This window comes from Phodopus roborovskii, unplaced genomic scaffold, assembly GCF_943737965.1.
Source record: "Phodopus roborovskii unplaced genomic scaffold, PHOROB, whole genome shotgun sequence".
In the NCBI taxonomy this organism is placed as follows: domain Eukaryota; kingdom Metazoa; phylum Chordata; class Mammalia; order Rodentia; family Cricetidae; genus Phodopus; species Phodopus roborovskii.
This window is the reverse complement of record NW_026126447.1, coordinates 8,219,480-8,291,568: the sequence shown is the minus strand read 5'-3', so window position 1 is coordinate 8,291,568 and position 72,089 is coordinate 8,219,480. Positions and strand designations below refer to the sequence as shown.

General features: G+C 36.5%; 1 pseudogene; it reads left to right on the top strand.

Moving 5' to 3' along the window:
* The first annotated feature begins 16,924 nt into the window (after positions 1 to 16,924).
* On the top strand, positions 16,925 to 66,445 carry LOC127224785 (40S ribosomal protein S7-like; annotated as a pseudogene).
* Positions 66,446 to 72,089: the final 5,644 nt, after the last annotated feature.

Here is a 72,089-nt window from a genome sequence, read left to right as displayed (position 1 = left end):
GAGAACAATATCCAAATTAACAAAATCATAAAAATAAGGGGTTAATAACAACAGAACTTAAGGGAAATCCAAAGAATCATTTGATCATACTTTAAAATCATATACTCCACTAAATTGGAAAATCTAAAAGAAATGGATAATTTTCTTCACAGCTACCACTTACAAATTAAATCAAAATAAGCAGTCCTTTAAAATCTTCAAACCAAAAAGAACTCAGGTCAGAAAAATTTAGTGCAGATTTGTAAAACACTGTCGATAAGAGTTAATGCCAATATTCCTAAAATTAGTGGAAAAAATAGAAAGAGAAAAAATACATTGCCAAAGTAATTTTATGAGGTAATAGTGACCCTGATACACAAACTACACAAAGATTAACAAAGAAAGAGATGTATAGACCAATTTCTTTTATGAATGTAGAATGAAAAAATACTCAATAAAATTCTTGAAAATTAATCCTATAAAATACCAAAACAATCATCTACTAGAATCAATTAGGCCTCATTGCAGAGGTATAGGGAAGGTTCAACATACAAAAATAAACCAATGCAATTCACCATATAAAAAAACTAAAGAAAAAAATAAAACAATACAGTTTAAACACATGATCCTTTTAAAAGATACCAGAAAAAGTTCATTGACCAATCCAACACCACTTCCTGATGAAAGTATTGGACAGAGTACAGACACAAGGAAATTACCTCAGCATAATAAAGGAAATTAACAGTAATCTTGTAGCTGATATCAAATTAAATGTAGAAAAACAACACAATTCCACTAAAATCAGGAACAAGTCAAGGTTTTTTTGCTTCTCTGTATCTAATTCAATATAGTACTTCAGTTCAAAGAAGAACAATGAGACAACTTAAGGAGATTAAGGAGATACAAACTGGAAAAGCAGAAGTCAATGTATCATTATTTGATGATGATATGATAGTGTACATAAGCAACATGAACAATTCTACCAGGGAAGACCTACAGCTTAAGTGAAAAGGCTGTATATGAGGTTAACTGAAAATACCTTAGTATCCTACCTATATACAAATGAAAAAAGGAAATGAGAAAGCATTCAGAGAAACAACACATTTCACAATAGTCACTAATAATATAACATATCTTGGGGTAATTTTAACCAAATAAATGAAAGGCTTATGTGATAAAAAAAAAAAAAAAAAAAAAAAACTTCAATTGTTTGAAGAAAGAAATTGCCAAAATATCAGAAGATACAATGATCTCTTGTGCTAATGGATTGGTAGGACTACTACAGTAAAAATGTCTATCCTATCAAAATCAATCTACAGATTAAAAATAATCCCAATAAAAATTCAAACACAATTCTTTTCAGATCTTGAAAGGAAAATATTCAATTTCATATGGGAAAACCTAAGATAGCTAAAATAATCCTGAATAATAAAAGATTTACTGAAGATCTTACTATCACTAATTACAAGGCATACTACAGACCTATAGTAGTAAAGATGACATGGTATTGGCATAAAAACAGAAACATTGATCAATGGAATGATCATAAGTTCAAACACCAAAGAACACATAGTTTTTAATAAAGATGGCAGAAATACACAAAGGAAAAAAGATACCCTCATTAAAGCTGATCAAGTTCCTCCCCTTCTCTTCTCTCACCAAGATCACACTGTGGTGGTATTTAATCACTTTATATTTTTGTGGGCTTTTTCTTATTATTCTTATTCTTATTCATATGCTTTTATTCTTATTCTTATTCTCTCACACAATACATCCTGACCACATTCTCACTTCCCTCTACTCCTCTCAATTCTTATTTCTCTTTGAAAGGAATAACTTTTGTACCCTTTTACCCTAAGGTAATGCTTGTTTTCTCTCTTATCTGCTGATAATGTATGTTTTATAGAGGCAGCAGAAACATGGGTACAACTTTTAATCTAATAAGCTAGTCTGTGTCTTTTTAGCTTAGAATTGAAACCATTAATATTTAATATGTAGTATACTTTCCATATGATCTTCTTATTTGTGAGACTTTTCACTAAGATTTTTACTTGTACTATCCAATTTTTATTTCCAGCATTATTTTGGTTTAGGTTTTCCTAAATATTTCAACATTTTTATAGATAGAAGTTTTCACTTTTTGGATTGACTTTTTTCCCCTCAGTTCTTTTGTTATTGTTGATCTCTTGGAGTACATTCATGTTTTCTCTAAATTGGTTAAATGGCACTATGATTATTATTTTAAATTCCATGTCTAGAAGTATTTTGAAATCATTCTCATTTGGGTGTCATTAAAGTGGGATTAGTAATCTTTGAGGAAGACATAGTATTTTGGATTTGTATGTTGTGCTTTTTTTTTTTTCTGTGCCATGATATGTGAACCTGGAGTTTGTTTGTTGGTTGAGTTTTTCAGTATGTATTTGCATTATTTACAATGAAGTCCCCATCTTCCTTCAGTAGTGCTTCCTGCAACATCCAGGAAATTACTAAGAAAGAGACAGTTTGAAGTGTCATTTTTTTTCTGCAGGACTGCTATTTAGTGTCTGACACTCTCACCCTGGGTCCACAACTTCTGTGGTAGTTGTTGGAAAATATGAAACTTTCCATGTATTTGCATGCCTAAACTAGACTGAAATCTAGGTCCTACTCTGAGACTTCAGCTTCCATTGAAGCAGCTAGGAGACATAGAAATTCCTGAATATCAAAGTTCTTTACTATGTTTCAGATGATTAGCCTCTTAGGGCCACAGTTTTACTGGTGGAACAATGAGATGTGAAACATCTATGTGTTTGTGGGAGTAAAGTTTAGTTCAAGAGAAATGAATCTTCATATTTTATAACAAAAACTCAATATACAGTATAAAATAGAAGAATGAATATAATCTGGAATACTTGTGCCATGTTGAAATATTGTGTAAACACCAGAAAAATCATCTACAAGAATGGAAAGTGGCCAGGTTTAGAAGGAGTCAGGGTAAGTTGTATTATGGAGAGGTCAGTTCTGCTACCTTTCGTTATAAATAGCATCATTAATACTTAAGCATCTTGAGCACCTATCTGAGAAGTAACTAACTAGTCAGAGTTACATTTTGTTTATAATAAAATGATGTTTTATGACATTACCATATATTTAGTTATCTGGTTTCAACTTGTGCTAAATGTATTCTACATGAAATCTTGAGATTGGCACATATATTATAATGTTATTCATGATGAGCCATGTGTGTGATGTGCATATCCAACCAAATTCCTAAAGTTACTAAGTGTCTTCAGAGTTCATACCCTGATTATAAAACATTAGCTATATGAAACATAGAGGTAAAATGCTATGCCTTGACTACTGATTGAAATCTATGGTTAGTACTAACGATCTTCTGTCAGTCTGTTCTATCTACAGTAATGATGCCACACAAAACACAATAATAAGCAAACCATTTTGGCAAGAAGAGATCATTGAGGAGCATAAATCTATTTTAGGTACGATCTTAAACACAAGCACAGCTACTCTGTCATCACCTGCTCTCATGTGGATAACTATATATTTAAGTCCACAATAGTTACTGGGCTCAGAGCCACTGCTGACTTTTTAGTCCAGTTAAAGATAAATGCCACCCTGGTGTTAGGTATAAACTTTACATTAAGCATTCAAATACTCCTGCCAATATTTTCCATCCTTTACTTAATTAAAACAGTATAAAAGATGTGACTAAGAGAACATTTATCACAGTCAGTTTATTATAATCACAGTTACCTGCATATTATCACAGAACTGTAAGTTTTGTTTCTGTGGGAGAAAGGTTGACTAGAATTATGCAACATTGTATATCATCTTGCTTTATGTGGTATTAAAAAGGTACCTTATGTTCACATAGGAATTTACATAATATAATTGTGTATGAGCACATATTTATCACATTGAAACTCACTTATTTTAGAGTTTAGGATGAATGTTGCCTTTATGTGTGGCATTTCCAAGCCTCTTTTCCTATAAACTTTCTTTCAATGCCACAGTTCTCAAATAAATAAAGCTTGGTCAAATTTGGTTTTCAAAATCACCAAAACAGGCTTTAATAATTTGACAATCATTAGAATAATATTTAACCCAAAATATGAATTTTGCATATCATCTCTTGTAGTAGAGATGAATTGTTTGACAAGTGTCAGAAATTAAGTTGTCTTTACCCTAGTATTCTCTCTCCTGAATTCCTCTCTCCTCTCTCCCCTTCTTGCTTTCTCTGTCTCCATTTTTATTTCTTTCTATCTCTCTCTTTGACTATATCCTTGCCCCCGTATTCTTGCTCTGTGTGTGTTTCTCTCACACTATTATATTTAACAAATGCTTCTTCATTATGGAAAATAAATTAATGTTGTTTTTACTGTTTTTAATTACTCTTGTTGTACTTATCATATATCCAAAATTAAATAGTTCAAATCAAATAATCATTTGTCAAGAAGACAGTGTTTTACTGAATTCTTTCCCATATTTTGAATCTTATAATTTTTCCACTCCATTTCTCTGATAATTGATACTGAAGAACTATTTAAAGCTGAGCACTCAGTAATCACTTGTCTTAGCAGTTATACCATCCCAGAGTCTCTGTATTAATTGCTACCTACTGCTGAGAGACACTTCTCTGACCAAGGATGAAGGCAGAACTAATTTATAAATAGAAATATAAACACTTAGAAGGTAGTTTGACAACATGAACATTTAGCAAGATAAACGTTTCAAGACCTCCAAGAACCTAAAACATCTTCAGACAGGAGTTTTAAATAGATTCATAGTACCAGACAGAAAGTCTCTTGTGAAACAGACCTCACATCTAATCCAAAGCTCAATCATTTCTTGTCACTAGTATTGTATTATTCTATGTTCAGGACAGGGCAATAGTAGTGATAATTTTTTTCTCCATTTTCTCCGAATGTGCTATGAAAGGTATCCCTGGTACACAAAAGGACTTTGGGAGCACATCCCCCTTAACCTAGAAGCAGGAGGGAGGGACTAGTCCCTACTCCAAATGACTTGACAGATTTTGTTGACCCCTCCTGGAAGGCATCACCCTCCCTGTGGAGTGGGGGGGGATGGGATTGGGGTCATGGGAGGGATGGAGAGAGGGAGGGAGAGAAAGGCTACTGAGATTGATATGTAATATAAGATATATATACATATATACATACATACATACATATATATACATACGTATATATATGAAGAAGAAGAAGAAAGAAAGGTAGCCAACAGAGAAAGTTTTAAGATCAGTTTCTCGTTGGGGTCTCTATGTCTGAAATCAGAATGTCTTCAGTAGTAAGTTCTGACTATCTTTTCTGATATTCAACCAGGAACAATGTTCTAGTATCTGTGGTTTCTCACTATCTTGTCTAAAAGTGATCAAGAACAAGACTAAATTCTATGTTGATTTCTGTTTGCCTGAGGCCTCACAGAAACTCATGGGCAGTTATCCCATAATTTATGCTGAGATGTTCCTTTAAAAATTCATGTATTCTGGAGGAAAGGCATATTCAACTCATATTCAAACACCATTTTACACACACATACACACACACACATATGTGTATAACTGTATCATATATTTACACATATATATTAAAATACATATTTACAGTTTTAAACAATTTTACTGCTTTTAGCAAATATGGTGGATTTCTCTATTTTTCATACACCCTTAGTGTTGCTTAATCCTTCCTCCCTGTCTCTCCATTTCCCTGTCCTCACTTAAACCTTTAACCCATTTTATTACCCCCTTTATCTCATATCATATGTGTTCTATGATATTTTCATCCTCTATTATACCTCCTCTTCTCACAACCCCCTATAGCTTTGTGATCTCTATAGGTACATCAACTTAAGCATACAAATATAAAGAGGCAATAAGTGAGATGATTAATGTTATTAAAATTGAGTTATTATTGTAAATTTTTAATTCATTCCTGCCATTTTTTCAGTTTCTGGCATTTATTCTCTTCTTGTACTGCTTAAGAATACTCTAGCATATTATTTTCTTTCATGTGGCCTTATGCAAACATATTTATTTCTTTCAATCTGAAGTATTCATCCATTTATTTTCTATAAAACTGATTTTTTATATAAATAATTTTTTATTTAATTTTATATAACAATGTCCAATTAAATGAAAACATTTATACACAATATTTGGGAATTTGGGTGTCGTTCTTTCCAAACTACTTCCTGCTGGTAAGGGGCACTGTCTTGGGGGATTCGAAGAAGATTCAGATATCCTAGCTGTAGTCTGTAGGGCTGTTTTGTCCAGCTGTTTGGAATGTAGGATCAGCTTGTACTCTGTTTCAGGCGGTCTGGCGTGATCAAACCACATTAGTCTGGAAGGAATCCACATCTTTTCATTTTCTGTGGAAACAAAAATAGAAATCCTTTTCCCCAGTAACTTGTTCTTCAACTTAAATTTTGGAGTCAAAGCATTTTTTTTTTTAATTTATTACTTTACATGTCGATCCCAGTTCCCTCTCCCTCTTTCCCTCCCTCCCCTAAAACTGATTTAATTCCTTTAATTTGGCTTAATCATGAAGTGTTTTATTTTGATTTTTTGCTACTATTATAAATAGATAACTTTGATGTATATTATTTTCTTAGCTGTTTCTGACTTGAAATCCATTATTCAAAGCCTTTATTTTATTGTTTCATTTAAATGGTCTGCCTTAGTAACTGACTAGTTATTTCTTGCTGCTGTCACCATTCTCCCTTCATTCTGTGTATTTGCTGTTTTAGTTGTAATGTGATGAAAGAAGTTTCTTTTCTCCCATTTTATGTTTGATGTACTAACTAACTCCTGTATCTAAATTGACATTTCCTACTGCTGAGATAATTAGTTATGGCTCTTTTAAATATGTTTTCTATGCTTTTAAAATGGAAATTTTCCCTCCTTGTTGTATATAACACACAAGTTTGAGATTTTCAAAGTGTGGGTAACTTGAAATTCCCACTACTATCTTATTATTCTGTCTTTGTCCTTTTTGGAAAAATCTTACAGTTTCTTCATGTTGTCTTCAAGTTCAGGTATTCTGTGTTTTTCTTCATTTAGTGATACTGTTTACTTCCAATGGTGAAAAACTGCAATAGGAGATCCAAAAGCAACTCTGCAAGCCTTAATATTAGAGTGCAGCTCCCACAAGGCCAGAGTACTGGCAGAGGGTTTCAGGATTGAAGCACGTAACAGACCACCACGAGAAGTGAAGAAGAAGCTGCTGTTTATTACAGAGAGAAATGGACATATATCCCCAAGCCAGGGATGGGCTAAGCATAGGAGGAAATCATGCACCACCTGGGGTCAAGGTATGGGCACTGTGTACCAAGAAGTACTGAGAACAACTTTGTTTGCTCAACCTTGAGAGCATGAGAGTTCTTCAGCTGGGTGGGGAGGAAGACAGATATAAGGGACAAGTATTTAAATTTCCCAACATTAGAGAAGTGAACAAAACTTCTCAGAAATAGATAAGTCATCATCTCATCTAAATAAAATTAAAGATAAGAAAATGAGAAAAGAAAATTTCGGCCTATCTCTGCGGGTCCACTTGGAGTTCCTGCAGGCAAGATCCTTGAAACCCAAATCCGGGCCTCTGCCAAAGAACTAGGTCTCAGCAGGAGAGCACCAGTTTCCAGTGAGATCCCACTACCCTGCAAAACCTTCTCAAGTTCCAGCCCAGCCCTTGTCCTCTTCCGCCAGCTATTGGCCAGAGGTGAGTCTGGGCCCAATTGGGGCTGCCTGTCCCCTATAACCTCTTTTCCCCCCTCCCCCACCTGAACTCCCCAGATAGGCCTCTGATCCTGCTGCTCATATCTCCAGTCCCCATCGACAGCATCCTTGGAGCTCTGATACACCCCCACCCATCCCCACCACCAGCCTACCCCCCCTACCCTGTGCCCTACCCCACCTACGGTCCTGCCACTCTGGTTGAGCACTGGGACAGAGGGTGGAGCCAACAGTCCGCCCTACTTCAGAGACTTCTTGGAGCAACTCCAAACAAAGGAGACCTGACTATCCACGTGGGACCACCTGTAATTTCCACCAGCATGGACTCTGACCCCATCTCCAGCCCTCTGCTGGAGTCCCGGGCCCCTCCCAGAGATCCGCCTATATCTGCGGGTCCACTCAGAGTTCCTGTAGGCAAGATCCTTGACCCCCAAATCCGGGCCCCTGCCAAAGAACGAGGTCTCAGCAGGAGAGCGCCAGTTTCCAGTGAGATCCCACTACCCTGCAAAACCTTCTCAAGTTCAAGCTCAGCCCTCATCCTCTTCTGCCTGTTATTGGCCAGAGCTATTGGCCAGAGCTATTGGCCAGAGGACCACTGTGAGTACCGGCTGGCATCTTCTTCTGGATCCTCATCCTTGACCCCATCCCTGGATCCCTGTCTGCGGAGAAACCTCCTAAGAGCTTGGACCACACAGAGCTACAGATATTGAATCTCAGATCCACATAAGCCCATCGGGGAAGGACCATAGAGAGAGGGAAGAGACACCACCAATACCTACTGGAAGAAACTATGGGAAGAAGGCAATACAAGAGAACACCTAACAACAGAAAGACAAACGTGACACCACCAGAATCTAGGGAAGCTACACCAACTAGAATGGAACACAACAACAAAGCAGAGGAAGCAGAAGGGTACGACTTAAAAATCACCATCATAAAAATGATAGAGGCCCTCAAAGAAGATGTGAGAAAATCCCTTAAAGAAATGGAGGAAAAAAAACAAACAAAAAAGTGGAAGAAATGGACAAATTCCTTAAGAAAAGTACAGAAAGCCAAGAAAAAACAATTATCCAGGTGAAGGAGACGGTTCAAGACTTGAAAACTGAAATTGAGAAAATAAAGGCAACACAAACAGAAGGAAGGCTGGAATTTGAAAAGCTGGGCAAAAAATCAGAAACCACGGACACAAGCATAACCAATAGAATTCAAGAGATGGAAGAGAGAATCTCAGGCGCAGAAGATAAACTAGAAGAAATAGATTCATCGACCAAAGAAAATCATAAATCCAACAAATCCTTAACACAAAACATCCAGGAAATGTGGGACACCATGAAAAGGCCAAACCTAAGAATAATAGGCAGAGACGAAGGTGAGGAAGCCCAGCTCAAAGGTGCTGAAAACATTTTCAACAAAATCATCGAGGAAAACTTTCCAAATCTGAAGAAGGACATGCCCATGAAAGTACAAGAAGCATACCGAACCCCAAATAGGCTGGACCAAAGAAAAAAGACCCCTCGACATATAATAATCAAAACACCTAGCATACAGAATAAAGAAAGAATATTAAGAGCAGCAAAGGAAAAAGGACAGGTAACATATAAAGGCAGACCTATCAAAATTACACCTGACTTCTCCATGGAAACCCTCAAGGCCAGAAGGTCCTGGATAGATGTTCTAAAAGTATTAAGAGAACAAGGATGCCAGCCTAGGCTACTATATCCAGCAAAACTCTCAGTCAATATAGATGGAGAGAACAAGATATTTAATGACAAAACCAGATTTTCCTAATATGTATCTACAAATCCAGCCCTACAGAAAGTATTGGAAGGAAAATTCCAACACAAGGAAGGTAACTATGCCCACAAAAATGTAGGCAAGAGATAATCTAACTACACCAGAAACCTAGGGTGAAGCAGAACAAATATATTCACAATACCACTGCCAACAACAAACCTAAATCAAACAAGCATCAACAATCAATGGACCTTACTCACCCTCAACATTAATGGTCTTAACTCACCTATAAAAATACACAGGCTAACAGAATGGATACAAAGACAGAATCCATCCTTCTGCTGCATACAACAAACACATCTTAGCTCCAAAGATAGACATTACCTCAGGGTAACGGTTGGGAAAAGATTTTCCAATCAAATGGAAATAAGAAGCAAGCAGGTGTAGCTATCCTAATATCTAACAAGTTAGACTTCAAACCAAAACTAGTCAAAAGAAATGAAGACGGTCATTTCATATTAATCTCAGGAGAAATCCATCAACACAAAGTCTCAATTCTGAACATCTATGCCCCTAATACAAAGTCACCCACATTCGTAAAAGAAACACTACTAAAACTCAAAGCTCATATAAAACCTCACACACTTATAGTGGGAGACTTCAATACACCACTCTCAACACTAGACAGGACCCTGTATCTTATCAGACCACCATGCTTTAAAATTGGAATTCAACAACAACACAAATAGCATAAAACCTGCAAACTCATGGAAACTTAACAATGTGCAATTGCACCACTCCTGGGTCAAAGAAGTAATAAAGAAAGAAATTAAAGACTTTCTAATATTCAACGAGAATGAGGATACAACATACCCAAACTTATGGGACACCTTGAAAGCAGTTCTACGAGGGAAGTTCATTGCACTAAGTGCCCATATGAAGAAAACAGAGGATAGTCACATAAAAGATTTAACAGCCCAACTGAAAACCTTAGAACAGAGAGAAGCGAATTCACCCCGAAGGAGTAGACGCCAGGAAATAATCAACTTGAGGGCTGAAATCAACAAAATAGAAACCAGGAAAACAATACAAAAAATCAATGCAACAAAGAGTTGTTTTTTTGAGAAAATCAACAAGATAGACAAACCTTTATCCAAATTAATGAAAAAGCAGAGACAGAACATGCAAATTAACAAAATCAGAAACGAAATGGGGAACATAACAACATTCACGGAGGAAATCCAGACAATTTTCAGGTCATACTTTGAAAATCTGTATTCCACAAAAATTGAAAATTCAAAGGAAATGGACAAGTTTCTGGATAACTATCACTTACCAAAATTAAATCAAGAACAGACAAACAACTTAAACAGACCTATAACCCACAATGAAATAGAAGCAGTCATTGAAAGCCTTCCAACCAAAAAAAGTCCAGGGCCAGATGGATTAAGTGCAGAATTCTACCAGACATTCAAGGAAGAACTAATACCACTACTCCTCAAACTGTTCCACAAGATAGAAACAGAAGGTTTATTGCCAAACTTTTTTTATGAGGCCACAATAACTTTGGTACCCAAACTTCACAAAGACACAACTAAGAAAGAAAACTACAGACCAATATCCCTGATGAACATCGATGCAAAAATACTCAATAAAAAACTGGCAAACTGAATTCAAGAATACATCAGAGAAATCATCCACCATGACTTAGTAGGCTTCATACCTGGATTGCAGGGATGGTTTAACATACGAAAATCTATCAACGTGATCCACCATATAAACAAACAGAAAAAGATAAACCATATGATTATCTCCCTAGATGCGGAAAAAGACTTCGACAAAATTCAACACCCTTTAATGATAAAGGTATTAGAGAGGTCAGGGATAACAGGAACATACCTAAACATAATAAGAGCAATATACAGCAAACCAACTGCCAACATCAAACTGAATGGAGAGAAACTTAAGCCAATTCCTCTAAAATCAGGAACAAGACAAGGCTGTCCTCTCTCTCCATATCTCTTCAATATCGTACTAGAAGTTCTAGCTAATGCTATAAAACAGCAAAAGGAGATCAAGGGCATCCAAATTGGAAAGGAAGAAATCAAACTGTCTCTATTTGCAGTTGATATGATAATTTACATATGCGACCCAATAAACTCTACCAGGGAACTCCTACAGCTGACAAACACCTTCAGCAAACTAGCAGGATACAAGATAAACTCAAAAAAAGCAGTAGCCCTATTTTTTTCAGACGACAAAGAGGCAGAGCCACAAGCAACATAAAGTATCTTGGTGTAATGCTTACCAAACAAGTAAAAGACCTATATAATAAGAACGTTGTGACTCTAAAGAAAGAAATTAAAGAAGATACCAGAAAATGGAAAGATCTCCCATGCTCTTGGATAGGTAGGATAAACATAGTAAAAATGGCAATCTTGCCAAAAGCAATCTACAGATTCAATGCAATCCCCATTAAAATCCCACCACAATTCTTCACCAAACTTGAAAGGATAATAATCAACTTTATATGGAAAAACAAAAGACCCAGGATAGCCAAAACAACCCTATACAATAAAAGAACTTCAGGAGGCATCACCATTCCTGACTTTAAGCTCTACTACAGAGCTATAGTTCTGAAAACAGCCTGATATTGGCATAAAAACAGACAGGTAGACCAATGGAATTGAATTGAAAATCCTGATATTAATCCACGCACCTATGAACACCTGATTTTCGACGAAACAGCTAAAATTTTACAATGGGGCAAAGACAGCATCTTCAACAAATGGTGCTGGCACAATTGGATGAGGGTGTGTAGAAGACTGCAGATAGACCCATGTCTGTCGCCATGCACAAAACTCAAGTCCAAATGGATCAAAGACCTCAACATCAATCCAGCCACATTGAACCTCTTAGAAGAGAAAGTAGGAGGTTCCCTTGAACAAATTGGTATAGGAGACCGCTTCTTGAACATAACTCCAGGGGCACAGACACTGAAAGAAACAATTAATAAATGGGACCTCTTCAAACTTAGAAGCTTCTGTAAGGCAAAGGACACAGTGGACAAGACCAAAAGGCAGCCCACTGACTGGGAAAAGATTTTCACTAATCCTATATCCGACAAAGGGCTGATCTCCAAAATATACAAAGAACTCAAGAAACTAGTCAACAAAACACCAAATAACCCTATTAAAAATGGGCTACAGAACTGAAGAAAGAATTCTCAATAGAGGAAATCAAAAAGGCTGAAAGACACTTAAGAAAATGCTCCACATCCTTAGCTATCAGGGAAATGCAAATCAAAACAACTTTGAGATGCCATCTGACCCCTGCCAGAATGGCTAAAATTAGAAACACCAGTGAGGACTTATGTTGGAGAGGATGTGGAGAAAGTTGAACACTCCTCCACTGCTGGTGGGAGTGCAAACTCATACAGCCATTTTGGAGATCACTATGGAGATTCCTCAGGAAAATGGGAATTAGTTTACCACAGGACCCGGCAATCCCCCTCTTAGACATATACCCGAAGGATTCACATCAATGCAACAAAGACATCTGTTCAACTATGTTCATAGCAGCACTATTTGTAATAGCAAGAACCTGGAAGCAACCTAGATGCCCCTCAATTGAAGAATGGTTAATGAAGATGTGGCACATCTACACAATGGAAATCTTCTCTGCAGAAAAAAATAATGGTATCTTGAAATTCGCAGGCAAGTGGATGGCACTTGAAGTAACCATCCTGAATGAGGTAACCCAGTCACAAAAAGAGAAAAGCAGTACGTACTCACTCATATATGGATTTTAGAACTAGATCAAATGATCACCAGCCTATAATTCACAAAACCAGAGGAAATAAGATACAAGTTGTATTCTAAGAGATTCATATAAAGTCCCTCACAGAACTGGGAAGGGACAAGTCCCCCAGAGCTCAGGTAAAGTGGGGGAGGACAGCGAATGGAGAGAGAAGTAGGAGAAAATGAGGGGAAGGAGAGGAAGGCATGTGCGACCAGGAGGATTGAGCCTGGTTAGGAATGGAAAATAGGAAAGAGAGAGAGACAGAGACAGAGACAGAGAGAGAGAACATAAAAGAGGGAGCCAATATCGGTTTGAAGATAAAGTTGAACACAAAGAAAGGTCGAGGGAACTACAAGACTGCTCCCAACTAACAATCTCAGCTTCCGTGGAAAGGCTATCATAAATGCCCTTCCCGGAGAGTGAGATCAACAACTAACTTCTCCATGGAGCCCTCAACTAATGCCTGTTGAAAATAGGAGCAAACACCCATACATAAACACTGAGTCAAACTAGAACCCAGAAGCAGATGGTGAGGACAAGACCATGCGGTAGAAGTACATAGAGACAGCTTACCTGAACAAGGAGGAGCTAAGGGCCACTAGACTGATAGCTGGGAAGCCCGCAGGGGACTGACTCAGACCCCCCTGAATATGGGTCTCAGCCAGAAGGTCTGAGCAGTCTTAGAGACTTCAGACAATGGAGCCAGGATGTATCCCTGGTGCACAAAAGGACTTTGCAAACATATTCCCCATGGTGGGATAACTGCCTTATTCTAGAGATAGGAAAGAAGCCCTAGTCCCTACTTCACAGGACCTGTCAGATCTACATGACCCCAACTTGATGGCATTCCCCTACATATGGTATTGTGGTGGGGGGTTGGGAGGGGAGGGTGTTTAGAGTGCATGTGAGAGGGCAGAGAGGGTAAAAGGGAGGGAAGGAGGGAGGGAGGGCTTGAGGGGATGGGAGGGAGGGAGGGAGAGGGAACTGGGATCGACATGTAAAATAATAAATTAAAAAAAAAAAAAACGCTTTAACTCCAAAATTTAAGTTGAAGAACAAGTTACTGGGGAAAAGGATTTCTATTCTTGTTTCCACAGAAAATGAAAAGATGTGGATTCCTTCCAGACTAATGTGGTTTGATCACGCCAGACCGCCTGAAACAGAGTACAAGCTGATCCTACATTCAAAACAGCTGGACAAAACAGCCCTACAGACTACAGCTAGGATATCTGAATCTTCTTCGAATCCCCCAAGACAGTGCCCCTTACCAGCAGGAAGTAGTTTGGAAAGAACGACACCCAAATTCCCAAATATTGTGTATAAATGTTTGTTTTCATTTAATTGGACTTTGTTATATAAAATTAAATAAAAAATTATATAAAAAATAAAAAAAAAAGAAAACCTCAATTCCTGATTTCTGAATCTTTTCAATTGTACACAGACACTTTAGCACCAACCCTTTCCATACACTGCAGCAACAATGGTTACACTGTAGTTTGCTCTTCTGCAGGCAGATTTTCCTCAGAAGACTATCCATATTTTTAGAGCTTGAGGGATTTTCACCCAAAATTTAAAGATTCAGTCATGTTGGACATTACTTAACCAGAGCAAATGCCTACTTTATATTGGCTCATTGAATATAAAGGACCAAAAATTTGTTACCAACTATCAAGATGCTATAATAATAATAATATGGAAATTGGTAAAGATTTAGAGTAGTGTAGAAATTAATCAGAATACATGATAACCTATAAAAATTCCTAAATATACTAAATAAATCCCAATTACAATGGTAGTGCTTGAGTGAAAATTGTGAAAAGTTCTGAAATTTTATTAAAACAGTAATTTCCTCATGTTAAAAACTACAAATTTCCAAACCTATAGGCAAAATAATTTTTGATACATTAAAATAAAATCCTTTGAATCATTTAAATAGGGAGATTTTTATACTAGTAGAACAATAACTTTTTAAAAATTATGAACGTATGCATATAGAGGATCCCCAAACCCTAGAGCAGTGACTTTCATCTTCTTAATGCTATGACTATTTAATACAGTTCTTCACTTTATGGTGACCACCAACCCAATTTTTGCAGTCTTACTTCATAATGGAAATTTTGCTACTGTTATGAATCATAATCTGATATGTAGGATATGCAATATATGACTTGTGTGGAGATTGCAACCCGTGGGTTGTGGACCATTGACTTAGAAGTTTGTTTATAAAGTTTACTGCATTAAAATTTTATTTTCAAAAGAAACCACTCTAAATAAAGCTGATATGATACCAATAATCCCCCAAAAATATTAAAAAGAAATGAAATATTTTAATAAAGCAATTTTATTTGTTAAAAATCCTAAAAAAAATTGAAAAAATCCTTGAATGTGGAGTTCATAAGAAGAAAATACTAGAGGGCTAACGAATTCCTGAAAATATACCCCCATTTTCATTATAAAAAAATATAAAAACCTACAATATTGGATAAATACTTGAGTTTAAAGCACAAGATAGATATTCTGTTGGGATGAGTACAAAGATAACTTTAATGTAATAAAAGAGAGAAAACTTTACAAACTACCAATGGAAATCAAAACTTGTTTGGTTATTGTGGAAATTGGTAATGGAAGAAAAAAATTAAAAAACTATGGTATTACCACCTTGGGTAATAAAACCTTGGGTATATATGCAGCACACTCTCCATTCTACCATAGAGATAATTAAATGTTGTCTTTATTGATAGACTATTTACAAGAGCTATGAAATAGAAACACCCTAGATGTTCATCAAGAGATACATAGATAAAGAAAATCTGCTACATAGGTATATTCACATTTTTTAAAGCTATAAAGAATGAAGCCATGACATCTACAGGAAAAGTTAATTAAGCCAAATAATTACACACACCCTCACTCATATGCAGAAATTAGATTATGTTTGTCTGCAAAAAAAATAAAAAGGACACTTTTAGATGGAGAAATGGGAAGAACATATCTGAGGATGAGGGAAATGGAATACATGTGACATAAAGCTGAAGAACTACAGTGGGCTAACAGGAGTGCCAGCTGAAAGGACATAAGGCAAATGAGAAAGGAAATGAAAAGAGAGACCAATAAGGAAATATATATATGAAAATATCTAATTAATTTCATGTTTTATGGTAAATAACTTAAAAATTAATTAAAAAGTAAAACAATAACAAAAAAGACAAAATTTTAAGCCAGGAATAAATATTAAGAAAATAACTATATATATATATGTATGTATATATATATATATATATATACACGTATATATATGTACACATGTATATATAATATATATGTGTGTGTGTATATATATATACATAGATATAGATATCTTAAATTAATTAACGTTATTAAATGATTTGTTGAAAATATCCTTTTTATTTATATGGTTGTTTTGCTTGCATTTATGTAGGTGTACCTTATGTCTGATTTCTGCCCACTGAGGTAGGTCAAAGAGGCCATCTGTCCCGAGGGAGGGCTGCTCTCCTGCGGGGGTGGGGTCAAAACTCCTAATGAAGCATACAGCAAGGAGTAGATCAAGCCAGCTATCCAAGAGTTGGTGAGGGGTGGCACCAGTTCAGCATGACCCTAGGATTTCAACAGACTTGGTTCTTGTGACTTCCTGTGGTAACACAGACCATGGACATCATCACAGGACCCAGCTGCTACAGGAACAATGATCTAGACATGACAATCAGCAGCAGCCCAGGCACAGACATCACCATTGACCCAGTGGTGGCACAGCCCACTAATATTAGTATGGCCTTAGAGGCAGCAAAGCCCTTGGACACCAACAGGGTCACAGATCCCTGGCATCTGTACAGCTGTCAGTGACAACAGGGGGCATAGACATCAACCAAGATGTTGGCTAATGCTGGGCCACTGCCCAACATGGCCCATGGCAGCTGGACACCATGACCTGGTATGACAGCACAGGCTACCCATATTGGCATGGTCCTGGTGGCAAGAGTTTATTTTCTTAAAACTCAGTATAATTTTAGCAGAAATGAGAAATAGAAAAAAAACAGATAATTCATAAATACTTCATATGGTTAATAAATATGCCCAAAATTATCAAACTGTGTAGTAATTAAACTAATAGATGCTATGTTTCATCTGAAAATAATAGCTAAGATCAAAACTATATGTTATTTATTTTTCACTGGATGTTAATTTATATAGTCCTGCAGCTGGTCAGATTATAGAGTATAACTATGGAATGATCAACACTTAATGAGACACACATCTTAACTTTTCCTGACATAATTCAGGAAACAATGAAACAGATGGCAGAAAGAAAGAGTCAGAGTTCAATAGGACTACTGCCATAGTTTCTTTGAACTTAACAGGAACCTTGCTTTCATGAAGTCATGAAAGCTATGGCTGCCCACACAAAACTTGCAAAGTATCAAGGTAGTGAACATTCCATCATTGATAGGGGAGGTACTCATCAGGCCAAGTCTCTCAAAAAGGGCTTTGGCAGCGGAAGGATATTGTGCTAAGAAGAATTGATTTTGTTCAAGGAAGTGGCCCAAGTTATAATTCCCATGCTACTATGAGTGACACCATATACATAGATAGCATAAGTTGTACTTGATAGGCAGGTTACTTCATTCTTATTGATCTATTTGTTTGTTATGTTATGATTACTTATTATTTTACATCCCAATTGTAGTTTCCTCTCCCTTCTCTCCTCACAGTCATTTCCCTAATTTCCATTCTGCTCCCCCACCCCTCCATCCAATATTCCTCAGTTTTTCTCCAAAAGAGGATAGGCCTCCATTGGATATCACCCAAACAAGGAATATCAAGTTGCAGTAAGACTAGGCACCTCTCCTCATATTAAACCTAATAACACTAATGAGTATGAAAAGTAGGCTCCAAAAAGGCAGTAAAATAGTCAGAGGCAATCCCTGCTCTTACTGTTAGGAGTTCCACAACAACACCAAGCTACCCAAATGTAACATGTATGCAGAGAGCTTAGGTCGGTTACATGCAGACACCCTAGTTGTCTGCACAGTCTCTGTGGGCTACTATGAGCCCAGGTTAATTGATTCTGTGGGACTTCTTTTGGTGTCAGAGGATTTGAAGCTAAAAAGAGAGTGAATAAATGGGAAGTAAATCTAGGAGGAGTTATGGGAAAGAATGGAAGTGAATATGATAGTCTGAAAGACATTGACAGTCAAAGCTTAGAGTTAAGTTAGTTAGGTTTTTCAAGATAAACAGAGATGTATTTGAGATAGATAGGCATTCTTCAAACCTTTCAGAATATGGCATTTAAAATGGTTGATGGTTTTTCTTGACAATAAGGCACAGTTGCTCCTGGCAACACCACCTGCATCAGAAAGGAAGATGGACATTAAAGAAACACATTATGGAGTTTGCCTCCAATATGGCAAGACTAGCCATTTGGGCAAGATACTGCTCTTGTCTGGACTGTTTGACTTTACGCTGTATACATTGGACATGCAGGACCCACAGAAAAGTCACTGCTGATTCAAGATGGACATTGGTACAGAGTTCCTGCTTCATGGAAGAGTCTGCCAGACAGTCTGCAGGACACAGAGGAAAGTGACTGACAAACTGCCAATACAAGAAGACAGTGTAAAGTTTCCTGCTTTGCTGAAGAGTCTGCCAGACACTCTATGGCCTATGGGCTGAAGATGGAAGATTACATACTTTGGGTGACCAGGCATTGAGTTGTCTCTGTCATTTCTAGAGTTTATATACTATCCTTCTGTGGTCTTTGAGAGACTTGAAGACAGAGAGTTATGGTTATAGTTTTCCTTAGTATTAAAGATAAGTTACTTAGACTTTAGACACACAAAGATAGGATAGATGATGGAATATTTTCTTCAAATCTTGCTAAATGTTAATGGACTATATAGTATTAACTGTGATTCTTATTTGATAACTGTTATGTGATATATTCTGCTATGTTAAGGTTAAAAGCCTTCTTTTTATTTAGACAGAAAAGAGGAGATGATGGGAGATGTCATTCTGTATGTTTCTCATACTGGTTAATGAATAAAGCACTGTTGGCCAATAGCAAAGCTAGGTAGGCGGCACTAGGAGACGAGGAGAAATGAGAAAGTAGGAGAGTCAAGATGGAGAGTCTGGAGAAAGCAGAATGCCAGCCAGCTCCCCAGGAAGAGAAGACCACGTGGAAATACTAGATTAACAGAAATGGGTTAATAATTAAGACAGAGCTAGCCGATAAGAAACAAGTACCAGGCCAACAGAATTATATCAAATACAGATTCTCAGTGTGTTATTTGGGGCTGGCGTGGTGGCGGGACAACTAGGCGGCGGGAGGAAAAACTCTACTCCTTACAGAGAACAAAATGTGGAGATAGAAGGTAATGAGGTGAGCTGTAGGTCCCGGCAGAGTCCAAAGGACCAGGTCTTCTATGAAAATTAAGAAAAGGAATCCTAAAATACTCTAACACAAACATAATGAAACAAACAAAGAAAAAAAGCTATGTGTTTGAGATGATGAAAGATGTTTACATTGGCTGCAACACAAGGGAAGATTACAGATGAACTTGCCATTTGGGGGAAATCTGTTTGTAATTGAAATAAACAAGAAATTTAGTAATTGCTTAACAACTTCTTTAAAGGAAGAGATTAGGCATAGGAAATTAGGCATAGGCAAAGATTTTCATATAAAATTGAAAAATAGTTCAATTTTCCATGTTCTTGAGAGGGCTAATTATAAGAACATTTTGCATTTTGTGGATCCTGGAAAACATCTGATGTTCTCAAATCAATGTTACTTTTTAGTGTCTTTCAGCCTTTTTGATTGAGAATTATTTCTTCAGTTCTGTGCCCCATTTTTTAATAGGGTTATTTGGTGTTTTGTTGACTAGTTTCTTGAGTTCTTTGTATATTTTGGAGATCAGCCCTTTATCGGATATTGGATTGGTGAAAATCTTTTCCCAGTCTGTGGGCTGCCGTTTGGTCTTGTCGACTGTGTCCTTTGCCTTACAGAAGCTTCTAAGTTTGAAGAGGTCCCATTTATTAATTGTTTCTTTCAGTGTCTGTGCCCCTGGAGTTATGTTCATGAAGCAGTCTCCTATACCAATTTGTTCAAGGGTATCGCCTACTTTCTCTTCTAAGAGGTTCAATGTGGCTGGATTGGTGTTGAGGTCTTTTGCTTTTAATATGAACAAATTGATATTTTAACCTATATGTCCTTCATTAAATGAAGTTCATATTATGCATACTCAACTCAAGGTCATTTATTATGTTTCAACTGTGATAGTCTTGCACTTATGGTTAAACAGACACCACCTAGAGATGCCTAATATCTCAACTTTACTGTCATTTTCCTTCTTTTCCCATTAGCTTTGCACAGCAAATACTTCTGTACTTTCTGATCTTAGGTAATGTTTTATGTAATACTAAAGCTGTCCTTACATCATCCTAGTTATCTTCTGGTAGGAAGATTTTGCCTGTTTCTATATATCTTAATTAGTAAGCATTATATTTTTTCTGCTTTGAAACATTCATTTATTTTATTTTGTGTGTGAACATTTTACTTGCATGCACATATGTGTACAACATCTGTTTCTGGTTACTTTAGAAAACATCTCTATAATTGTAGTTCTGAATGGGTGTGAACCCAGGTCCCTGACATGTTCAGTCAGTACTCTTAAATACTAAACCATATCTCTAGCCACCACTCCTATATTTTTCTAACACTATGTCTCCAAAAGTCCTGTAACCTTCACCCTCACAGATAAATAAATACTTGTAATAACACATTGAAATATATATGTAAGAGTTATTCTTTAAAAGAGAATGTTTGATTTAAGAGAGGATTAGTTTGAAGAGAACTGTTATTAGCTCTTATTGTTTTAAGAGAAATGGTGGTTTCTAACATGATAATTTCACAGAAGGGGGAAGGGCACAGACATAAAAACACACACTGTTATTTGAATGGCATGGACATGATATTCCTTCCTCAAACATCTCTCCTGTGGTTTTTATGTTCCATCTGCTCTACTCTCTTCTTCCTTTCAACATTCCCCCTTTTCTTCTGAAGGCGTTCTTCCTGTGTGATACTTCTGCATCTGGGCACTTTCCATAGCTGATCATTACCTCTCTTTCTGAATGGCTACAAAGCTCACAGGCATCCATAATATTTAACTTCAATCTCTTACCTCAAATCTATTCATTATATTTTTGATTCCAAGCTCTAGTGCTACATAGTGTAAAGGTGATGCTTCTTTCAATTCTATCACTCATTCATTTGAACCTGCAAATGCCTTTTCTTTCAAATATGTTCTTTAACTGTTACTGGGCAAGTCAGCAAATGCTGCAATGAAGAAAGGCAGGGTGCTGTTAGGATGGGAGGTAGAGGAAAATATGAGGTGGTATGAAAACTAATAAAAATGTAAAAGAAAAAGTAAATGCAAATAAAAGAAAGCAAAATAAAAATTTATCAATTTGACGACCTTATCAAAGTTAAAATACCCAACCAAAATGTGACAAAGTGTATGGGTGAATCACCAGGGATGCTCAAACCCACAGGAAAAAGCCTTTTGGAGAGTGAGAGAAATAGTCTTTCAAAAGTAATAGCACAATCCTTCAATGGATATTAATATTTCTTCCTTTTTAAGAATGAATAATAAAACAAAATAAAAGCTTTCAACCAAAAAGCATAAGCAATATTATTTCTTATCTTTAACAGATAAAATAGAAAAAATATAATTATGAAAATAGAAGAGAAAATAACTGAACCATAAGTATACATTGCTTTATTTTGTGATTTGAGTCATGGTCTTACTTTTAGCCAAGGCTGGCCTCAAACTCTTGGCCATTTTTCCTTTTCAGGTTTCTTATTGCCATACCTGGCCATAATATGGTTTAATTAATTAGGTAACGAATTAACTATTTATTCAAATGATACATTTTATAAGACGCTGCCTGAACAAATTCTAATGGATATTAATTTCACCTAAGCATATTTGCACACAAACAAATATATTACCTTGAATGGGCTCACTAATTTCAGCTCTTCATTGCCATTGCAGCTATGGTATAACATAAATGATGCTCAAGTATACATAATGCTGATTTCATAGAGATACAGAATGCAAAAATACAGGATTATAGGGGCTTCCATTCACATTCAAAAGAATAATCGGTGAATCAAAATAATACAGGGTATATTAGTTATTTTTCTGTTTGCTGTGATAAACACAATGACTAAATGTAGCTTAAGGAAGTTTAGCCCAAAACAGCTTATTTACTCATATCTAGAGGAATGAAGTCCATCATGGCAACCTAGCTATGGCGTGGCACCAGAAACAGCAAGCTAGAGTTTGCCTTTCATCATATATGGGAAAGAGGAGGTCATGACTTTGATAAATGTAGTAAAACCCCAAAGCCATCCTGAGTGACATACTTACCCCAGCAAGCCTCCATCTCCTAACAGTTCTATAACCTTCGCAAATAGTGACACTAACTTGCAAACAATTACTCAAACATATAAGGTTATGTGTGACATTTCTTATTAAAACCAGGACATTTGCTTGCTGGCTTCCATAGGTTCTTGGCCATACTGTAACTTAAACACTCTGTACACAGCTACTCTTGGTATTTATCTCAAATTTCCTAGCCTCAACATCTCTCTGAAACTGTGGAGAAAGAAATCTAGAAATCCAGCATTCTTTCATCTTTCTTGTCCCTAAAACCCATACCAAGTGGATGACACTTTGGAGTTCAGGCATGGAACTTCTTCCCCTTTGACCACTTTTGTATGTTAAAGCAATTGTTTTCTAGGAGAAACAACCCCTTAGAATCTCTTGCATAGAGTGGAGACATATTTTGGTGGAGTCTTGCTCTAAAATCATCTTCACTGTGTTTCCAGTGCATTCATTAGATTCCATTTAATCAATCAATATTTTAATAATAACAGCCTGTTATTTACAAATTATTTAGCTGCAACTCTAAGTTTACCAGTGTTTTCATACCCTCACTCAATTTCACATTTACGATGTTTTTGTCTTGCTATTTTCACTATACATTTATATAAGAATAACCACTAATAACCATGTCATAGACTTGATGTTACAGTGTCTTAAATTTTCCTCTGCAAACTATTTAACCTGTTTAGCCCAAAATAGCTTTTCTGGATATGGAGAGAGTGTGGCCAGAGTCTTGGAATAAATAACATGACTGAAAGCAGTGTAAGGAAGAAAGAGTTTATTTCATGTTACATTTCAAGAATGATTGGCAGTCAATAAGGGTGGAGAAGCAATGTCAGCAGAAAAAGACAGCAGGGATATCACATTTCATCTACATAAAGAAAGGACAGAGAGAGAGAGAGCAAGAAGCAGGTAAAGGTTACAAACCTTCAAAACTTACTACAATGACATATTTTTCCAACAAGCCTTCACCACTTAAAAGTTGTCAAGAAATAGCACCACCATCTAGTCACATTTTCAAATATATGAGGCTATAAGAATATTTCTCCTTCAAACAGCCATACATTGTAATGTCAGGATTGTTGAAGGTAGTTTCTTAGAAAGCACTGATTATATCTGTGAGGGTTCAGCTGAAAAACATAATGAAGAAACAATTAAAGTGAGATTACAGCAATGTCAAACTCTTACAGAGGCAGCCAAGTGAGTGGCAGTAATTGGAATGATATGAGGGGTACTGTCTATATCCTTGGAGAGTACATCCTACAACCTTATGTTTGCATGGACATAACTCTACAGGATTGAGTTATGAAAATAATTGTATGTGTACAAACATAACACTAATATGCTAAATTGTATTTTGAGTTGTGTTTTCAGTGACTGAAGTAGAGACTTTCTTTTCAATTAAAATGTTATATCAGGTAAAATAACTAATATTTTTAAATTTATAATTTATTTCAATGGACTTTAACGTACCAGTACATTGCATATAAAATGTTAGATTCACATTATGATGAAATTATTGAGATATAAGTATATACAAAATATTTTACAGATGAGTAAGTAAGGCTCAAATGACCACCTATTGAAGTTTAACATCTGCCAATATGGAAAGCAAATTAAGAATCACATTGCCTACCACAACAAATATAAATAATTTAATAATAGTGCTGTGAAAATTAAAATATTGTGAACTATCTCTGGAAGTTGAAAGAAAAATACTGATCCATTACTATTCTTTATTATATTACTAGCAGATTAGATTGCTTTTTCCAGCAACAACATGATTCATCAATAGAGAATATTCTATTATATTAGTCAAGAGCAGACACTTAAAGCCACATAGCAATTATGATTACTTTTTTTCAAAATGATAGTGCCTTTGAGCAGCACATACCATTCTGTCTCTACTACAGTTGGTTTTAATGTCAACTTTATACAAGTTAGAAACACCTAAATACAGAAACTTACCTGAAAATTTGTCCTGGTTGTTTTGATACTTTTTTTTTTGACAAGGGCTTGTTTTATTTTAATGACTAATCCACCCGAGGCTGCAGGCACCCCACTATGTACAAACACAAAGGAAGCTTTTTTTCTTGGTCTCTTTCTCCTGGAACTTGGTTTAGTGGAAGGTAGAACTTGATCTTCAGCTGGTTTGAACTTATAATCAATAAAATATTTCAGATAATATAGAGATCATTGGACATCCATAATATGCACTATTTAAGGAAGTTATTGAGGAAACAAAGGTGATTAGCATAATTCACTTCTTTTTTTTCCACCTTTAATTTTTTATTTCATTTAAGTTCCAACCACAGTTATCCCTCCCACCCCCTCACTTCCTCCCACCCTCCCTCACCTCTCCCCCCCACCTCAGCCCACCCCTAGTCTACTTCTACTCACAGGTAAGGGCTCCCATGAAAAGTTAACATAGTCTGGTACAAAATAGATTGGAGCATGGCCTAGCCTCTTTCCCATACATTAAGACTGAGCATGGCATCCCACCATAGGGAATTGGCTCCAACAAACTACATCATGTACTGAGATTATATCATGGCCCTAATGCCTATGAGCATGACATCTCAATACAAACCTGGTATATGAACTAGCTTGTTGGAACCTATTCTTAGGGTGAGATGTGATGATTTACGTCTTTTAAGATTTAAGGAATTTCATGACTCTGTATATAAAATATCTGAATGTTTGTAAAAATGTAAAGAAAATTACAATGCTGGTTGGTTCTCCTTACCATTATTGAACAAAATTACAGAAGAAAAATGAGCTCAGTAATACAGTTGACTACCTCCATGTAAAGAATCTAAAGGTTTCTATATGTGGGCTGCAAAAGATAATTCTTCCTTTTATCCATAGTACTCAAGATGCAGAAAACTAAACTCAAAGCAAAATCAAATTCATTATACATTTTGATGAGTCACACTTCAACTTTTCCCTGTTTCTCTTTTAATTAAAATATTTTTTATTTTCTGATTATGATTTTCCCTCCATCTGCTCTACCCATAGCCTCTACACATCCCCGCACTTCCTAATCCACACAATTTATATCTCTCTTTACAAAATAAACAAGCAACAACTGTATTTACATATTCCCTTTGTCCATATATGTAGCACTGACCCTGCCCATTTTGGTGGAGATGGGCAGAAGTGACCTGGGGAACTAGGTCTGAGAAGGAGCCTGGGAGTACTCTCTTGTTGGTGGGATGCAGACAGGAGAGCATCCAGTGGAACCTCCTGGTGTTCATCTGTCTATGTTGTATGTTATTTCTCTCTGAATAAACATCTATTCACCCTATTTGTTTACCCTGATCCTTATTAAACCACGATAAACAACAACAACAATAACATAAGACAACATAAAGCACAAAAAACCCAAAAAACAGGACAGAACAAAACAGAAGAAAAAGAACCAAAGAAAAGGCACAAGAAACACATATAGACACCAAACACACACATTTATGTACATGTAAGAATCCTGTAAAAATAAAAACAAGTCACAAAATATATCCAAAGGACCTTAAAGGGAAAAAAGCTCTCATAAAACATTTTAAGACAAAGAACTTCCAATGATACTATTAAGTTCCTTTTGTATTTTCCATCTTCTACTGGGCATGTATTCTCAACTTAAAAAGTGGTGTGGGAGACTCCATTGGAAAAACCTAAGTTCTCATTAGGAAATAATTATCAGCTGTAGAGAGCATCTAGGTTAAGTATAGAGTATTTTTGTTTTTGTTTTGTTTTTCTTATTTTACGTATCTATCCCAGTTCTCCCTATTCTCTTCCCTCCTTCTCTCCTCCCCCCCATCCTCCCATTCCACCCACTACCCCACACTCCAAAGGGAAGGTGATGCCTTCCAGGATGGGTTAACAAAATCTGTAAAGTCATTTGTTGTAGGAACAAGGCCCTCCCTCCTGCCTCTAAGTTAAGGGAATATCCCTCTATGTGGAATGTGCTCCCAAATTCCTTTTGTGCACCAGGGATACATCCTGGTTCAACTGTCAGAGGTCCCTTAGACTGCCCAAGCCATCTAACAAAGACCCATGATCAGGGGGTCTGAGTAGGTCTAATGCTGGTTTCCCAGCTATCAGTCTGGGGGTCCATTAGCTTCCCCTTGTTCAAGTCAGCTGTCTCTGTTGGTTTCTGTTATGAGTATGTTTCTCCCTGCCGGCCTAGTCCCTCAGCTGCGCCAGCCCCTAATAACATGCACAGATGCTGTATTTGATATAAATGCTGTTGGCTGGTTACTAGTTTCTTATCGGCTAGCTCTATCTTAATTATTAACCCATTTCTATTAATCTAAGTACTTCCATGTGGTCTTATCTTACCGGAGAGAGGGGCTGGCATTCTCTCTCCATCCACCATCTTGGATCTCCCTACTACTTCCTCTCTCCTCCTAGTCCCACCTATCTTGCTTTCCTATTGGCCAACAGTGCTTTATTTACTAACTAGTAAGAGAAACATATTTAAAAAATAACATCTCCCATCAGGTTTTTGTAGCCTAATCTTGTCCCCATTTTCTTATCACTCCTCTCTCTCTGCATCTGGATTCCAGTTCAGCACAGTGTTTTAGCTGTGGGTGTCTGATTTTGTTTCCATCAGGTACTAGATGAGGGCTCTATGATTATTCATCAATCTCTTTATCAGGTAAGGGCATTTAAGGTAGGCTTTCCACTGTTGCTCATATTGTTAGTTGTGATCAGTCTTGTATGTCTCTGGACATTTCTCTAGAGTCTTTTTTCTCTTCAAACATATAATGGCTCTTTATATCTACTCCTTTCAGTGCAAGGACCCAATGTGGAGCAGACTTACACAGGATCTTTGCATAGTGCCAGTCTCTATGAGTTCATAGGTGCATCAGTCCTTCTGTGTTTGGAAGCTCATCTTTATGTGATGTCTTCCAACTACTCTGGCTCTTACAATCCTTCACAGGGTTCCTTGAACCCTGAGGTGTGGGATTATTTTGGAGACATTCAATTTAGGAATGAGTATTGCAAGGTCTCTCATTCTCTGCACATTGTACGGATATAGGTCTCTATTTTTGTTCCCATCTACTGCAAGAGGAAGCTTCTTTGATGATGGCTCAGCAAGATTCTGATATATAACTATAGCAGAATGCCTTTAGGAGTCATTTTATTGCAACATTTTTTTAAAAGAACAGTAGTGTTTGGTTTTTCCCAGGTCCATGATTTTCTGGTCTTTGGTTCTTGGCTACCCAAGAAGCATATGGGATGGGTTTCATCTCATTGTGGAAACCTTAAACCCAATGAGTTATTGGTTGGAGCCTCCCACAACCTTTTTGTTACTATTGCACTAGCAGGTCTTACGAAGCAGAGTCAACATTGTAGATTGAACAGTTGGTAGTTGTGTTGATGTTTACCTTTTTTCTTTGGTAGAATGCAAAGTATTTTTCAGTACCAAGAACACTAGTCTGTGGAACTTTACTTATCATATTCAATGAGTTATCAATCTTGTAGGATGTTGTCAGTTAAAGGGCACAGATTAAAAAGGATGGAATCCTGTGACTTGGAATGGTGATATGTAGGAGGACTCTAATGATGTTGAATGCATTGGATTCTATAATTATTAATGGGTCTAAGAATTGGTACATCCTATTATCAGATGCTACAACTGCCTCTCCATCTCTACTGGCTACAACTTTGCCTAAAAGAATTAATCCTCCATTTTCTAAAGAGTAAAAATGACTTTCTCTAAAGGATATGTCAATCACAAAAAAAGCTTATGTCCTTCATGAATCACCTATTATTTCTTCTAGAGCTATAACTAAACTCAAATCTAAGCCAACAGGGTGCAGCATTCCTCTCTAGTCTTTGTTTCACTTACTGCTTCCAGATTTCTGAATTGAGATCCTGCCCTGATTTTCTGGATGATGAACTACAATATCCATGATGAAATAAACCCTTTCATCCCAACATTCCTTTTAAACATAGTGTTTTATCACAGCAATAGTAACACTAATTAATATAGTCTCAAAAGTGTGATATGTGCAAAGAAATCGCTTTCGAGTTCATCAGTGAGCAAAGCACTATGTAGCAATTGTAACACTATCAATAAAACGAGTAATAAAATGTGATTGAAGAGTAACACATAGTAACAGCAATCACATATGGATATGAATACATATAAGAAGAGACGACAGGACTTTTTACCCAAAAGAAATAAAATAGAAGCAGGATAATTGACTTTACAGGTGATCAGCCTCAAAGAGATGAAGAAAAGAAGTTTTCTCTGACAAATAATTGTCTGATTAGGATTTCTATCTCCTGTAACAAACAGAATTTCAGGATCTACCAAGATCCATGGAATAAGAACCTGATTTTAACCAGATCACCAAGAGATTTTTGTTATGTAAAAATTTATGATGCGACAAGTAAAAGTTTCAAAAGTCATGAAAGTTAATTCTCATTCCACACCTGTTCTTTGTCTGTTGTCTAATTCCTTACCTAAGAATTTCTAAACAACTGACCAAGGTTTTAAAACTTCTCAATTATCTGTTTTCCCATCAGTACCCTAACTCATCTTCTTATTTCTACACTAGTACAGGACATTGGTAATTATAAAATGTTCTAATTAATGAATCCCCTGTCAAAGAATAAGCAGTCTTTGCTTATTTGCTGAAGTTTATGGTTGGTTCAGGAAAGGTTTGCTGAAGTCTATGGTCGATTCAGTATTTGAGAAATTCTCCCTATCCCAACCATCACTCAAACAATCAAGTGCACTGTGAGAGACAATTAGAAATTATTATATATAAAATATATTCTACTTAAGGTTGATACTCTCATAGAGATAATACTGAAGAAAGAAGTAGGCAACATCACAAAGACAGGATGGAGAGACAAATAGAATTTCAATAGATGTAGTTTGTAACTCATATCTGCCTGATACTGTGGTTTAACATTCATATTTCAGTTTATTACCTGGCAGAGACCACCACAGAATGAAAGAAAGCTCCCATTCTGGAGGTAATTGTTACATGGTGGAACAAAAACAAACCCATCTGCAGTATATTTACCACACTACATATTTATGAGTTGGGTTTAATTAAAAGCTAGGAACACTACAGCTATTTTTTAACTAGATGCCTGTTACCTAGTGTCAAATGCTTGGTTTTAATCACACATTTTTATATCATTGTGACCTAGATCACTGCCTGTGACATATGAGATAGTGTGTTGTCTTTTCTGAGAAGATGTAGCAGGGCTTGATGAATGTTTGCTCATTCCTAACCTCATTACTACTAGCTTCCCATCCATCTAATAAAATGCTGTGATAGAGAGTGGAGCAGTACTATAAATCATAATATTCCAGACGCTTCCAACAGATTCATTAGAAATGCTGCCTATATATATCACAAACAGAAAGTCAACACACAACACACAAAGTAGGTAGCAGCTTCTTCCTAGTTTCACCTGTTTTCTGCATCCATTCTCTCTCCAAGGAACAGATATTCCTTTTAAATGTTTAAAAAATCATTCACTAAATAGCCAAGTGTTTCCATGTTCTAACATATCAGACATAAAGCTGATGAACATAGTGTCACAGTTAGGTTCTATTCACTATGATCCTTATTCATCTGAAAGAGCTAAAGGTGAAGGCAAGAGGTGTAGCATAGCTAAAGTAGTTTGGGTTTTATAGTATTGTCATAACTGTGTTAAACTGAGTAGAAACATTTAGGAAGTAGAACCCTGCTGAAGGAAGTTTTTCCCTGGTAGGAGTATTTGAGGGTTTATAGTTTCACTTCACTTCCTGATCCCCCATTTTCTGTGTGATAATCCCCTAGCCTTGTTCACTATTGTACTGAGTATTTATCTCTCTATTCCCCTGGACACAGCAAAGGTCAGGTCATAAATACCGAGTGTCTGCTGAGAATAATGGGAAATGTTAAATACCTTTTAATACTAATTATATATTTCTTTGTCATTCTCATTCATGTATAATCTGATTGTTCTGATGCCCCAAATCTCTTATTTCCTGTATTGCTCTGTTGATCCATCCCAATTCCCTACTGTTTGTCTTCCTACACTCATGGCCTTTGTGTGTGTGTGTGTCCCTATGCATGAGGTCAGGGCCCTCTCTGTGATAATGATAGTTTGGGACTGCCCACTGGAGCCTGCTGGGCTTACCAGTGGGTATAGAACTGTTAAATTGGCTCTGTCCCCTAGAATCTACCAGTAGTCAATAGTTCAGCATTAATGGGTAGGGTCCCATGAGTCCCTTCTACATCTATGACTGACTGTTATCATGGTCTGTATTTTGTTGGTTCTGTACAAATAATCTTAGCGAATGTAAGTTTATATTTACAGTGCCCATGTTAGTTAAAGAATGGCATTTCACAGCCACTGTTCCAATCTTCTAGTCCTTTCATTAATTCCATTTCCATTTTCCATTATGTTATCTAAGCTTTAGATATCTTGTTTAGAGCTGAATATTCAGCCATTGTTTACTCTCAGTTTCCTGGGCACCTATGAGTCTAAGCATTCATGTTGTTCACTCCATAAAGGAGCTTCCTTTATTAGGATGGATCATTTGTCTTTGGCTATAAACATAGATAATGAATAGAAAGCAGTTTAATGTTCTGTCTGTTTAGCAAAATATGTATAGTATGATACCACTGTAGAAGCTATGACCTCTAAGTTTTTGAAATTTTTACCAGCTTTACAATATAAGGTCACTTTCATTGAGTGGTACTAAAATCCAATCTATGAGGCAAATGACAATGACATAATAATTAAGTCACTACAGTACATTTGTGCACATCTTACATGGATTTTGGCATTGTAATTTGTAAAGTTCATGGCTAGAAAGCACCATTGGTGTTTTTTGTTCCTCAGACATCCACCTCCACACTTTAAGGTACTGGAAAGCTCACTCATAGAGAGAAATCTTGGAGCTCTGTTTCTGCCTTATTATTATTATTATTATTATTATTATTATTATTATTATTATTATTTGTAAGGAGTCAGGTTTTTCCTCCTACTGCTGGTCTTGTCCCACTGCTGCGCCAGCCCCAAATAATGCACAGAGACTCTGTATTTGATACTATGCTGTTGGCCAGTTACTTGTTTCTTATCAGCTAGCTCTGTCTTAAGTATTAACCCATTTCTATGTGTGTCCACGTGGTCTTACTGAGAGAAGAGGAATGGCGGTTCTGTTCTCTCCAGACTCTCCATCCTGACTCCTCCTCTCTACTTCCTCTTTCCTTCTTGTCTCCTAGTCCCTCCTATGTTCCTTTCCTATTGGCCAACAGTGCTTTATTCAGTAACCAGTATGAGAAACATATTTACAGATTTGCATCTCCCATCAATTATTATTATTATTTTTAGTTGAGGTATCAGTGTATATGAAAGTAAGCTCTTATCATCTAATTCTTGTGTCCAAAAAGTGGAAAAGCCAACACCTGTATTGTGTGGGGACCTCTTGGTTCCACCTGACCAAGGATACATAAAGAAGTATACTACAGTCGGTGTTGAGATTTTTGTTCAGTATCCAACTGTTCTAGGAACAAAATTACCTAATGATGCTCTTCATCTCCTTTCAAGTTTTTCTTTTTTATACATTTTAATTGGGTTTTCAGATAATATGTTTCCAAATGGCTTTTTTTATATCTTCTTTGTTTTGATTATGACCGTATTTCCTATATTCCCATAATCCCCTCACTCTGTAGTCCAGAGTAATCTCTCTATACCTTCTTCTTACCTATGTTCTACTTTCCCACCCTGCTATAGGCCTCTCTACTTCAATGACTTCTTTCTAATTTCCTATCTTCCTCAAGTATGCCAAGTTAAACATACAAAGCAAAATGATGAAACTAGAATTCACAAATTAATAAGAACAAGCAGTGTTTTTTTATTAACTTTATTATGCTATTTTGATTTTTTCATTAACTTGATATCGATAGAGTTATCTAATGATAGGGAACCGCAGTTAAAAAAAAGACAGGCATAAATTGTCCTGTAGACACATCTAAAGGTATTTTCTTATTTGGTGACTGATGTAGGAGTGTTCAATACATTGTGTAGAGGTGGAGCTGGATGATATAAGAAAGACTGAGCAAGCCATGGAGAGTAAAACAATAAGGAATTCTCCTTCATGGATCCTGCTTGAGTTCCTGACTCAGGTACTAGCTTGCTTGACATCCTGTGCTGATTTTCCTCAGTGTGTGTGGTGATATGTTAGTGTCTACCTGATTGACATTTACCTGGAAGTGTAAGATGAAATATACCTTTCCCATCCCATGTTGTTTTTGTTTCTGGTGTTTTACACAACATTAAACGTCTAACTAAGACACTGAATTATTTTACTCAGGTTTCATCCATCATCCATATTTCTTGAAAATTTCATAGTATCATCTTTTTCTATAACTAAAAATATTTCATTCTGTATTTGTACCATACTTTTGTCATCCATTCATCAGCTTCTAATATCTATCTTTTTAAGAATAGAGAAGCAGTGAATATGAACATATAGAAATCTCTGTGAGAAAAATCTACATTATTTATCTATTTATTTATTTATTTATTTTTGGAGTATAATCTCAGGAGTTTTCATTGTTTTGTTTTTTTAAATTTACAGTCCATAAAATTTATAGACTTATTTCCAAATGAGCATGATTTTACTCTTCCCAACATTTGTTTTTGTGTGTTTGATGGTATACTGTGGGAGAGATCTGCTACTTAAGGATACAGTTCACCATGTCTAGTCTGCAGAAGACTCTCTATTAATCCTATTTGGATAGTGTCCCTAAGCCTGGAAGCCTGATTTATTTGGGCAGTCTATGGGGCCTCTGGCAGTGGACCTAGTGTATGAATGGTCATTGAGGGCCCATTCCCCATGGTGGGATACCCTTAACTTAGAGATATGTAGAAAGGCCTAGGGCCTACCCAAAATGACTTGACAGATTTTGATTTTCCGTTATGGATGGCTTTACCCTCCCCATGCAGTGGATGGGGAATGGGATGGGTGGGTTGGTATGGGGCATGGGAGAATGGGAGGGAAAGAGAAGCGGAATCAATATGTTTAATAAGGAGTATATATTAAATTATAAATAAATAAATAAATAAATAAACAAACAAACAAACAAGTCTTATCTTAGTGAAACAGTGAGTGCCACAGTTCTTCATGGAACTGTGGTTGGAGGTTTATACATAGAAAGACACATACCTCAAGGGCAGCTTTAAAAGGAGTGATAACTCAAACATGCTATATCTGTGGATCTTTTTCACTTAAGTGTGACTTTTGACACAGTCCCCTGGAAATGCTCCCCTCTTAATATCCATATGATAATTGTGTTTCAGCTGCATAGCATGACTGTGCTGCCAAATGCCCCAGACACTGTCACCATCTTATATATTCCCCTTTCTCTGAAATAAATGTTCTTTCAAAGTATGTAAAGTATTGTGTTAGGATTTTAATGGGAATCACCTTGTATCTATATATTGCTTTTCCTAAAATGGCCATTCTTGCTATGTTAATCTTACTGATCCATGAGCATGGGAGGTCTATTTTCTGATATCTTCTCTAATTTCTTTCTTCATGTCATACATGAAATTCATGTCATACAGGAGTTTCATTTACTTGGTTAGAGTTACAACAAGATAGTTTATATCATTTGAGGCTATTGTAAAGGGTATTGATTCTCTGGTATCTTTCTAAGTCCATTTATCATTTGTATATAGGAGTGCTACTTATGCTTTTAAGTTAATATTTTATCCAAACACTTGGTTAAAAGTATTTATCAGATGTAAGTGTTCGCTGATAGAAATTTTGAGGTTGCTAATGTATAAATATATACATATGTATAACAAATATCATGTGTTATTGTTGAAATTTTGATTTTTTTCAATTTGTATTTATTTGATTTCCTTAAGTTGTCTCATTGTTCTAGAACTTCATATACTATATTGAATAAGTTAGGTATAAAGTTACAACATGTCTTATTCCTGATTTTAGTGAATTTTTTGAGTTTCTCTCCATTTAATATCATGTTGTTTATTTGCTTACTGTATATTGTTTTTAATGACCCTTGCATCCCTGATCTATCCAATACTTTTATCATGAAGGGATGTTGAACTTTGTCAAATGCTTTTTCAGTATCCAATAAGATGATCATGTAAAATTTTTCTTTTAGTTTATTTAGATGGTGAAATACATTTACTAACTATCATATATTTAATGATCTCTGCATCTCTGGAATGCAGTTTATTTGGTCTTGGTGAATGACCTATTTGATGTGTACTTGGGTTTCATTTGCCAGTATTTAGAATATTTTTTTCATCTATGTTCATGTGTGAAATAGTTCTGTAATTCTTTTCCTTTTCTTAGTTATTGTGTGTTCTCAGTACCTGAGTGGCTATGACTTCATAGAAAGAATTTGGCAAAGTTCCTACTGTTTCTATTTTAAGAAAAAATGAGAGTATTGATATTAGCTTTTCTTTGTAAGTCTTGGAGAATTCTACATTAAATCCCTGTGGCCATGGCTTGCTTTTTTTCTATCTATCTTTCTTTCTTTCTTTCTTTTTTTTTTTTTTTTTTTTTTGGTTGCATGATACTTAATGATACCTTCATTTCCTAAGGTATTATAGGTCTATTTAAATTGCTTATCTGACCTTCATTTAATTTTGGTCAGCAGTATATATTCAAGTAATATGTTAATTTCTTCACATTTTCCAATTTTGTGGAGTATCGGTTTTCAAAGTATGATCTAATGATTCCCTGGATTTTCTTGGAGTCTGTGATTAAGTCCCAATTTTCAGTCATGATTATGTTAGTTTGGCTATTCTCTCTGCCTTTTAGTTAATTTGGATAAGGGTTTATCTATATTGTTAACTTTCTCAAGATGCAACTCTTGTTTCTTTTATTCTTTTTATTATGGATTTGGTCCTCAGTTTGACTATTTCCTGTCCTCTCCTCCTCTTGCATACATTTGCTTTTCTTTGTTCTACAGCTTTCAGATGTACTGTTTAATTATGAGATCTCTCCAAATTTTCCATGAAGACAAGTAATGGTATGAACTTTCCTCTCAACAGTTTTTCATTGTGTCACATAAATTTGGGTATGTTGTTCATTCATTACACTGGATTCTGGGAAGTCTTAAGTTTTTTTTCTTTACTTCTTCCTTGACCTGCTGGTAATTGAGTTGAGATTTGTTCCATTTCCAAGTGTTTGAAGGATTTCTGCTCTTTCTCTTCTTGTTGAAATCTTTCTTTAATAAATAGTGGTTTGATAAGATAAAGGGGGTTATTCAATTTTTTTGTGAATCTGTTGGCACTTGCTTTGTGACCAAGTATACAGTCAGTTTTGGAGAAGTTCCCATAAGATACTGAGAAGATGGTATATTCTTTTGAATTTGGGAGAAATGTTCTGTAAATGTTTGTTTAGTTTCTATCTAGATAACCTGCCCATTGGTGACAGTGGGGTGTTCAAATCACCTGTCCATTGGTGAGAATGGAATGTTCAAGACTCCAAGTATTATTGTGTGGGTTTTGATGTGTGATTTACACTTTAGTAATGTTTCTTTGACAAATGTGGGTGACCTTACATTGGTTCATAGATGTCCAAGACTGGGTATCATCTTGGACTTTTTTCTTTTGATTATAAAATGCCTCCATCTCTTTTTTTACAAAGTTTGATTGGAAGTATATTTTATTAACTTGGGATAGCTATACCAGCTTGCTTCTTAAGGTCTGTTTGAATGGATAATGTTTTCCTAGCACTTTACTCTGAGATAATGTCTGTCTTTGATGTTGAGATGGGAAGCATATGACTGTCTTGAGCCAGAAAAGTCAATTTTTCCTGAAGTTTTGGCACCTGGAACATAAATGGGTCTCTGATAAAAGTTGGTATTCACCAAGACTCCTTTCCTAGACTAAGGATCTACATCCTGCAGTGAGTAATGTCATCTCTGCAGCATATCTTGCTTATTTGAAAAAGAAAAAGTGTTCTGAGAGGCCATAAATATTGCTTCTGAGTCACTTAAACATCAAAGGATTCTTATCAAAGGTATACAGATAAGTTAGTGAAAGGCAGTTAGGAACAACTACATTAAGATTTTCTAGAATAAGCAATGGCATATAAGGCATATAAAATAGATAACTAGGTAATGATGTAATCACTTAAGCCCAATGGCTTTGGAATTGTGTGTGTGTGTGTGTGTGTGTGTGTGTGTTTGTGTATGTGTCCACTTTTCAATACTCTCTTTCCTTACCAAAAGTTAAAATATTTGCTATTTGTATCAAAATACATATAAATTGGAAGAGCCTTACAATATCTCATAACCAAGAACATAGGTCAGAGGACTCTAAAATTTGATTTTTCTAATATTTGTATATAAGGGGAGAAAAGAAGGAAAAGCTGACTGATAGTTCAATATGAACAAAAGACTTAAATTTTGATTTTGAGTTGAAGAACATTTGCTCTTCATGAAGAATATTACTTCATTGTCCTCAGTTTTCCCATCTATAAGTGGACTTATTGATATCAGATGTACTCAGATCTTTGTATTCTCGCCCTTAAAAAAGTATACATCCTTGTGCTTCCATTTTGAAAATGGTACATATGCAACTTTTTTATAGTTTAAGAAAATATTTTATCAAACTCTTTTAAATTATAAAAACTGAAAGAAGAAATGTAGAATACCATATAACCAAACTAGACCCTAGGAAAATCATAAAGTAAAATGTAATTTGGGAACTTTACTTGTCTCTCTTCTCCTACTAGTACTGCATCCTCTGATGGATTGATTTTCACTCAGCAGTTCATTAGTAAACTCATGATAAACTCTAATATGTAGTACACAATGCTATTTTGCATAAATAAGAAGTAGTGTAGGGTGTTTCAACAAACCAACTCATGTCAGTCAGAAAAATCCAGGAGTTACATTTGAAATGTAAGATTAGAAATTGATGGGAGTCAGGTATGATATCTTTTGATCCTCATTAGTAAAGTCAGATAGTTACTCTACATATATTGCAGATTAATTATCTCCTTAAGACTTCTTACCAAAGCTCTTTTCTCATTTTTAATGTTCCTGCCAACCATTTTTTTTAATTTTATATAACATAGTCCAATTAAATGAAAACAAACATTTATACACAATATTTGGGAATTTGGGCGTCGTTCTTTCCAAACTACTTCCTGCTGGTAAGGGGCGCTGTCTTGGGGGGATTCGAAGAAGATTCAGATATCCTGGCTGTAGTGTGCAGGGCTGTTTTGTCCAGCTGTTTTGAATGTAGGGATTAGCTTGTACTCTGTTTCAGGCGATCTGGCGTGATCAAACCACATTAGTCTGGAAGGAATCCACATCTTTTCATTTTCTGTGGAAACAAAAATAGAAATCCATTTCCCCAGTAACTTGTCCTCCAACTTAAATTTTGGAGTCAAAGCATTTTTTTTAATTTAATTTATTGATTTACATGTCAATCCCAGTTCCCTCTCCCTCCCTCCCAACCTCCCTCCCTATCCCCCAGCCCTCCCTCCCTCCTTCCCTCCCTTTTACCCTCTCTGCCCTCTCACATGCACTCTAAACACCCTCCCCTCCCATCCCCCCACTCCAATTCCATATGTAGGGGAATGCCATCCAGTTGGGGTCATGTAGATCTGACAGGTCCTGTGAAGTAGGGACTAGGGCTTCTCTCCTGTCTCTAGAATAAGGCAGTTATCCCTCCATGGGGGATATGTTCGCAAAGTCCTTTTGTGCACCAGGGATACATCCTGGCTCCACTGTCTGAGGTCTCTTAGACTGCTCAGTCCTTCTGGCTGAGACCCATATTCAGGGGGGCCTGAGTCAGTCCCATGCTGGCTTCCCAGCTATCAGTCTAGTGGCCATTAGCTCCTCCTTGTTCAGGTAAGCTGTCTCTACGTGCTTCTGCCACGTGGTCTTTTCCTCTCCATCTGCTTCTGGCTTCATACCTGGAATGCAGGGATGGTTTAACATATGAAAATCTATCAATGTGATCCATCATATAAACAAACAGAAAAAGAAAAACCATATGATTATCTCCCTAGATGCGGAAAAAGCCTTCAACAAAATTCAACACCCTTTCATGATAAAGGTATTGGAGAGGTCAGGGATAACAGGAACATACCTAAACATAATAAGAGCAATATACAGCAAACCAACTGCCAACATCAAACTGAATGGAGAGAAATTTAAGCCAATTCCTCTAAAATCAGGAACAAGACAAGGCTGTCCTCTTTCTCTATATTCTTTAATATCGTACTAGAAGTTCTAGCTAATGCTATAAGACAACAAAAGCAGATCAAGGGGATCCAAATTGGAAAGGAAGAATTCAAACTGTCTCTATTTGCAGATGATATGATCCTGCCAACCTTAACCTGAATTGTTCCCTATAAAAAAAACACATGAGTGTTCTGATGGAAAAGAAAATGAAGGTTTATGAAGTCATGTGTAATAAAACTATTCTCTTGCAGCTCTATCTCTACTTTGGCTACTCGATACTGAAGATTACCACAAAATTTACCAGGTCTTCCTTTCTAAAGTTTTAAGGAATCAGATTAGTATGAGTCTATATTTCACCTTGATATCTAATTTATCTCTTAGAAACCAATGGTATCATAATATTTTCAATAAATTAATGATATAGTTACCTTATAAGATAGTAAATTATCATACTTAATGACACAGATAAAGCCAGACGCAGGAGTCACATTAAGTCTTTGGGATTTACCAATACTAAGAAATCAGAAGATTTTGTCTTCACACATAAAATAATTGCTTCTAATATTTAGGAATGTAGTTTACCTAGTGTCTAGTAAGCTTGGAACCTCCTGCTCTGTTCCTCAATACTACATACACAGAGTGCTAGGACATGCAATTATAATCCTCACACTTACAGTCATCATTGCTACAACATAAGAGAGAGGATACTTGACATATATGACACTTGGTCTCAAAATAATTCCAAAAATAAATGCTTATAATGTGGATTCTAAGTTATTGATGGTGATATTTTATGGAATAAATATCCTCATGTATTGTCCAAGTTACTGTTTTTATTGCTGTGATGAAACACCTTAACAAAATAGTAAGTTGTAGAGGAAAGGATTTATTTGCCTTACTGTTCCACAACACTGTTTACTATCAATGGAAGTCAGGACAGGAACTCAGGGAAGGATCCTAAATGCAGGGTGTGATGCAGAGGGTGTACAGGGGTGCTACATACTGCTTGCTCTTCATGGCTTTCTGAATCTGCTTTCTTATAGAACTTAGGCCTACCAGCACAGGGATGGCCCCTCTCAAAATGGACTGGGATTTCCCCCATCAATCACTAATTTAAAAATGCCTGACAGGAGGGAGGGCCTAGTCCCTTCTCTAAATGACTTGACAGATTTTGTTGATCCCTCCTGGAAGGCATCACCTTCCTTATGGAGTAGAGTGGGAAATGGAATGGGAGGGTGGATGGGGGGGTATGGGTGGGAGGGAGAGAGGAAAAGAGGGAGGGAAGGAGGGAGAGAGGGAGAGAGGGAACTAGGATCGATATGTGAAATAAGAAAATAAATAAAAGTCTGTCAGCCAGCTCTTATGGCAACATTTTCTCAGTTAGAGTTCCCTACTTCAGATAATTCTACTTTGTATCTCATGTTGGCATAAGATTATCCAGCACAGGCACTTTGAATAATTTCCTTTGTTCCTTTGACCAAGAACATCACATTACTCTCTCCATTGTCATGGTCTAATACCTCTTGTACCCCTTCTTCTCCTTCTCCTTCTCCATCTCCTCCTCCTGCTCTTCTTCTTTTTTGCTTTTCTTCTTTAATTTGTAGAGCTTTTTGAGAATTTCATATTTTATTATTGAAATTATGTTTTATCCTCCTCTACTTCCCCTCCCTCCAAATCCTTTCAGAACTCCTTCACCAACTACTTCTCGAATTTGTGCCGTCTTATTTTTTCTTTGTTAAATATGTACACATATAAATACAAACTGCTGAATCTTTTTAGCATTACTCAGGTGTGGATTCTGATTTTAAAGGTGACCTCTTGGTATTGAATAAACAATTAGGGGTCCACCCTTGTTTCAGACTGTTTCTTCCTCTCTCAGTAGTCCTTAGTTATTTACAGGTTTTCAAGTAGGTTTTGGGCTCTGAAATATATTCCATATCCATGATCATTTATCAACTGGCCTTAATAAGGTGAACAGCATGGTTGGTGACCATATTAAAATTGTAGTAGTGCAATTTCCTGTTATTTATAGAAAACACTATCTTCCAAAAACATGCTGGTCTTTACTCTTACATTATTTTCTCATACCTTTCTGCACCATTCCCTTAACTGTTGGGTTTCTGTTATAGTTGTATCAGTTGTGTCACAGCACCTACAGTCCAAGTTTAGAATCATACTTTTCTGTGGGCCTAAGTATTTACATTTCAGTTAAACATTATATAGGTTTATAAAAATGACAGTAGTTGGTTCTTATCTATGTTCCATGGCCTTATTACTCATAAGTTGTTGGTTAGGCTTATAATACCCAGCATGAATCCCCTATTATTAAATAGGCTTTCAGTCTACTTAGAGAACTGTTAGTTATCTCCAAGATAGAAGTGCCACTATTTCAACTTTGGGAGGTATATCTTGCTATGTTTCTCATTGCTGTGCTCCTTATGCATCATAACTGGGTAGGACTATCAATTACCTTTCTCCATTGACAGCTTGTGTAGTACCTTCCAGGACCATGAGATCTAGTTCTCAAGGAGAACACTCCCATGTCAGATCCAGCTTTATTCCTCCAACTCCTCTGTCTGAAGTGTATGCTATGTTTGGCAATATGTTATAAACTTTAAATTCTGGGCAATGAACATAACCTATATTATTTTGAATATCTCCAGTTAAAATGGCTATTGATTTTGTCTTAGGTGCCTTTTTTTATTTGTGTGATAAGACACCATGACTAAGGTAATTTATAATAGAAAGATCTTTGTTTGAGTCTTAGAGTTTCAGAGGGATTGAGTCCATGTCCATCATATATATTTCACTGTAGCAGTGACTGAGATCTTACATGTTAATACATGAGATTACATGTTAATACATGAGATCTTACATGTTAATATGAGGCATAGAGAGCTAACCCAAAATTGTGTGAACCATTTGAAACCTCAGTCCCACACACAAAGAAACCCTGTCTCAAAAAAAAAAATAGAGAGAGAAAAGAAAAAATATGCAAACACAGTATATAATTCCATCATAACATATCTTTATTGAGTAGAACAGATCACTTTGTTGTGATGGGAATGAAATGATTGTGTGCTCATAAATTACAGGTATGCTTCAATAATGCAATAAACCCACACTCTCCATTTATTATATTATGATGAGAAAAACAAATTTGTATTTTCTCATAAATATGAATTCTGAGATGTTTGAAGTTCATTAAATTACAGTGCTGCTAATATATTTCACTAGTTTTAAAGTTAGTTTCTTCAGCCATCTTTAGGCACATGAGCATAAATTCCTTTGTTGCAATCTTAGCAATGACCATGTATGAGCAGTCTTTATATGATAACACTGACTTAACTTTGGGGGTAACTTTTCTATTACATCTCTTTAATTAAAAATATTTATGAAATTGTAGAGTAAATCATTTAATCACAGTTGGTACTGAAGTAAGTTAAATGATTCTAACCATTAAGAAATAAAGTAAAGCAATAAATTTTATGATGAGGCTGATATAAAGCACAACTACTGTTCAATCCCCCCATGTTGAAAGTTAAAACATAAATCTAAATATTCAAGTTATTAGATTTCATTTCTTATTTAATCATTAATAATACACATAAAATGTTTTATGTGTGTCTATTTTAAAATACACATATTACAATTTGCAAATCCACATAAGATTTTTATCGTTAACAGTTTTTTGTTTTGTTTTGGATTTTTGTTTTTGTTTTTTGAGACAGGGTTTCTCTGTGGCTTTGGAGGCTGTCCTGAAACTAGCTCTTGTAGACAAGGCTGGGTTGAACTCACAGAGATCCTCCTGCCTCTCCTTCCTGAGTGCTGGGATTAAAGGTGTGTGCCACTACTACTCAACTAACATTAACAGTTTTATACCAATAAACATGATTGAAAGCACTGACTTAATTCTAACCCCTACCTTGGAAAATGGTGTGTTGGAAAACAAATACTGGGAAAGTTCACAGCATTAGTGATTCAAAGCTTTTAGAATCTTTAATGTGCAAAATTACAGATTTTCCCTTAACATGAAATTCTTCCCTCTTAGCTTGGGATGCCCTCAAGGCAGCTGTTGAGAAAGGGATATAAGTACTATTGCATTTGTCAAGAATGAAAAAGAAAAAAACATGAGAAAAGAAAACTCACTCAACTACCAGTCATTGAGTAAATCTAATCGTCTTTCTGGACCTACCCTACCAGAGAAGAAGAAATGCATGCACTGAATTTGTACTCAGATATGGCCATCCACAGGAAGAGTTTTGCTCCAAAGGATGTGAATTCCTGACACATCTAGTGCTTGTTGGGAAATCAGGTCCAGTAGGGCAGTGAGGAAGACTTCAGCATAAAATTCCAGAGTAGCTGCTTAAAGTGTAGTGTGTTCCTGAAACTCATCTTCTGAAAGATTTTCTTTGTTGTGAAACTTGAAATTTGACTATTAACTTCATTTTTACACCCCAAAAGTCACCTTGTTTTCAAACAAAATTTTTTAGTATAACTCTTTTCATAATTTTACCACATTTAACTTTTGGAAGACTAAGAATGTTTTTTCCATTGCACAGATGATAATAGACAAGATCCAAGTGAAACAAGTTCTAAGGATAGATGCAGTTAGCAAGCTTCTGGCTTCAAAGTTTAACTGATTAAGTATGGCATGCTTATTCTTCAAGAACCATCACTTCTATATAACTCTGAAAAGATTAGTGCTAGGACTAATTGCTATATTCACATCATAAAAGCCTTCATTTAGAAATTTTATTTTATATAGGCCAAATACATACATTTCAAGATTCAGGAGTTTTAAATTTTTCTCAGACTACTTTAAATTTTGTAATACTTTTTCCATATTTTTATTTAATTTAGAAACAATCTTAATTTACATATCAAAGCCAGTTCCCTCTCGCTTCTATCCTTCCATGTCCCCCACCTACTCCCCCATCCCACCCCCATCCACCTCCCAGGGAGAGTAAGGCCTTCCATGGGGGAGTCACCAAAGACTGTCACATCATTGGGGAAGGGCCTAGGTCCTCTCTTGTATATCTAGGCTGAGAGAGTAGCCCTCCATGGGGAAGGGGCTCCTAAAATCCATTTGTGCACTAGGAATAAATACTTGTTCCAATGTCAGAGGTCCCCAAGATTCCCCAGGCCTCCTAATTTACACCTATATTCAGAGAACTTGGTTTGGTGCAATGCTGTTTCCCTAGATGTCTGTCTAGGGTCTGTGAATTCCCACTTGTTTAGGTCAGCTATTTCTGTGGGTTTTCCTAGCAAGTTCTTGCCCCCTTTGCTCATTGCTCCTCTCTCTCTTCAACTGGATTCCAGGAGTTAAGCTCAGTGCTTAGCTGTGGATCTCTGCTTCTGCTTCCACCAGCTATTGGATGAAGTCTCTAGGATGGCATTTAAGATAGTTGTCAGGATTATAGGAGAAGGACATTTAAGGTACCCTCTCCACCACTGCTTAGATTATTAGTTGGGGTAATTCTGATATATTTCTGGATATTTTTCTAGTGCCAGATTTCTGTTTAAACCTATAATGGCTGCCTCTATTAAGGTTTCTCTTTTCTTGCTCCCCTCTATTGTTCCCCCGACCCAGTCTTCCTGATCCCACATGTTCTCTTCCCTAATCCTCTTCTCCCCTCCTTTTTCTCCTACCTCCCTCCATCCTACCCCCCCATGTTCCCAATTTGCTCACATATTGTCCCTTTTCCCTTCTCTGAGGGAACATGCATGCCTCTCTTAGGGTTCTCCTTGTTTCCTAGCTTCTCTGTTATTATTTAAGTATCAGTAAAAAGATAAAATTATCAAATCTTCTAAACCAGTGGTTCTTAACCTTCCTAATACTGTGATCCTGTAATATGGTTCCCGGTGTTGTTACTTTCATTGCTACTTCATAACTGTAATTTTGCTATTGTTATGAATCATAATGTAAATATCTGTGTTTTCTGATGGTCTTAGGTGATGCCTATAAAAGAGTGGTTTGAAACACCAAAGGCATCATCATGACCTACAAGTCACTTGAGAACCACAAGTCTAAACAATTATGAGCATAGACAGAATATTTAAAATTTTGGTCTATATATTCATTTTTGAGAAATATGATAAAAACCACCTCAGGTAGAATTTTAATTTTTTGTGTTTTCTCTAACTTTTCTTTTTTAGTGTATTTAAATATCTTAACTTACCAAAATGAACTTCAGGTGTAATCAAAAGTTGTATTTGGCAAGGAAAAGTTGCAATGAGCTTCAAAAGAGGAAATACAGAACTCTGAGAATAAATGGAAATATTAATGAATTGGAAGCCATATAATATCTTATAAATGGGCATTATTTGAACAGATAATTATCAGCTTAACACATATTTTCTTGAAAAAGTTCTATGTTGAATGGATATGAAGGATCATATCAAATAATCCCTCTCTTAATTTGTTTATTATTAGCCAAGCCTTCTAAAGTACTTTTCATTTTTGTGAATGAACAAGTAGCTGACAAAGTTTATATCTGCCATTTACTTAGGAAACTTTTTACATTGAAGAATATTTTCAGAGCAATAACTTTTTTAGATGAACCAACCACAGAATCAGCACACATTTTGAAAATCCCATGACCTTCAATTACAGCATGTGAGGATAAGGCAGATACTAATGAAAACATTTAGAAAAATTTTGGTTCACTATTATGAACTAAAATACTGAATGAAATTCACACAGCCAGAAAAGCTAAGAGAAATGACAACCCTAAGAGAGACATACATGGTACTCTGGAGAAGGGGAAAGGGACAAGTTCTCCTGAGAAATTTGGGAGCATGGAAGGAGGGGAGAAAGGAGTTAGGAGAAAGAGAATGGGAGAAGAGGAGGGGAGAGGCATGAAAGAACAGGAAGATTGAGACAGGGAAAGATTAGAGGAGAACAATAAAGGATATGCCATAATAGAAGAAGCCATTATAGATTTAAGGAGAAATTTGGCACTAAGGAAATGCCTAGAAATCTCCAAGGATGAACCCAGCTAACAATTTAAGCAATAGTGGAGAGGCTACTTTAAATGCCCTTCCAAAACAATGAGATTTATTGATGATTACCTTATATCCTAGATCCTTCATCTAGTAGCTGATGGAAACAGAAGCTGACACCCACAGCTAAACACTAGCAGAATTACTGGAATCCAGTTACAGAGAGGGAAGAGTGATGAGCAAAGGGCTCAAGACCAGGCTGGAGAAACCCACAGAATCAGATTAACTGAATAAGGGAGAACTCATGCACCCTAGTCTGATAGCTGAGACACCAGCACAGGACTGACCCAGACTCCCAGGTTATGGGTGTTAGTTAGGAGGACTGGTAAGTCTATGGGGCTTCTAGTAATGGATCACTATTTATCCCTAGTATACAAATGGACTTTGGGAGCCCATTCCACATAGATGGATTCTCTCTCAGCCTAGACACATGGGGGAGGGCCTAGGCCCTGCCCCCCCCCAAATGATATGACAGACTTTGAAGACTCCCCATGGAAGGCCTCATCCTTCCTGGTGAGGAGAAAGGTGACAGGCTGGGTTTTGGTAGGGGTGATAGGAGGATGAGGGAACTGGGTTTGACATGTATAACAAACTTGTTTCAAATTTAAATAAAAAGGGAAAAATAAAGAAAAAAAGGACTCTAGACATTGGTTCCTGAAAGATTGTTCCCTCCAGCACCCAGCACCTCTTCGACAAAACAACACTAGCATTAAAAATATATACATACAACAATTTTAAAAACTCTAGTGAAAAGCAACAATGGGATTCCTGTATGGTGAGGTCATCTCCTCTAAAATAACTGTTTTCAAATTTGATGACAATGGCTTTAATGGCATTCTACATTCCCTACCATCCCCAATCTTAGCCCTATCGAAACTTTATATGTCAAATGAATATGTATGCAAGATCATCTAGAGAAAAATAGAGATATCATCATAGTGTCACATGCTTCTGAGACATATTTACATATATGATGAATATTTCTTCCTTTTGATCCTCTTTCAAAGGTACTAAAAATGTGGTGGGGCTTAGTAGCCCACAGTAGATCAGTAGGATCAGGGTTTTGAATGTTTATATAGCAGCCACTGCCTGCTGCCTTGACCACAGGGTTTTCTAAGATATGAACTGCCTTGACCACAGGGTTTTCTAAGGTATGAACAGCATAATCCTGCCAGGAAGAAAAGAGACAGAAACATGTCAGGCAGCTTAGGAATAGACATCTCAATTTTATGTTCCTGTCCAGAAATTGCTTTAGTTTTCTAGTAGCCAGAGACCAAAAATACTAAAGGGTTTTCTGACTCTGCTATGCTTATTTCTTCTACTTTCATGTAACCTAAATAATTCTGGATGTTATACTTGTAGATGTGATTAAAACTAATAGGTATCTGAACATCATATGGTTAAGCTGATTGGACAGAGGAGCCCACTTCCCTGAAACTCACCTCAGTTTCTACCACAAATGCCCTGGGACAGAGGACTATACTACTCTACTTCTGGGACCACTTCTGCTATGAGAATTCTCCCTTATCTCTTTTACTGTAGCTCTCAATATAATCATATAAAACTTATTTTAAAATATACTCCCAAGTTGACTATGAAACTCCTTCTTTGACGTATGGTAGAGCTAATACCTCTGGTCACATTGGTTGCACTTTATCTCTTTTGGTATGCCAGGAGAGAAATTGTAAATCATCAAGAAATAAAATAAATGATAGTATCTAGCAGCTTATCTTTTCCTTATATGACCTCAAGAAGTGGCAGTAGATTAGAAGGAACTTTCAGAGTGATGTCTAAGACCCTTGATCCCAAAGTCTTGAAAGCTCTCTCTAATCAACTGTATTTCTGATCCCTTATTCTATGGGTGCTGTTCTTGACATTAAACACCTGATGAGACTTTTACTTTCTGAATTAACATCTTCAAAAGTCAAGTTTCAATAAATATTTAACTTCTGGATCTGATGCCATTCTATTAACAGTTGAAGTCAGTATTTGTAAAAATTAGAGAAGGATTTTTTGAGCCTTGTGTAATTTTAGAAAATGGCTCATTTTCTTCAATCTTGTCCAGTGCAGTCAAAATTTCTCTATGCCATAGGGAAAAGGTGTGATGTTCAAATGTAATCTGTCTCTCTACTTTAGCATAATGGTCCTCAATGAGAATGTGATCTTGGAAAATTCCATCCCCTCCAGTCCTACCTCATTTGTCAAAGACCCTAACTCACCTCTCCATCATATTCTCTACTACAACTGAGGACAAGATTCCAATACTGCTATGATTAAATCTTTCCAGTCTTGAGAATAATTCTGTTCTGAATGAATTTAACATCTGCTTCACAAAAGTTGAATGCATACCAAATGTAACTAATAATAAATCTCTTCAAGTCTAACATTTCTATAGTATTCCACTTAACATCCAAGTAGACTTGGTGATAACTCTCATATGGTGGTCATTCTTAAATAGTAAATTAAGTTTTGTTTTCTAATAATGTTGGGCTATTCCTCTTTGATTTCTTAGTGCAATGGTGAGACAGTTTTGCTCTAAATACCTTTGTCTTGGTGAGAATATTTTTCTTAGTTTCATCAGTATGTGTTTCCAATAATTGTATCTTATCAGTCAATTTTTCATATCTGGCACCAATATCAAACAACATTTTTAGGGATAAAATATGAATTAATAAACTGATAATGATTTTAATAGACATTAAATCCCATATAATTTGATTATCCCTTCATTTAGTTGTTCCATTTTCAAACAATCCATTGTGGAATCATACAGAGACCTAACTCTATCCATCCAAATATTATTTCCAATATTTTTAATATGAGAAAAAACATTATTTTAAAACTAAATCTCCCCTTTAAGAATTCCCAGTTGTCAACATGTAAAATAAAAAAATAATAAAATAAATAAAAAGAATTCCCAGTTGTCTCACCAGATCTGATGATGATGACAGTGAACTCTGAGGCTGACTGTCACCAAGTAGCCCAGTCAAGCAGAGAACACAGGCAGTGCACTGTCTGGCTGAGGGCAGCTGCAGCTAGCTACTTGCCCATAGCCGTGAGCTAAAGTGTACAACAATCACAGCAACAATAGAAGCCCAATCAGGTGTCAAGGCAGCTGACCTAGTGTGGCAGTAGCACAAGGAAGGGATCCTTCTCCCATGAGAAGGAGACAGGTCTCTGTAAAGTGGACACAGGGAAATGTGCAGAAGTGTATGTTATGGGAAGTGAGACCATTGGGCTGCCTGAAGGCAGAGCCATCCAATAGTGGGAAGCTAACTCTGGCATTTAGAGCCTAGGCACTTGTTAAATTTGAGGCCTGTGGAGTTTAGGCACCAGTTGGAGTATGTTGTAGAAAGGATGCCACAAGAAAATCCCAGACTCACTCACAGAGCTTGGAACAAGGAAGTAAAAGCCAGCCACCACCAGAGAGTGGAAAAAGCTCCACCACTTGCAGCTTCAGTGTGTGTGACTCTAGTACCTACAAAGTCAGGGACTGGAGGCTATCTTGTGTTTTGTGCACTATGTTGGACACAAGATAATGTGTTTATCTAATTATTATTTAAATAATAAGCAGTTAAATGCCAGAGTAAAAACCTTAATGATTAGAGAAGTGGTGGAGAAGCAACATTGACCCTTCATCTCTTCTGTTCCTTCATCCAAAAGGGTTGAGATCCATTCTAAGCCTTGCCTTACTACTTCCTATCTATTCTCCAAAACCTCTATGGTTAATTTTGCCCAGCTAGTGGCTAGCTCCACTCTCTTATTGAAAGCAAACTTTATTACCAGAGTGTGATCAAAATATAACATCAAACATATTCTTTCAATATGTTTTTTAAAGTTCATACAATGTATTTTGATCTTATTTACATTACCCCCTCCCAACTCTTAAGAGATTCATCATCATCTTCCCACTCATTCCTTTTTCTTTTCTTTTTTCTAAACCCATCAAGTTTGTTTTTGTTGCTGTTGTTGTTTTTCATGCAACCCAAATAGTCCTGGGTATGGGACTACTTGCTTCAATGTAACGAATCCACAAGGGGTCAAGTTCTTGAAGAAAACTGACTCTGACTATATCAACTCCTCTTCATTGTCAATAGATCCTTGATTATGGCTGGTATTTCATGTCCCTTTCATACCCCTTTATCCTTTCAGTTTTGATACTTTATTTGAACTGAGTTTGTACAGTTATAATGTATGCTATCACAATGGCTGTGTGTTCATACAATTAACTACCTTATGATATATATATCCCTAACCCTAACAGAATATATACATATATACATACATATATGTATGTATATATGTATATATTCTGTTTCACTATGATTTTCTATTTCCTCTTGTCCATGTAATCTTTCAACCACCTCTTTTACAATAGTGCCTAACCAATGTGATGAGGGGATAAGGTATAGATGCTCTATTTAAGGATGAGTGTTCTACACTCACTTATGCTATGCACCTCATTAGCCGTGGCTTTCTGTGTTAATTGCGAGATGCTTCAAGGAAAAAACTTCTCTGATCATCTATGAGAAATGTAGTAACTTATATACATAATAATAACTCATTAGAAGTTAACTTAATTCTGTGATCCATTAATAGAATAGCAGTAGTAAGTTCTTTCCCAGGGCCTATGACCTGTCTAGCCATATTCATGGCTCCACTAATAGTTCCAGGTGTGAGTATAATATTGTGATGCCATACTTACATCCAATAGGGAAGTGTTTGCTTTTCCCCTTAATATTCATGTTACTATTTCATCAATGCTCCATATCTTGCCAGACCATTTGCTATGTAAAACAATATACTTTTTTTCCCTCTTCTGAGAATGCTTTGTTCACATGCAAAATTCATTTTTATTAAGTCTTTTTTTATAAAACAAAAACCCCTATAGAAACTTTGTTAAAGAACCCACATCTCTAGTTAAGACTGTACCAGGATAATAAACTAAACCCTTTTGTATCATTGTCTCAACGCATCTGTGGAGTTTACAATACGTGTGGTATTGACATAAGGTCGGATATTTATTGTAGTTCCCTTTTCTAAACAAACTAGGCATCAAAAGAGTATCAAATAGCTGTTAATTAGGAGTCAAATTGTCCCATCTTCGGTGTTTTTGCTCATGCACAAGAAAAAAAATATAAGAAGTGCTTACAAGAACTTAAATAACACTAACAGCAACTTTAATCAAATTTTATAATACTTAACATCTTTTCAGTTTCTAGAGAGACATGGTCTTGCTTGGCGTATCTCAAATTTGTGTGTTTACTAACAGCTTATAACCAATTCACAGACATGTGAAGGGTTCTCTCATCATAATCACATCAGTGGGGATTCTCTTAAGAGTGAAGGAATATAGCTGATAATTGATCTCAAAGATGTTGTCTAAGAAGTTTTTAGCAAAACAGAAAAATAATAGTGTGGAAAGAACAAAGGCATGGACACAGCCATAGTTAGGTAATGAAATAGAACCAGAAAAGAACAATAGATATTGAACTCCTCCATTGTCATATAGTTATCAGTAATTCCAGTATACAGTCAGAAGAATGGCTCCAGTTTAATTCTTATTTTATCTCATTAAAATATCTTCATAATCTTTCATATTTATGTTGAGTTTTATTTGACAGCTTCTGTAATATTTTGGCATCCATTCTCTCATATTCAGTGATAATGCATAAACAAACAGAAGTAATCATATTAAAGAACTAAAACCAGCAATTCAGTTAGATTTGACATTGATTTTGAGATGATCCAGATTTTTGTTTTAAAATGTGCTATTTTAAATGTCACTGTTCAAGATCTGTGCAAGCTCAATATACACCAATATAAATGCATTAAACACAGAGTAAAGAGATTTCAATCTCCACAACTATGTTAAATTCTTGTTGTGAGCTTCTGAAAACAAACAAAAAATACACAAAGAAAATATTGGTTATAATCATAGCTCATAAGAGAACATTTTCCTGACTTGGGACACATACAGGTATGTATTCATCAATGAAAATATTAACTTGATTTTGTGAAATTGCCCAGATTCTAGTACCCAAAAATCCTGGTTCTATCTCTCCTTATTTAGGAGCCCTGGGGCAAGTTGTGTCACTTCATTATATCTCTGCTTCATGTAGTGGGTGTGTAGACAGAACATACATCACAAAGTAGGTAGAAGAATTGTGTTAATGCACTTCTAAAAATATATGGCACAAAGTGTGTCTCATAATAAAAAAGATGTAGTATGTTTTTCACCATTTTTTTGTCCCAGATACAGTTGCCTCTTAAAAGAATTTTTAAGATTTTGATGATGGAACTGTTGGTATAGTATAAAACTAGATTATGATGAAATAACAAAATATAATATGTGGCAATTTGAGTATAAAAAAGTTTACCTCACATAAGTTAAGTGAGTGCTCTCAAGATCTATAATGGAGAGTCTCTGGCTTTTACTTAGACATTAAAAAAGGGAAAAGCCACAAGTGAAGATATGGCTCCAGAAGCTGCCACACTTTTCATTGAGGAAAAAAATATCAGAAATCCCTACCTTAGTTCAATTTGTGTATTTTAGGCCATTGGGCATCATGCCATTCTGTTCAAAGCTGGGATTCTGATGACAAAGAGGAAGAAAGGATCAAGTTTTCCACAGGTGCTGGGGATCTCCATTGCTGGATTAAAGGATTTCCTCAGTAGCACTTCCTTAAGCACTTTTCAAACAAAATGGGCTAATAGCTTAGTAAATTTAGCTACCAATTAAAGCATATCCTCTGTCTTCTCCTGTCTGAATATAGTACATCTGTGCTTGGTGCTTTTTATTATTCTCAGTATTATACTAGTATTTAGAATTTCGGAAATCAGTATGAGTTAATGTATCCATGTTGTCATAGAAGGGAATCACTAACAGTTTGCTGTAGCACCTCTACAGGTATAGTCATCCGGAAGAAAAAGGTAAAGTGTTAATATACAGCCTCCCATTGCCTGTCTTATCACTGAAATGTACAAAACCAAGGAGTGTCAGTATTCATTCTCACTAAATCAGCTACTTCCCCTCCCTGACCACAGTTCCCATTTAGGATACTTGTACTGTGAATATGATGGAAGAGACACTTCTCTCATTGTAGAGATTTATCACTGATGTTAGAGGTTATTTTCTGAATTACTTAGACTATTCTGTGTGAGGGTAATATTTCTGTGTGTCAGGAACAATTGAGTTATTCTTGACTGGTACAGATCAGCAGTTTGTAATATCTCTGAAATACTGGTACAGTGCATGTCCCTGAGAGATATATTAATGTTGGTGATGAAAAGTACATGTGATATAATATGATTAGCTGCTGTTATGGTAAGGGAGCATCTGAAATTCCATGAATAAATAAGAGGTCATAAGGTGACAAAGTTTAATTATTTATTACCCTTGTCTATATAGTAACAGCTCTACAAAGTATAGTCTTTTCTTGTTTCTCTTCTGTCTCTCTCTCTGTCTCTCTGTCTCTGCTTTTTGCTAACTTTAAGAGAGATTACATTCTAGAGGAAATAGTTTATTTGCAGCTATAATTGGACAATAAAATAATTTAATTGAGGGAGAAAAACATCCTAAATGTGGGTGGTGCCATGCAACTGGCTGAAGTCCCAACCTGCCTGCAGGAAAATATGAGTTGATGACAAAAATTCCTTATTCTCTGCTTCTTGACTGTAAATGAAATTTGATTAACACTGGCTTTTCCATCTGGCATGCTTTGTCTGTTATGATAAACTACATCCCTTGATAATTCAAATCAAAATAAACTCAAGTCAAAATAAACTCTAAGTTCTTTAAACTTCATTTTTGGATACTTCATCACAGTAGCAAGTAACAATACAGATATACATTGCCTAGTATATCTGATCTCCAAACACAATTGTGTAAAACAAAATAGAGTATTATTATATTGTATTTTATACTGGACTCTATTATGCACACCACGAGACTGAAAGAATAAGAAACTCCTCGAATTGGCAAATAAGTGGGGAAAGTGAGGAACACGCAGGTAGGACTATTTCTCAACACTTGCATACCCTGCTACTTTATAAAATTTAAAACATGTACTCACCTATGGACATGCAAAGGATTAGGTTCATGCTTTTTCTACTAAATCTTGCATAGCCTGTCTGAGGTATAAATCTTTCAGATAATTCTCTTTCATAGGGAAAACACCACTGTTTGAGAAAATATCACTTTTATCATCCTGCTTTTTATTTTCCAATAGATATGTTAATTTTAACCTCTGGAACTTAATTACAGTTGAAATGTAATCACTTAAAAATCTTCCACAGCTAAAGCACTGAGCTGAACTCCTAGAATCCAGTAGCAGAGAGGGAGGATTGATGAACAAAGGGGTCAAGACCAGGCTGGAGAAACATATAGAAACAGCTGACCAGAACAAGGGGGAGTTCATGAACCCCATTCTGATAGCTGGGAATACAGCATAGGACCAACCCATCCCCCTGAACGGTGGTGTTAGTTGGGAGGGCTGGACAGTCTATGGGACTTCTGGTAGTGGATCACTATTTATCCCTACTATATGAATGGATTTTGGGAGCCCATTCCACATAGAGGAATACTCTCTCACCATAGACACATGAGGAGGGCCTAGGCCCTGTTCCAAATGACATGACAGACTTTGAAGATTCCCCCATGGAAGGCCTCACCCTCCCTGGGGAGCAGAAAGGTGATGAGATGGGGTTGGGAGGGGGACAGGGGAGCAGGAGAGGGTGAGGGAACTGGGATTGACATGTAAAACAAGCTTGTTTCAAATTTAAATAAAAAATATTATCATAAAAAGGAGAAAAATCTTATTGACTTATTTATGGAGATATTAAAATAATCATTTATCTAATTCATGATCAATAAACAGTTCAAATAAATGCCCAGAATGTGTTTTATACTTTTGAACCATAACAATTCTTGTAATATTTAACTCTGCCATTATGACTTAAAGCAGTCATATAAATTCATGAATAACCTCTGGCCAATAGCTGGCAGAAGAGGACAAAGGCTGACCTGAAACTTGGGAAAGTTTTGCAGGATAGTCGGATCTCACTGAAAACTGGAACTCTCCAGCTGAGGCCTCTTTCTTTAGCAGAGGCCTGGATTTTCAGGACTGGACTTCTTGATTTTAACTTTATTTCATTTTATAGCCATTTACACCTTGCATCCACATACATGCAACAAAGACATCTGTTCAACTATGTTCATAGCAGCACAAATTGTAATATCAAGAACCTAGAAGCAACCTAGATTCCCCTCATTTGAAGAATGGGTAATGAAGATGCGGCACATCTACACAATGAAATACTACTCTGCAGAAAAAAAAAATAATGGTATCTTGAAATTCGCAGGCAAGTGGATGGCACTTGAAGAAACCATCCTGAATGAGGTAACCCAGTCACAAAAAAACTACAAGACTACTGCCAACTAAAATTCGAGCTTCCGTGGAAAGGCTACCATAAATGCCCTTCCCAGAGAGTGAGATCAACAACTAACTTACCCATGGAGCCCTCATCTAATGCCTGGAAACAGGAGCAAACACCCATACATAAACACTGAGTGAAAGTAGAACCCAGATGCAGTTGGAGAGGACAAGACCAGGTTGCAGAAACACATAGAGACAGCTTACCTGAACAAGGAGGAGCTAACAGGCCCCCAGACTGATAGCTGGGAAGCCAGAATGGGATGGACTCAGGCCCCCTTGATTATGGGTCTCAGCCAGAAGGACTGAGCAGTCTAAGAGACCTCTGACAGTGGAGCCAGGATGTATCCTTAGTTCACAAAAGGACTTTTCGAACACATCCCCCATGGAGGGATAACTGCCTTAATCTAGAGACAGGAGAGAAGCCCTAGTCCCTACTTCACATGACCTGTCAGATCTACATGACCCCAACTGGATGGCATTCCCCTACATATGGAATTGGGGTGGGGGGATGGGAGGGGAGGATGGTTAGAGTGCATGTGAGAGGGCAGAGAGGGTAAAAGGGAGGGAAGGAGGGAAGGAGGAAAGGAGCTTCGGAGGGAGGAAGAGGGAACTGGGATCGACATGTAAAATAATAAATTAAATTAAAAAAAAATGCTTTGACTCCAAAATTTAAGTTCAAGGACAAGTTACTGGGGAAAAGGATTTCTATTTTTGTTTCCACAGAAAATGAAAAGATATGGATTCCTTCCAGACTAATCTGGTTTGATCAAGCCAGACCACCTGAAACAGAGTACCAGATGATCGTACATTCAAAACAGCTGGATAAAGCAGCCTTACAGACTACAGCCAGGATTTCTGCATCTTCTTCTAATTCCACATGACAGCGCCCCTTACCAGCAGGAAGTAGTTTGGAAAGAAAAGCGCCCAGATTCCCAAATATTGTCTATAAATGTTTGCTTTCATTTAAATGGTCTTTGTTATATAAAATAAAAAATAAATAAATTCATGAATAAAACTCACAGTGTTTTAGTGTTTATAAAAGCAAGTATCAGGCCAGGTTTGTACCATTGATATTGTTTTTCCACATAATTTGTTCTAATATTTATTTTGTAAAAGATAAAATAATTTTATGCATTTTTGTGTTAGTAATTGTGCTCTATTTTTACTACTTTTAGCTATTTTCTGTACAGGTCTGCTCCATAATTTCTCTATTAAGCCATTCTCAGTCCTTAAGAATTCAGCACACGTGACACAAACTGAACCTAGAAAAAAGTGTTATCCATTGCACTTATCATCTCTAACTATGATAATAGACAACATTGGTCTAGCCTCTACATATTAAGATAGCAAGCAGATAGGAATCTATTCTGTTTAAGCTATGGGTCACATGCATCACTGAGATCACACTACCCTCATTATCCATGTACAACCAAAGCATTCCAACTAAGCCCAGCCACAATTTCTGATCAAAAATGTCATGAACAATGACATGATTGTTGTTTTAAATAACTATATTTTGGGCTGGATGGATAAGCAGCAATAGGAAAAATACAGTAATAAGTTCAAGGACTCAAATCTTTATCCTCAAATAGGTTTTCTATGTTCGTATAAAAATATCAAAGAACAAATGAGCCATGTACCTGAGCTTGTGACTGTGACTTAAGAAAATAACCCAAATGGGCCAGGTGGTGATGGTTGGCACACGCCTTTAATCCCAACTCTTGGGATGCAGAGGCAGTTGGATCTCTTTGAGTTCAAGGCATGCCTGGTCTACAGAGTAAGTTCCAGTAAATGTTCCAAAGCTACAAAGTGAAGCCCTAAATAAATAAATAAATAAATAAATAAATAAATAAATAAATAATAAAACCACCAAATCTATGAAGTTTTGTGATAGCAAATATATCACTCTAATTTTTTTGTTTTTGTTTTTGTTTTTAGTTTTCAAGGTTGTAATGGGTGGAGAATAGCTCAGATTCTCTGAGGAAAAATGCACTTCTAGTTTTCTTGATGAAAACATTGTAATAGTGACTCTCATAAAAACGATTAGAAACAATTCACTCATAGTTGTTTCTTCCTGGATTAAAGTTTTCACTTTCTCCATCACTGGCCAAAGCAATTAGTGTCTATATGTCTCAGTTTCCTTATATATTAGACACACCAAATCATTTAGTGAATTACTCATTAAAACTTCCTTTTGGAAGGGTGGAGTCCTTCCAGACTAATGTGGTCTGTTCAAGCCAGACCGTCTGAAACAGAGTACCAGGTGATCCTACATTCAAAACAGCTGGACAAAGCAGCCTTACAGACTACAGCCATGATTTCTGCATCTTCTTCGAATCCTGCATGACAGCGCCACTTACCAGCAGGAAGTAGTTTGGAAAGAACGATGCCCAAATTCCCAAATATTGTCTATAAATGTTTGTTTTCATTTAAATGGACTTGGTTATATAAAATAAATAATAAAAAACTTCAATTTAGCTTTCTTTACAAGTTTTTCATTTTTACAGGGTAGGATAGTTTGAATAGGTATGGCCTCCAGAGATTCATTTGTTTGAATGATTGTCAATATGGAGTATTCAGAGGTGTGACTTCATTTGAGTAGGCATGGTCTCATAATAGGAATTGTGACATTGCAGGGGCAGGCTTTGAAGTCTCATATGTTCAAGCCATCCCATGGGTGGTATACACTTTATTTCTGTTGCCTTCATATCTCTGCATCTTCTCCTGCACTATGTCTACCTTCCTGCTACCATGCTTTCTGCCATGACAACAAAGGGCTCAGTCCCTGAAACTTTAAGCCAATCCAAATTAAAACTTTTCCTTTATAAAAGTTTGCCATGGTCATGGTGTCTCTTTACAGCAATAAAAACCCTAACTAAGGCAGAAGTTACTAGCAAGAACTGGGGTATTGCTGTGATAGGCTGGAACATGTTTTTTGTTTAAAGAAATATGGGTGTTGGGGCTGTGAATTAGAAAAGCAGTTGAACATGCTAACTGGGGCTTGATGAGCCATCCTATTAAACCTGAAATACAGTGGTACTGAGTGTTATTTGAACTATGGAGGCCTAGCTGAAGAGGTTTCCAATAAGAAGAATACTAATATGTGACCTAGAAATTATTCTTGTAATATTTTGACACAGAATATGCCTTCTTTTTATCCTTGTCAAACAAGTTTGTCTGAGGATAAAGTGAAGAGTTTTGGAATAATTCTTTTTGCAGAGGAAATCTCAAAACATCCTAGTATGGACTCTGTCATGTGGTTATTAGTATTAACTCTAATGAAGATTTAAAATGAAAAGGAACATGCTGAGAAAATAAAAAAAAAAATGTACAGACTGAAAAAAAGGAGCACCAGCAAGTAGAACAGAATTAAATCACAAGTTTAAGAAGATTAATAGATTAAAGGAAAGCCTGATATTCAATAGAATAAAGGGATAGGAGACTTCAGGTCAAGGTCCCATCAAGCTTAGCTCCAACCTTTCAAAAGTAATTAAAGAAAAACTCAGGGCCAGTTGTGGTGGTGCACAGCTTTAATCTCACCACTCTTGAAGCTGAGGCAAGCAGATCCCTGAGTTCAAGGCCAGCCTAGGCTACAGAAAACATTTCAGTACAGCCAGGCTTGGACAGGGAAGGAAACCACTGAATAAAGCAAGCTTGTGAACATGTAATTCAACAAGGGGACCCTGTTCCAGTTCCAGAAAGAAGCAGAACTTGTCATCTTTGGCCATGTGATTCTGGCTTTAGAGTCCAGGATCAAAGAAAGAGTTGGGTTATGGAATCTTCTTCTTTGACTAATCCAAGCTGCTGAAGTAAGGTATGTGTCAGGGATATGCGTGAATGAAGGCCTAGAGATGCAATTATGTGAAGCTGTAAATTTAGCAATTTGGAGGCCCCAAGATGTTACAAATGCCAGTGCTGTGTGGTCTCCCTGATAACAGGGAGTGGATCCAGCCCACAAGGGAAAAAAAGTGTGCTGTAGTCAACAAAGATAAAAGGAGCTGGAGATCTGAAGAATACTTGGACATCAGACATGGAGATACTCGTGTAGAGATTATACAACTAGGTTTTGGTCTTGCTTTGGTCCAGAATTTTCCCATTATCATTCCCTCCCTTTCTTTTGGAAGAGTAATGTATATCTAGTGCCATTATATATGGAAAGCATGTCTTCTGCTCTTTGATTTTCATTTTGTATGGGATTACAGTTAAGAAATTTCATGAATACAAGAAGAGACTTGGGACTTTGAACTTTTAAACATTGTTGGAACTGCGATAGGCTATGGGGACATTTGAAGTTGAAATAAATGCATTTTGTGTTATGTTATAATTATAAACCAATGGGTTCCAGGGAGTGGAATGTAGTAATTTGAAAATATATGACCCCCATAGTCTCATTTATTTGAATACTTTACCCATAGACAGTGGCACTATTAAGAGGTGTGACTTTATTGGAGAAGGTTTGGTATTTAGGAGAAAGTATGCCAGTGTTCAGGCAGGCTTTGAGTTATTTGTTCAAGCTCTTCCCTATGTGGTACATGTTCTCCTTCTGCTGAGTGGATAGGGAGTAGGAAGAGGAAGGCAGCGAGTTGGTGTTGGGGGTGCATAGGAGGATGGGACTGAGAAGGAACTGGGATTGATAAGGAAAATAAGATCGTTTCTAATTTAAATATAAAAGGAAAAAAGAAAATCCTGCCTACATTGATTAATGCATACATTAGTCAATCAGCATTTATTAACAATGGGAGCAACACATTTTATATTGTTCAGAAGGATTATTCTACAGCATTCCACTCTCTGTCCCCAATAGACTTGTAGTCATATCATAATGCAAAACTGCATTCAGTCCAACTTCAAAAGTCCTCATAGTCTATTACAGTCTTAGCACTGTTTAGAAATCCGTTGTTCAAAATGGCTTCTGTGACTCATGCAATCTCTTACCTGGAATCCCCCAAAATATCAAAAGCAAAAAGCAAATCACATATTTCCAACATATAATTGCTCTGGATATGCATTACTTTTCAAAAAGGAGAAAAAGGGGGAGGGATAATGAGGAAATACTGGAACAAAGCAAGACCAAAAATCATGTGGGTGAATTTCAAACTGCATCTCCATGTATGATATCCAATTACTCTTCAGATTTCCAACTCCCTTTATCTTTGTTGACTGCAACACACTTCTTTCTCTTGGTTTGGTTCTATGCCCTGTCAGCAGATATTTGGCAACTATCCCACAGATATAGCATCTCCAACTATTTTGGGTATCTGAGGCAATCAAGGTTTCACCTTTACAGACTCAAAGAAAGGGTTGGGTTATGGAATCTTCCTCTTTGACTAATCCAAGCTGCTGAAGTCAGGTATGTGTCAGGGATATGCCTGAATGAAGGCCTGGAGATGCAATTATGTGAAGCTGTAAATTTAGCACTTGACTTTCCTTGGAGGTCCCAAGATGTTACAAATGCCAATGCCATCTTGCAGGGAGTCCTTTGAAACATGATAGGCCTTAGTGACTTTCCTTAGCCACAGAATGAGATTCCATAATCTTTTATTTTTGTCTTTGATTCGAAAGCCAATACTATGTGGCCAAAATTGCCAAGTTCTGCTTGTAGCTGGGACTGCAAGATGGCACTCTTATTCAATTACATCTTCACCAGCTCTCTATTTTCTATGATTTCTTTCATTGTACATACTTGGCTGTTCAAAAACTCACATTTGTTTCCAGACTTCTGAGATTGAAAACCTGTACTACCACATCTGACTCTAAGCTTTTCTCTGATTTCTTTTCTTTAAAAAAGTATTTATTTAATTTAGAAACAATCTTATTTTACATATCAGTCCCAGTTTTCTCTCCCTTCTTTCCTCCCATGAACAATCAATGTTATGATTTTCTGAATAAGATAAATATAATGAGCACACCAGTGAACATACCAACATAGACATGAGAAATTCCATGTGGTTTCATTGCTAGATGAGAACTACAAGTAGTCTGTTGCTATGAACACTCAGTGACAAGCTCCACCACTGGTTGTCCAAATCCAAGTAATAATATCTGAACCAATGTACATATAAGATACACTAAATGAACTCATAACTATATATGTAAATATGTATATTATATATGTATATATCCTAAGTTACATACACATAATATGTGTATGTTTGTATATAACATATAAAAATATATACTTATGCATATGTGAGTATAAGAACAATAATTCTTTTAAAAAATAAGGAATTTGAGAGTAGAGGGCAGAGGATGATTGATGGGGGAAAGAAATGGGCAAGAATGAAATAGATATAGAGTACTGATATGAAGGTAACAAAAATATATTATTATAAATTTAAGAAAAACTTCTCTGTGGAAATAAAACCCCTTCAAAAGTTAAACTAATCTATACATATTTGTAATAGTCTACATAGAATCTGTACAGAATTCTACAGACTCTATATGTAACCATAGAAATTCTATACTGACTTCTAACGACTCTGTACATCCATGCTGCCACTACAAAAATGCTATATGGATCTATTCAGACTCTATATAGATCTATGTGGATTTGATACAGATATATACAGACTCTGTACCAATCTATCAACATAATATACAAATTTATACAGACTACATACATATCTATGCAGATGTTGTAGATCTATGGAGACTCCATACAGATCTATGCATAATTTATATAAAAATATAAAGACTCTATACAAATATATTCAGACTCTTCACAGTATTTTTGTATTTTTATTATTAAATTGTTTTCTTATTTTACATATTGATTACAGTTCCCTTTTCCCTCCCATCCTCCCATGTCCCCCACTGAACCCCCATTCCATCCCCCATCCACTACCCAGAGAGAGTGAGGCCTACCATGAGGTATCATCAAAATCTGTCAAGACATTTGGGGTAGGGCCTAGGCCCTCCCCAGTGTCTCCAGGCTAAGGTAATATCCCTCCACAGGAAGTGAGCTCCCAAAGTCCATTCATGCACTAGGGATACATCCTGGTTCCACTGCCAGAGGTCCCATAGACTACCCAGGCCTCCTAACTTAGACCCACATTCAGGGGGTATGGGTTGGTTCTATGCTGGTTTCCCAGCTATCAGTCTGAGGTCTGTGAGCTCCCACTTGGTCAGGTCAGCTGTTTCTGTGGGTTTCTCCAGCCTGTTCTTGACCCCTTTGTTCATCACTTCTCCCTCTCTGCAACTGGGTCCAGGAGTTTGGCCCAGTGTTTAGCTGTGTCTGCTTCTGCTTCCATCAGCTACTAGATGAAGACTCTAGGATATAAGATAATCATCAGTCTCATTATATTGGAAGGGTATTCAAGTTAGCTTGTCCACTATTGCTTAGGATGTTAGTTGGGGTCATATTTGTATGTCTCGGGACATTTCCCTAGTGACAGATTTCTCTTTAAACCTATAATGGTTCCCTCTTTTTTGGTATCTTTTTTCTTGCTCTCCTCTATTCTTCCCCCAACTCAGTCTTTCTGTTCTCTCAGGTTTTCCTCTCCCCTTCTCTTCTAACCTTCTCTTTTTCCTAACTCCCTCTCCCCTTCCCCCTACTCTCAATATGATCATGAGATTTTGTAACTTATCCATTCTTTGGGAGGCCATGTGAGTCCCTCTTAAGGTGTACCTTGTTTCTAGCTTCTCTGGCAGTATGGATAGTAGGTCAGTGATTCTTTGATCTATGCCTAAAATCCATATATGAGTGAGAACATATAATGTTTGTCTTTTTTGTGACTAGGGTTACCTCACTCATGATGGTTTCTTCCAGTTCCATCCATTTGCCTTTCAAGATTCCATTGCCCCCACACACACTGTGTAGTACTCGATTGTGCAAATATATCACATTTTCTTTCTCCATTCTATGGACCTATAAAGATTTGTACAGAATCTAGGAAACAGGATTTCAAAGCCTGCAGAGTTTTCCTGATAGGAGGGAGAAGTTAAAGCCTTGAGTAAATTGGAGTGATATCCAAGGAAATCTCCTATGAAGAAAGAGTGTTCCTGAAAATAAATGTAGCCACAGTACCCTGATGGGAGAGGTCATTCTGTATGTTTCTCATACTGGTTAATAATAAAGCACTGTTGGCCAATAGGAAAGGAAGATAGGAGGGACTAGGAGACAAGGAGGAAATAGGAAGTAGTAAGGAGGAGTCAAGATGGAAAGTCTGAAGAAAGCAGTATGCCGCTGGCTCCCCGGTAAGAGAAATACATAGATCAGCAGAAATGGGTTAATAATTAAAGGCAGAGCTAGCCGATAAGAAACAAGTAACCGGGCCAACAGCATTGTATCAAATACAGAGTCTCAGTGTGTTATTTGGGGCTGGTTTGGTGGCGGGACAAGACCAGGCGACGGGGGAAAAACCCGTACTCGTTACAGTACCCTACTTAATTTTGCACTGTACAATGTTTAAAAGTAAAATTTTGTAGGTATTAGCAACCTAGGACTTTAAGAGAAACACTGGCTCAAGGAAAGCTTTAAGACATAACAGAGATAAATGTTTCACCATTGTACTAATAGTTTCACCTATACTTCTCAAGTGTTTTTAACTCACACACATAGGTAAGTGACTGGTATTTAGAAAAAGCTAAGTAAACAAATTACAGTGGTCATTACTGAGAGGATAAGAGAATTGACATTGATTCTCAGCTTGGTTTGAAATTTGAAAAAAATTAGATAAACCACTGGGCATACTTGTAAGTTCTTTTTTTATTTCCGTATGGTTTCTTGAATTGGGAAGCTGCACCATAATCTTCACTTTTTTTCACTGAGACAAAATGCCTTACAAAAACAACCTATAAGAGGGATGTTTTCTTGATATTTTAGATGATATTTCAGAGATATTTCTGTCTAACATATTACATATTGGAGAAAGTATGGAAAAATTGGAACATGATTCCAGGAGGATGAGGCAGTGAGTAGTTCACACAGCAGGAAAATTGGCGGTGGAAAATATAATCCAGAATTAGTAGCAGGTATAAACTTCAGACATTTTTAATCTAAAGTAACATCAAACACTAGGGAATAAATACTCATGATAGTCCACCCTCAACAAAAGTACTTTGGGTATCAAATTTAAACAGATTTCTTGCAAAAATGTCAGCTATATTAGCATAAAACAATTTTAAGTCACATTCTCTTTATAATGATTTTAAAAGTTTAATTCATTATGTCACCCTTACCCATTGTTCTCTCAACTTCCTCTAGTCTTCTCTCTTTCCATTTCAAAATTCCCTCATTATTCTCTCTCATTTTCATGGCCTATTTTTATATCCTCATTGTTGCTACATGTATGTGCATACATAAACATAAGCATATAAATAGAATCTATTGTGTTTGTTTAATGCTACTTAGGCGTGTATGATTTGGGGCCTAACCCCTCAGTATTCTAAAACCAACATGGTGGCTCAGGTCTGGAAAAGACTTATTTTTCTTCTCTCAGAAGTCTTTAGTCACTTATAGTCCTTTGTTTAGGGTTAGGGAACCTATGAGGTTCCTCCCTTGCATGTTACCTTGGCTTTTAATTTGGGCATCATATTGTTTGTGCGCAGCTTCTCTGTTGTTTCTCAGAATAGATTTCCCTGTCATTTCTCAGAGGACAATGTCAATGAGATGATATCTCTGCTAGATATGATAGCTATGGTTTTGATTGCCCATGGCTCTTGCTAGTATCTTGCTTAATGGACACCTAGTGATTTGGTTATTTGTCTTTTGAGAAAAAACAATTAATTCTCTAAGCCAGGTGAGATTAAACATTTTAAGATATAGCAAACCTTTAATAAAACATGAATAAAACTGTAAGTCCACCAATTTATTCTTTCTGTGAATTTCTACCTTTGTTGAGGTTCCTTCCTTTAGAAAATTATGAATGTTTTAGGAACTATAGCTCTTGGAAAAGTAAAGTACTGAGCAAAGCTTTTTGCATAAAATATAAGAAATTATGTAACTAATTCATTAGTTTCAACAGAAACACAACCTCAACCACAATGCACACTATGCTGTGCCATGGCCTCTCCAAAGAATATTACCAATGCTCAGTGTTGAGAGAGTAGATAAGAACTACTCAAACAGATTAGAATCTGCATTGTGATATACCCTGATGTTTACAAGCTAATCGTGCAGTAGGCTTGGAACTGAAAGCCGGTACTTATTGTTATAGTTATTGATTTAGTTACTATTTTTGAAATATATTTCATACATCATAAAATTCACTCTTTTAAATTATGTAGTTGAGTAGTATTTAGTATAAGATAGCATTAGCATCACCAATATTTAAGTAAGTCCACATCATTTATGTATTGCCAAAAAAATCAACAAATATTACTTTTGCTTTCCCACTAGGCAATCCGTTCTTTTCTCTCTTCTACTGTTCTCTAGCTGCTTCCTTTTCTAAAGACTTGATTCATAATTGCCCAACTGTGTTCTAAAAATACATTAAAAATGTCTGACTTGGCTCTTTCTAAGTCAGCATTCCGTAAGGACCAGATAAGTTCAGCTCCAGTGCCAAGACTGTGAAGCCCAATGGCGAGAAGCCGATAGAATTCAAGTCCAACATCTCTCAGGCGGTACTCAAGCTGAACATGAGCTCTGTTCTCAAGTCACAGCATGGCTGGGGGAACTAAACATCACCTGGACCAAGGAAATTTAAGTTGGTGGTGGCCGGAAAGCCACCATAATTTTTGTACCAGTTCCTCAGTTGAAATTTTCCAGAAAAATCTAAGTCTGGCTGGTTCATGAATTGGAGAAACAGTTTAGTGGGAAGCATATAGTTTTCATTGCTCAGAGGAGGATTCTGCCCAAGACAACTCGGAAAAGCTACTGGGGGGGGGGGGAGGGAAGTGCTCCAGAAGCAGCACCCTCACTGTAGTCCACGATGCCATCCTTCAGGATTTGATCTTCCCAAGTGAGACTGTGGGCAAGAGGATCCATGAGAACTGGATGTCAGCTTGCTCAAAATGGTTCATTTAGACAAAGCACAGTAGAACAACATAGAGCACAAGGCTGAAACTTTTTCTGGTGTGTATTAGAAGCTCAAGGGCAAGGATGTTAATTTAGAGTTCCCAGAGTTTCAGTTGTAAAGAAAATGAATAAAGTGTCATTCATAGAAAAGAAAAAAAAAAGAATGTCTGACTTGCAGCACATTACTGAGCCTCTATTTTACATCATTTCATTGTAAAATTTAGAGCTTGAGTACTACAATTTTAACATACATCCCCCTACAAGAACTGGCCAAATATTGTTAACAAGACAGAGGGATACAGAATCAGAATTTCTGCAATCATAGTGCCTTCTTCCTAGAAATGTCATAAATCCTCTGCCCATTTGGGATATTTTAGAGCCTTCCAAGCCCAGAAAAGCATGTTAACCTAACTCATATGTTTTATGGTAGAAGAACAGATTTGAGTTTGACTATGGGTTGTTGACCTTCATTAGCTAACAAATAAAGCCCTGCCTCTCCAATATGTTATGTACTAATTGGCTCTGCTTCGGAGAATTGAAGAATCAAGATTTGTCTCGTTAAAATTTGAGTGACATTATTTTCAATTCATACCCATTCCATTATCTCCACATGTAATCTTATAGCTCTCAGAAATCACTAATTACTTGCTATTTCTATAGATTTATATATTCTGAACATTTCACATAAAGTGAATCATATGGTCTTTCATATCTGCTTACTTTAACTTAACATGATACTTTTAGGATTATCAATAATACATTATCACCAATAACACATTTTTTGAGAGTAATTTATGCTGGTGGCCATGTCAGAGGAGTATCAGGTGGCAATATACTTCAGGGGGTTGGTGCACCCAGGAAACAAAACCCTAATGTGTGAATCTCAAGGAATCTTAGGAAAGGCCCTAAGAGCCTTAGCTCCAGAAGTATGTTTTGCTACTTCTACTGCTATGCCTTCCTATGTTTACCATTCTCATCTTTCTCTGGTGTGAGATATTTCTTTAAGTTATTATTAAGATTATTTTTTTACTAAGCTGTACTGTGTAATTGATAATACTATTAGGTTAAATATAGTTTTGACTCAAGGAAGTGTTACACAATTAGGGTCTATGAGTTTCACTTAAGGATCTCTATAGATCAGTTTGGGTTAATAATTAAGGCAAACACTTGAGTCCCAGAAGCCACATTGGCACAATTTCTTTTATTCTTGATGTTGAAAGACGCATTCCCAGATTTCAATGCCCATCATAGCTGAAACAAAGCCTAAAATTTACCTCAGGTTAGATTAAAATGTCTTGATAATAGCTTTGGATTGAAAAGACATAGATAGAAAACAATCTAGTGTTCACAAGGACCCATAGCTGAGGGATATATTCATTAAAGTTAGGAGTCAAAAACAAAGAAGCCCAATTATTATTTGCCGATGTACTTTCCTTACAGGTTTTGTTGGTGATCAAAGATGATGGTTAATTCCTTGTAACCATTTCTGCCCTTGATCTGCCCTTGTTATATAAAATAAAACAAAACAAAACAACAAAAACCTGTTGATGAGTGGGTATGCACCACAAGGATTTCAATAGAGGAAGTGGTTAGTTTTCATACCAAAAAGTTTAGGTTAATGATTCTTTTAAAATTAGTTATAAAATTACCATTTAAGGTAAGTAATTAAGTGGTTTTCTTTGTAACCACAATATGAAGTATGCCCATAAAAGAGCTGTGTGAGAAGAATACCCTTCTTTCTCACACCCTGTTAATCTATTACAAGTTATGTAGGTGTAAATGTATGCAGATTCTTCGGTTGGTTTTATTTTAAACATGTAAGGAATTGAAAAAAAATGTTCTTTTACCTGTACTCATTATAATCATTCACTTGAAAAATAGAATGTAACCACACTGTAATTTTTATAATCCCAGAAAGAATTTGGGGGGGCATATAAATGGTAGAGGAAAAATAAAGATAATACAGAAGAATAAAGAAAAAGTCAGAAGTAAACAGTTACAAGAATATGTGACTTTTTCCCTTACTCCATCAAATAAAACAGTATTACTTCCCTAGATCCCCATCAAGCACTGTACTGCTAGAGGCTGGTCCTCACTGGAGCAATAGAATTATACTTATGGGTTTAAATTATATTCAATTGTATGGATAAACCACTTTATTTTTCTATAATTAAATTAATGAATATTTGAGTGGTAGTTCTTTTTAAAGTTTTTGGAAAGACTGATAGCTATACATTCCACAAGCTGAATGTTTCATCAGTTCATATTTTGCACTGAAGGCCCGGACAACTGTAGAACCACTGGTCTCCAGCCCAGATGGTTAAGGTCAGATCAAAGAATCCTCCCTTACATTTCTCAGTACCACTTATCAGAAGGTACTGCTGCTTTGCAGATTCATCTTCTCTCTCTTATTTCTTCCTCAACATGATATTATACACTCCCAAAGACTGACTTCATGGTTTGTTTCATATCCACTAAGGTTGAAAATAAAAATTAACTTTCACAATTTGGCATATTGTCAACATGACATATAAAAACATCCTGTTTTGCATGATTATTTTCCATATAAAGACAATAAATTTTGGATAGCCTGTTATAACCATCCCAGAGTTTACACCAAAAGGTCTACTAATTGTTCTTCGAGAATAAATGGCAATATTCCTTGTGAAATATTTATTCTTTTTTTCTTTCTTTCTTTCTTAAACAATGTCTCTATTATAGACGAGGCTGTCCTGGAAAAAGAAAAATTAAATAAAGGTAGAAATTTAGGGCAGAGGGGAATGAGAAGTAAAATATGGAGGAAACCATGGAGAAAAGGAAACATAAAGAAGAGTATATGGAGAAGTAGTATTAGAAATAAGGGGGGGTGAAGTAGAACAATGATAGGAGGAGGAGAAAAACATCAAGAAACACCTTAGGCAGAGACATAACCCAAAAGGTAAAAGAGTTTATTAAAGAAATTGAAGGGAAAAATACATATAGATATGAGAAATTTTAAATTACTTTGTTAAGATATGCATACTACCAAAATTATTCATACATTTGATATATTTCTATCACAACTTTGATTTACAGAAATAAAAAGTAACCTTCAAGTAGATTTTGTGCTGACTAGATTTTATGTGAATTTGATATAAGCTATAGTCATTTGGGTAGGTGGAATATTTTGAGATAATCTGCCCCTACCAGATTGATCTATTGGTAAGCTTGTGGTGCACTTTGTTGATTGATGATTGATGTGAAAAGCACTGGCCATGGTCAGTATTGAGGCAGGCTCACTGCTGGCTAGGAGATCTTGAATTTTATAAGAAAGCAGATGGAGAAAGACATAACAAGCAAGGCAATAAGCAACACTTCCCACCCCCATGGCTTCTGCATCAGTTCCTGCCTCTGAGTTCCTTCCTTGAGTTCCTGCACTGACTTCTTTTGATAATGAACTACAGGCTGTAAGACAAAATAAACTCTTTAGTCTCCAATTTGCTTTCATCCATGGTGTATAATCAGTTATAGAAACTCTAACTGGGATAGAAATTGGGGTCAGGTTGCCAAATTTTGCTGTCACAGACCTGACTATATGATTTTGGGAACATTGTGGGATGACTTTGGAAGACTAGAATGGAAAATTCATCAAGCACTCAGAGCTCAGCTGACTGTTCTCTGAGGGGATGGATGATAAGAGTAGAGAGAAATGAAGAGAAAGGAGCTCTGCATTGTGAACTTTCCAAGGAAAATCTGAATGCCCTTACAGACTCTACCTTACTGTTATATAAAATATATCTGTGTATCCTGATTTCAAATAATGTAATTAAAAAAATAGACCTTCACATTTTGTATTTTATAAAGACTCAATTAGAGCCATTCAATAATTTGAATTACACATCTGTGGTGTATGATCAGCTGGATCTGAAGAATCAGCTGTGGTTAACAGGAAGCTGGCACGACTGAAGTAAAACCTTTGCTTGCTGGTACAATTGGTCCTAGTTAGTTTGAGCTGAGAAAGCATAAGTGATCAAGAAGAAACAAGCAGAGTGAAATATTTTTTCTGTCTTTTTTAAAATATAAATGTGAAACAAACTTGTTTTATGTGTTGATCCCAGTTTCCTCTCCCTCCCCTTCTCCCTTGCCCCACCCCCACTATTCCCCTATTCCATCCCCTTTCTGTTACTACCGAGGTTGAGGCCTTCCATGGATGATCTTCAAAGTCTGTCATATCATTTGGAGCAGAGCCTAGGTCCTCTCCTAGGCTCTAGGAGAAAGCCTAGAGGTGTCTAGGAGAAAGGGAAGGGGAGAAGAGGAGGGGAGAGGAGAACATGAGGGACCAGGAAAATTGAGTTCGGGGAGGGATAGAGCAGAACAAGAAAAGAGATACCATAATAGAGAGGGCCATTATAGGTTTAAAGAGAAACCCAGAACTAGGGAAATGTCCAGAGATCTACAAGGATGACTCAGATTAACAATCTAAGCACAATGGAGAGGCTGCCTTGAATACCCTTCCCCTATAATGAGATTGATGCCATCCTAGAACATTCATCTAGTAGCTGATGGAAGCAGAAGCATACACCCACAGCTAAATACTAGCAGACTTACTGGTATCCAATTACAGAGAGGGAGGAGTGATGAACAAAGGGCTCAAGACCAGGCTGAAGAAACCCACAGAATCAGCTGATCTGAACAAGGGGGAGCTCATAGACCCCAGTCTGATAGCTGAGAAACCAGTATAGGACAGACCCAGACCCCCTGAATGTGGGTGTCAGTGAGGAGGGCAGGGCAACCTCTGGGCCTAATGTAATGGATCAGTATTTATCCCTAGTATACAAATGGATTTTGGGAGCCCATTCCACATAGAGGGATACTCTTTCAGCCAGCCAAGACACATGACAGAGGTGAAAACTTCTGGTGTTTGTTCAGAGTCAACACATAGAAGCTATGCTCCAGATGAGGCCAAGGCTCTATCTCCCTTGCTGGTAGCAAAACTTGGCAATATGTGTCATGAAGGCTGTCTAATTTTTGAAGACATGAAGGACTTGTGAGTGACACCTGACATTTGGTACTATGTGAAAATAATGGGATCCCTCAAGAGAAGCCAGGAGAAGTAACAGGTGAAGGTTTAACCTCAGTTGCAGTAGAAGGCCCAGAATTGAAGGATTCAGAGAAAAGTTGAGAATTAATGCCATAATGTAGATAATGCAGGATTAGATTTCCTGAGGAGAGCCCAGAAGGGCTCTTAGTGAAAGTGATCCCAGTCATAGCAGGAGACTCCAGTATTGTAGAAATGCCAATGCCATGAAATAGGGCTGACCTGAGCCTAGCAGATTAATTGTATGTACTACTGACGGCAAGCCTGAGAAGTGATCCTAGCTGCTCAGTCTTTTGTAGCTTGAGGATCAGGAATGGTTCTTATATGAAAAATGCTGGACTTTTTATACTGTTGAACTTTTTTTTTTTTTAACTTTAATTTGGTTGAGACGGTGGTCTGTTTCTTCTTTCCTAGAGTAAAAGGATTAAACATCTTTAAAAAGTCTTCATTTTTGAGCTTATAATTATATCATTTCCTTTATCCCTCCCTTCTTTCAACCCTTCAATATCTTCCTCATTACCGTCTTTAAATTACATGGCCTCTTTTCATTAATTTTGTTACATGTATATCTGTATATATTTACATGTATGCACATATGTGTGTCCCAAAATATAACATTTAAAGTCTATATAATATTACCTGCATGTTTGTTTTAAGGTATAATCATTTGGTATTGAATAATTGAT